The 66,703-nt window shown below is 29.9% G+C and overlaps 4 protein-coding genes and 1 long non-coding RNA gene across 6 annotated transcripts in view; 3 read left to right on the forward strand and 2 right to left on the reverse strand.

Moving 5' to 3' along the window:
• Nucleotides 1–11,834, forward strand: part of LOC111629820 (transmembrane protein 87A-like) — a 55,726-nt gene extending 43,892 nt beyond the window's left edge. The window contains exons 10-16 of the mRNA XM_023373728.1: nucleotides 5,912–6,032; nucleotides 8,216–8,278; nucleotides 8,357–8,456; nucleotides 8,975–9,068; nucleotides 11,022–11,099; nucleotides 11,504–11,612; nucleotides 11,686–11,834. Coding sequence (XP_023229496.1) covers nucleotides 5,912–6,032; nucleotides 8,216–8,278; nucleotides 8,357–8,456; nucleotides 8,975–9,068; nucleotides 11,022–11,099; nucleotides 11,504–11,612; nucleotides 11,686–11,759 — 639 coding nt within the window. The 3' untranslated portion in view covers nucleotides 11,760–11,834. The remainder of the gene's footprint in view (nucleotides 1–5,911; nucleotides 6,033–8,215; nucleotides 8,279–8,356; nucleotides 8,457–8,974; nucleotides 9,069–11,021; nucleotides 11,100–11,503; nucleotides 11,613–11,685) is intronic.
• Nucleotides 11,835–16,510: 4,676 nt separating this feature from the next.
• LOC111629821 lies at nucleotides 16,511–20,902 on the forward strand. Its single transcript, XR_002757405.1, has 3 exons — nucleotides 16,511–16,562; nucleotides 18,627–18,657; nucleotides 20,224–20,902. It is a non-coding gene; the product is annotated as an uncharacterized LOC111629821 (long non-coding RNA).
• A 3,346-nt stretch (nucleotides 20,903–24,248) lies between these two features.
• Nucleotides 24,249–26,430, reverse strand: LOC111629832 (disintegrin and metalloproteinase domain-containing protein 10-like). Its single transcript, XM_023373741.1, has 4 exons — nucleotides 26,209–26,430; nucleotides 25,458–26,116; nucleotides 24,832–25,390; nucleotides 24,249–24,767 (listed from the first exon to the last, which is right to left on the reverse strand). Exons 2-4 carry the CDS (start codon nucleotides 26,026–26,028, stop codon nucleotides 24,353–24,355), a joined length of 1,545 nt encoding a protein of 514 aa, XP_023229509.1. The 5' UTR covers nucleotides 26,029–26,116; nucleotides 26,209–26,430; the 3' UTR covers nucleotides 24,249–24,352.
• A 5,333-nt stretch (nucleotides 26,431–31,763) lies between these two features.
• LOC111629830 (disintegrin and metalloproteinase domain-containing protein 10-like) lies at nucleotides 31,764–34,870 on the reverse strand. Its single transcript, XM_023373740.1, has 4 exons — nucleotides 34,078–34,870; nucleotides 32,973–33,631; nucleotides 32,347–32,905; nucleotides 31,764–32,282 (listed from the first exon to the last, which is right to left on the reverse strand). The coding sequence occupies exons 1-4, from the start codon at nucleotides 34,722–34,724 to the stop codon at nucleotides 31,868–31,870; spliced, it is 2,280 nt and encodes a 759-aa protein (XP_023229508.1). The 5' UTR covers nucleotides 34,725–34,870; the 3' UTR covers nucleotides 31,764–31,867.
• Nucleotides 34,871–37,950: 3,080 nt separating this feature from the next.
• LOC111629826 (endoplasmic reticulum lectin 1-like) lies at nucleotides 37,951–60,332 on the forward strand. Of its 2 annotated transcripts, none has more exons than XM_023373736.1 (13): nucleotides 37,951–38,032; nucleotides 38,102–38,185; nucleotides 39,990–40,067; nucleotides 40,135–40,189; nucleotides 44,870–44,904; nucleotides 44,968–45,188; nucleotides 46,325–46,445; nucleotides 49,766–49,873; nucleotides 49,940–49,999; nucleotides 55,149–55,261; nucleotides 58,612–58,689; nucleotides 59,466–59,544; nucleotides 60,002–60,332. In XM_023373736.1, exons 1-13 carry the CDS (start codon nucleotides 37,970–37,972, stop codon nucleotides 60,071–60,073), a joined length of 1,167 nt encoding a protein of 388 aa, XP_023229504.1. In that variant the 5' UTR covers nucleotides 37,951–37,969; the 3' UTR covers nucleotides 60,074–60,332. The 2 variants fall into 2 exon arrangements, with proteins under 2 accessions (XP_023229504.1, XP_023229503.1); XM_023373735.1 differs by lacking the exons at nucleotides 37,951–38,032; nucleotides 38,102–38,185 and adding exons at nucleotides 39,388–39,469; nucleotides 39,539–39,622 and having other exon boundaries at nucleotides 60,002–60,331.
• Nucleotides 60,333–66,703: the final 6,371 nt, after the last annotated feature.

Below are 66,703 nucleotides of genomic sequence, written 5' to 3' on the forward strand. Positions count from 1 at the left end.
TATCGCGTTCGCGGCTTTTAAGTAATGCATAAACCTTCAAAACGCGAGGCCCTTCGGACCGCGAGGCATAGGCGGTGGCCCACGTCGTCCATGCCTTACGCCGCCCTTGGTCATAGAAATGATGTAATTTGAATATAAATTATTTATAAATATGTATGTCAAGTTATATTTTTATTACTACGTAAAATATATTTAAGAGTTTACGACCACTGTGCCAGGTGAGACGTTGTTGAAACAAAAAAGTTATGCATTCCGTCACGTACATAAACAGTGTCGTAATTCGCCAAGTGCAAATCAGCAAATTTGTAAATTTTTATTTTGAACAATCCGGATTTGAAAATCCGGATAATAGAGGTCCGGATAATGGAGGTTCTACTGTATTATGTTTACAAGCCACAATAATGATAAAATATTATAAAGGAATTCTAATATATGTCATTCTTTCTTTTTAATTTACTTCAAATTTTTTGGTACTATATGCTAAAGAAATGTGTGCACTGTACCTAACATTGTTAAAATCAAAATATCGTTTATTAATTATATAGTATAATAATACATGAAAACATATTTGCAAATATTTAGATAAAATATAAATTATTTTAATCTATATAAATGTTACTGTATTTACTCGTGTATAAGATGATCTCACATATAGGATGAGGTGTGACTTTAAAGATTAAAATAAAGAAACTTAGATTTATTAATACAGTTCTAATTTTATTTTGTTTAATCACAAATAAAATATCAAATGCATGTAAATGCACACATTGTTCTGCAAAAATTACTGACATTTTAATCTTTAAGGAAAAATGTTGTGAAATTGACAACATAATTTGTTCATGTAAAGCTAAACAAGAACCTTTTTTTTGCCAATTCTTAATAGTTGAATCCACTCTGTCAATTACACTTTTGAGTTTCTCCAAATTTTGATTTCTGAATAATCATCTGTTTTCACATGGGAATGGATTAAAACTTATATTGGGTTCCCATGTGATTTTGGAATTTCAATTTGGAATTCAATTCAAAAGCTTTACTTTTCTTATTCTTATTCATCTTTACTACTGACATTACGCAAGAATGATTCAAATGACCCAGATAAAATACTTTTGTTTTTAAACACCAGAGGGTGAGCATCCAGTAAAAAATGTGAATACATGGTTCACAAAAATTATTGCAAAAACTCAAAGAATCCTTTGCTTGCACATATAGGACGATCTTGATTTTTGAAGCAGTGAAAAATGAATAAAAACCTTGTCTTATATGTGAGTAAATATGGTAAATACTTTTACTTACCTGTCTGTTATAGAATATGACATAGGGAAAGTATGGCGATCAAATTTTGACTCTCCTTGGACTTTTTGCATTTCTCAACATTTTGATATTCTAGGAACCCAAAAAAGTAAAAAAAAATCTTTACAAAATTGTATGTATTCATGTTAGCATTTATTTTGTATTATATATCAGGACTGGATGAACCAAAACTCCTTAAGCTTGGCAGGGTTATTTCTGTATAGGGGCATTGATGATTATAAATTTTGTTGATTAAAGATCAAGAGGATAGGAGATGGTGGTCATGAATCATATCCTGAGTGAGGCATGCTTAATAATTTTTCTTATTGGCATTCACAGTTTTTTTTTAAAAACTTGCTCCTACTCAAAAATAAGCCTTTTGCCTTTTTATAATAATTAATAATATAAAAATTATTTTTTTTTATAAAATCTCATAACACATGGTACCACACACAATTTTAACTTTGGGCCTACTCTTAGTGTTTTATAAACTTAAATTTCTATATATATAAAAAAATATAGAAGAAACTAAGTTGTCTTCATTTTCATCATGTCCAATCACCAGAACAAAAACAATCTTCCCAGAGACAATCTTTTATTAGAGGCATTTTTTATTAGAACCTCTGCAAGATTATGTAAAAATTAAAAACTTCATTGATGATAAGTCAAAAAAATTAAATCATATATACATAATTTCAAATATATTCATATTTGATGTGCATATTACAGTTTAAAAATATCAATATCTAAAACTCATTAGTTATATATTAAAGCCAAATTAATTATTAAAATATTAATTTAATCATTAAATTTAGCAAGATGTGGCACCTAATGCTTTCCTCTAGCACCAAATAACTTAAACAAACAAGCAGTTATTTATTGTGATATTGTCACAATGCCGGCATGCAATTTTTAATCATATTTTTAATTTATTTAATTAAAAATATATGCTCTCTACCTCAAATTATTGGTAGTGTTTGCTCCTGTACATCATACTTTTTTGCTAGCAATAGTCATGCTAGTCATCTGTTAACTGTTTTCAGGGGAAAAGTTTTGAATTGAAATAATGTGACTTCTGGTTTGCATCAGATGTTCATATATAGTTAATTGGGGCCTCCTGCTCCTAAGGTTTCTATATCTGGTCTTGTCTTTTTTATCTATCTAACTCTGTTCTCGAGATTAAGGAAAGATGGTTGGACAGATGGGTGACAGTGGGAATTTATAAGTCTATGATTTTTTCAATTACTGGTGATTGAACATGAAAATAAAGACTATGTAGTTTCTTCTATATTTTTTATATTGTGGATATACCATCTGTCATTTTAATTGAAAATAAATTTCTCTATTTAAACTTATATTATTAAATTTTATATTGTAATATAATTGAAAACTATATAAATTATAATATTTAATAAACTTTCTTCTTAGTCTCTTTAACCTTCTGTTTGAATACAAGGAATTATGCAAGAGTCTTTGCCAGCTTTTTAAAAAATCACTAATAAAGAGAACATCACTATGTGCAAATTGTGTAATACTTAGTACTGTAAGGTCTCATTTTATGCGGTGGATACGTTCTACAGAAAAGCGCATATAAAAAATTCACATAAAAAAAGACTTTACTTGCCTTGAAAAAGTAGGGATACGTTCCGTAATTTTCTAAAATCGCATAAAACCAAAACAATGAGTTAAAATTAACTTAAAACCGCATAAAAAAAAGTTTGCAGAAATTAAAAGAAATAAGCTGCTTAATAAATTACTTCGAATGTCTGAAAGAAATTCATATAAAATTTAATTTCAAAACAATTACAGTTTATACCTTTCAATGCGAAACTCAGAATGATGTAATAGCGACTTGTCGATGGTATCATGTACAAGGGGAATCCATGAATTGCAAAAGTTCACTCTAAAAACAAATCACTGACATCTGGATGTGAAGAGTTAATTAAATTTTAACCCTTTAGTTCCTCTCCTGAGTTAACTCGGGCAGGTTACATAGCGTTACATAAAACACGGTCCTTAAGATTTTTGAAATTTTTTTTGAATTTTTGGAATGTTTTTAAGTCTTCAAATTTTTAAAAAATATTTAAAAATATACGGCCAGCTAGTGTTCACCCTACTTTAAACCCTTGTCCTCCCGCAATGTCTATGAGAAATGAGAATGCCCTGGGAAATCCAACTCCAGCTGTGTTCAAGGTCATCCAGATGTGTAAACAATGACTCATCAGTGTTAAATTTCACAGAAGGGCAAGACAAAGGAAGTTAAACTTTGAAGCTTTTTCTTCAAAATTAATGCGTTTCTTTCATTTTTTTCAGTTTTAAGTATTTTTTTTATGTTTAATTACATTTATATCAAAAATTGCTAGGAACTAAAGTGATTAAGGTAGATCTAGCTGTCCTTTACATCCATAAATGTTATATGTCAGCAGAACAAATGGAGTGAGCTTTGAGCATTCCACGATTTTTGGAGACTGTCCGTACGCAGGCTTCCTAAACAAGCCTATATGTATGTTTGTCCAAAAAATTTTTGGACGAAATACAAACCGCACAACTTCAAAATCGCATAAAAATAATCCGCATAAAAAGAGACCTTACAGTACTAACATTTATTTGGTAGTTAAACACATGCTGTTTGCCTGTCTAAGAGGATATTTCTCTATGGTCAATATTTCTATTTCTTCCATAAGAAAGTAAAACACGGACTATTCAATGAGCAGAGTGAAGGTGTGTAAAGCTGTGAAAGATGATTAGCAATGGCATCATTGCATAAAAACATTGTAAGACATCGTTTTGCATGAAGCTTTTCATAGAAAATGACCTGATTTGTAGCAAGAAAACTCATAGATTTTGCACTATGATGATGCACCTGCTCACAATACTCTTGTTGTTCATGAATTTTTAGCTAAAATTCAACAAATATGGTTCCACAAGCTACATTCACCCAATATGGCATCATGGGACTTTTTCAGTTTCCTTGACTAAAATTTCCACTTTGTGGTCACTGTTTAGAGTCAATTGATGCCATAAAACAAAATTTGCTGCAAGTCATGAAGGGATTTCATGAAAATGACTTTAAAGCATGTTTTGAGAATGGGAAAAATCTTGGCATAAATGCATTGCAGTGGGAGGAGATTACTTTGAAAGAGATGAATAATTTTGAATATTGTGTTTTATTAACCATTTCTGATCATTTTTGATCACAGGGGTGTTTTAACTTTAAGACAAGTGTACAAAAATTTATTCTATACATCTACTTAAGGAATAGAAGGAAAACAATGGCTTGTTATTTGTTGAAGATAGCGCAGTTTTGGCAAATTGCTTAGTTAATATAATAATTATATAATTGTATATGACTATATTTTAGAAAGAGTAGAGAAAAATAAGAGAACAAGAACTGAAATGTTGATTCTGCTTTTATACTGAAATAAATGCTTTTGAAATTCTGATCAATTAGTTGTTTAGCCCTTATTTACTTTAAATTAGTTCTAAAGTTTGTGAAGGATTGTTGAAAAATTTTTCAAAATCAGTTATTAAAAATAAAAAAATCTCAAATTTATTTAAATGACTTAAATTGTTTAAGATAAATGCTGATTTATATTTATTCAAATGTTTATTTGCAATACTAGTATACTACAGGGTGGGGCAAATAAAAGTGGTTCGGAGAACCGAGTTCATCCACTCGTCCAGGCCACTTTTATTTGCCCCACCCTGTAGTATAAAGGACTAGTATATAGTAGGAAAGATCTCACAATCATAGTGTAATCTTTAAAGAACAAACAAAATAAATTAATGGTAATGGTAAAGGAAATTTAATAATGAATAATAATACAAATAGCAATGCCTGTAATATTAATTTATTATTATAGCTAATACATTAAGGAGAGAAATTGTTTGGTGAAATTGTGATTTCATAACATTCTTACTGCTGTTTAAATTATAAAGCAACCTTGAAATGTTCAAAATTTATCATTGAGAAATCAATTTTATAACAACTTTTTTATTGATAACTAGCTGCGAGGACCCGCTTCGCTGGGTTTTTATTTGTATGTAATATAGTAGTTTATATATATATATATATATAAAAGACTGTTTTTCTAAGTAATCTAGAATCTAGCTGCAAGGACCCACTTTGCTGGGCAAAAAGTAACGATAGTGAAGATTAAGATAATTACATTATAGCTAATCTTACCCGTTTTCACAGAATGCAAGAATTAGGTCCCCCGTTTCCAGACTAATTAGAGAATTTTTACGTTTAGTCAAACGAACTATTTTCAACGTTTCTGGAACGTTTACAATCGTTCTATAATCGAACCAATATTCGAATTTTATGTTCGAATTTAATTCGAACAAATTCGAACAAAACATTCGAAATAGAAAGCCACTTTCAACCACTTTCAGCCTCATATCTCCCGCACCCTTATAGCTATCGAGACGCAACCACCCCTATGCACGAATGGAGACTTGGGGCTACCACCACATACAAACACCATTCACGTGCGATGTGTAGTTTTGGCGGAAAAGTGAAATATAGGGACATACATGTCCATTTTTATATATATATATATATATATATAGATTACAATTTTTTAAAATTATCTAAAAATGATATATTTTTTCTTTTCAGTTTTATGGTGTAATGTGTGGCATTTATGTTATTTATGCTATTGCTTGGCTTATTGTAACTGCCTTGCAATGGAGAGATCTCTTAAGAATTCAGTTTTGGATTGGTGGTGTAATCTTTTTAGGTAAGAATTTTTTTTATGTAATTTATTTTATGGTTACATTACCAAACATGATTTTTATTTTTTTGTGTGATATTTTGCTGATTTTTGAAATGTAAGCATTAGAATTGCTTACATTTCAAAAATCAGTTAGAAAATATCACATTACATCACAGTTTTCAGATATTGAAGCCTGAACGTCAGGTATCTGTGCATTTACCAATGTAAAATAGATGATGTAACAACACCATCATTAGGAATTATTACAAGAAACATTTTGAGTGAAGTTAAACAAGCAGCTGAAATATGAAACTGATATCCCATGTTCCTAAACTGAATGTATTGTTTAAAGCGCTTTAAACTAGAACTGAGCTTCATTGTTAGATTTTGAAATGGTTTGTTGAGATTTCTCCAATAGTGATAATCAAATAAAATGAATCTCTATGTACACTCAACAAATAAAATTAATCACCAAAATTTAGTAAGATCTATAGCACCTGTAATCTGACTATAATAATTTTTGCTATTTTGAAATATCAGGCATACACCCATAGTAGGAATCTACCTTCACTGATTTGTTAATGGTTAAAAAGACAAGTGGTGCATCTTTTGTTTTATACTTTTATTTTATACTCTTCTTATTTTACCGTGTTTTATAAACTTACTTATATTAATGTTTATTTGTATCTAAATCATATTCAGCATGTAAAACAGCCTGTTTTGGTGCAAAGCTTTTGATATCCTGCAGGGTTAAACATGGCTCAGATTTCATGTAAAAATGTAGATTCCCATCCTGATATATCTACCAATGTTTAAAATGAAGTAAATAAACAAAGCCACTTTAGAATAATTTTCACAGGTACATTTGTTATATCATATGCTATTCCGTATCCATGTTGTAAAACAAAGATTGTTTATATCTTTTGATCCTTGCATGATAGGAAAATCTGAACATGATTTTTGAAATCAGGAGAAATTTTTTCTATGTGAATAATTATTTTAATGACAAAGGTATATATAACTTTGGTATTAAAATACCAGAGTTCCCCCACAACCATATGGACTCTACCTCAATTGAAAGCAAACATAACATGCCATATTGCTGCAATTTCTCAAACCTATCAGGCTATTGTTGAACAAGGTAAGTCGCTTTGAACACATGATTGACGCAAATGGATTGCACATTGAACAAATGTTGTGAATAAAAACCTTTTGCATGTTTTCATTTTGTGTTTCTTATTCTTCATGTTCCATTTTTTCATATAGTGGTAGAAATTTGAACTAATTATTTTTTTGCATTTTTCTTTTCCCCATGGTCCATATAATGTATACCAAGTTTCATCAAAATACATCAAAAAGAACAGGCTCTATACAGGTCTGAGTAGGGCAACTTTAATTATAATCACCCTGTATGTATAATATACTACAGTAGAGCCTCGATTATCCGACCCCTGATTAACCGACTGTCCTAGTCGGCAAATTTCAAATATCCGCTAGTGATGTGGCACCACAATATTTGGCTATGTCTTGGCTACTTTAATATTATTTTTACGTGTTTTAGCTGGCAACACTCATTCGACAATGAAAGGGAGCCAGTATTTAAACGAGACTTAATTTTCTAATTATGAGTGGTTGTTTATTTTGTGAGCAATAAAATAATTTAAAAATAATTTTTAACGATACGATAGCGACAACAATTATTTTAAAAAAAATTTGTTAGGCTTAACATCGATGAAAATTCAACGTGAAGTAGGTTAATAGCGATATACTAATTACATGGGATATAATAATATACTACACTAATAATGGATTTTTTCATACTTTTCGGTTATCCGACTTTTCAATTATCTGATCAACCCCAGTCCCCAATTGGGTCGGATAATCGAGGCTCTACTGTATATTAAATAAACTTTAACAATTATGTAGAAATGTTTTTCAACAAATTTTTATTTTTTGTATACAATATAAACTATTATTAAAAATAGGAGGAAAAAATAATTGATTTTAAGTAATAAGTTGTATCTCTGATTCAAAATCCAAAATTTAATCTTTATGAAACTCAGATCCATTTTCTTTTCTTATGAATCCAAATGATTATTCAAAAGATTAGAAAACTTGTTTTTCTTATAAATGAATATTTAAATAATTTAAAATCTATTTTTACCTGTTAGTACTTTTAGTTTTGTAAAATGCATTTTATTATGTAGGACTTGTTGAAAAAGCTGTTCTATATGCAAAATATCAATCTCTAAATGAATCGGGTGAATCAGGTATCTCATTTATTACTTTTTGTTATTTGAAAACTGTTTAATTGTAACATATTTAACACATTTTTTTTAAAATTAAAGTGAAAGGAGCAATTATTTTAGCTGAAATCATATCTTCATTGAAACGAACTCTTGCAAGAATGTTAGTGATTATTGTCAGTTTAGGCTTTGGCATTGTAAAGTGAGTACTTTCACCTGTAATATTAATTTATTATGAAGTATAATTTTAAATTTGTTCTAATTAATGTAAGTTTAATTAAATAAAAATTAATTTCAATAAAATAAAGGTTAATATAATTTATTGATATAATACCTACATTAGTGTTCTTTTGACTTATATTTACAGATTGACTAGTTTATTCTTAGCTTAGATATTTATCATCAAGGATCATAATGTTATATTGGATGTTTAGAATAATTTAATCAAGTGTTTTTTTACATAAAAGTCAAAAGGAACATGTAATTAATATGATTCTGATGTTCTTGCTACCTTGAAATGATTATACACAAAATTTGTTTAATATAGTTTGTTGAGATTTTGTTAATTTTTTGACTTTGACTTTGACAAAAAGTTATGCATCAAGAAGGTGATGTTAGAATTGAATTTTAAAAATTTATTTTAAGGAATTCTTTATATTTATTAAAAATTCTAATATTAATGAACAATTTCTGAAATTTAATACTATTTAAATTTATTAGACCTCGATTGGGCCCGTTGCTGCATAGGGTTGTATGTGTTGGAGTTCTGTACTTTCTGTTAAGTGCCATGGAAGGATTTATTCGGTCTTTAATGGTAAACTTACTTTTATACACAATATATTTAAAGTATAACTAATCTTTTTTATTAAAATCATAGAATGATTTAATTGAATTAATGTAATATAATTTTAAATAAATAAAATTATATAAAATTATAGAATAATAAATAAATAATGTAATTGTAATAAATTATAATAAACAGTAACTATTATTATAGTAAAAGATTATGTTAAATAATATAATTTTTAATGAAAGTTCTTATTTTATTGTGATTTTATAATAAATTTCAATGTATTAAGCTGTATATCATAAAATTGTTAAAATAATTTACCTATTATTTGCTTGTATTAAGATACATGTTTGACAGATTTAGGTGGTGATAATTTACATTTAATCAAAACAGTCATTTTCATTAATGATGTTGATTAAGATTAAATTTATAAATAACACTAGTCTACAAAATTCTAAAAAATTTTAGCAACAGAGATGAGACATTTTAAATTACACAAATTTATAGTCGGCACGATGAGAGGTTGTACTTGGTTAATATTAACTGTGTCTATTTAGGGAAAATAGGGTGACACGTTGGGATAGAGAAAGTTTTCACTGTGTGAAAACTTTCTCTATTGGTTTTTTTAAACCTTTTTTCAGGGCTCCATTAAACTTTCTATTAGATATAAATATGTTTATAAAAATGTGTGAGACTTGCTATTAAATTCATAGATCACTGCTCCAGCTCCTCTCTACTTTCCCAGTTATCAGTCAAGATACAGAAGGTTCATTTTTGTTTACATACATGCTCTTTCCAAGGAAAAATAATTTATTATAACTGATAAAACTCATACAGCACAAGTTCTCACAATGTGAAGCAAAATTGCCATCCTGTCACCCTATCTGTCCAAAAATTTGCAAAGTTAGTATTGACCAAGTACAATCTATCATTGTGTCAATTATAAACATGTTGATTCCAAAAATGTTGTTAGTTTTTGCTGCACAACACAGAATTTTCAAATTACTATAAACTCCACCATATAAGTATAACATGAGAAGCTACATATAAATGAAAATAAATGCAGTGAAGAATTCACAAATAATATCTAATAACAGTTTATTAACTCAGACACATTGTCTTCTGGCATTTCAATGGTCAATTACTTTGCAAATTAGTAGATGATATCACAGAGCAAATCTCTGAACTTGCACCTACGTTTATGACATGTTGAATCTTCCTATTGATGAACGACACAAAAAATATAAACCAAAGGTTGTTTTCAACAGTTTAGAAATTGATCAGCATTGATTGCAGTGAATCTACCACATACACAGCAAAATTTATCTAGAGAATTGACACAAGTATCTTAAATAATTATAATACAAGTATGTTATTGTCTCTTTATTACAGTTCATATGTATAGCCTACATTGTTTCTTTCAGCCTGAGCTAGAAGAGTGCACACTGATATGCAAACTGTTTACAGCTCGCTCACAGAACAATAATCATGTTGTAAATCATGGGAGCAGGAAAATCTTCATCAGCACTGATCAACACTGACAAAAGGACATGTTATGCAGATATTTTATAGCTCATAACTGAAAATTCAGAGTTCAGTACATCCATTGAAATAAAATTTAGCATTCATCATGTCTGTCATGTACCATTCATCTGAAAATCATGTATACTAGCATAATAGCTATTTTTAATTTATTTTAATATTTAACTACATTATTATAAATTACAATAAAATAACTATAATATTGAAATGTTCATTATAGTTATAGGCAGTATCACTTCATAAGAATGGAATAGACTTATCAGCTGGCACTCTTTTTTAACAAAAAATATTGTGTATTAAGTTTTTTGATTTATATTGCAGTAATATATTAATAAATTTTTTATTTATTTATATGATTTGGGTTTCAATGTTTTATAAATAATTTTTATTATTATTATTTAACAATATTTAATAATTGTGTTACCTATTTGACAGTTAAAAAATGATCCAAGCAAGCAAACATTAATAGCAGGTGTGCCACTTGCTTTTATGGATAGTGCAATATGCTGGTGGATATCCTTTTTAATCATTTACATTAATAAGTAGATAAAATATAAATTTGTTAAATTGATATAAATTTTTAATTATGTAATTATAAAATATTGAATTATTTTTAATGTTGGAATCATTAATCCATTAAATTTAGTTCCCTACATAGAATATTGTTGTTTTGCTCAGATGGTAATTTTAGAAACTGCCATTATTTTACTATTAAAGATAATTTCTTAAATTTGAACTATTCAAATTTATTAAACTTCAATTGGATCCACTGCTGCATGAGATTGTAAATGTACAAAAAATGTGTGTGTATACATTCAATATTTAGATCTTAATGTTTTTGTCTCTAATTGTTAATTATTATTTATAAATTATAAAATTTGTGGACACTTAATTTGAAATATCTTTAACATTCAAACATATTCAGCAGTCTTGTACAGACAACAAGAACTTTGCAGTTGCGAAGAAATCTAGTCAAATTATCTTTATATAAACATTTTACAAATACACTTATTTTTGCTGTACTTGGTAAGTTAAAATTCTCAAGATTTTCTTTCATTAAATAAAATTATAAACAATAACTTATTTTTTCCCCTCATAGCTTCCATAGCATATATGATATGGTCTATTCATAGTCATAAATTCACATCTTGTATAACTGTAAGTATAATTTAGATTCATTAAAACTTTTTAGTTGTATTTGTAGAAATTTTTTTAAAAATTTCAAATTTAATTTAACAAATTTTTAATTCATAGTATGTAATATATTACAGTCAGCCCTCATTGCTACTGTCTGTACTTCCTACTTTTTTGACACCATTTCAAAATTAGAAAAAAATGTGCACTGCTGAAGAAGAGAAAATTCAGTATAACATGTAAATACGAGGGTTGTTCAGAAAGTTCGCGGCCTTGCCTCTATGTGGCACTGCGATCAATTAAGTTTTGGAGGGAATAATTCAGCCATCTTTGCTAAAGATACGATACCAATTTCCGCTTGATTTGTTGTAAAGTTTTGCCATGACAGTTTAGCAGATAGTCAGTGTGCATGTGCTTTGTTAAAAATAAAGAAGACGGAGACTCGTGCAATCACAAAATACCTGACGAAAAAAGGGTTGACCCCATCTCAAATCAAAGCTGACATGGATGAATTTTTGGGAGAGTCTGTTCCTTCATACACCACTGGAAAAATGGACAGCCTTTTTTAAATCTGGCAGAGAGAGTGTGGAAGATGGCCCTCGCAGCGGACGGCCATCAACTGCTGTCACTGAAGAAAATGTCTACAAAGTTCACGATTTGGTGTTAGCAGATTGCCGTTTGAAAACGCGTGAGGTAGCTGAGACAACAGGCATCTCTGTCGACCAAGTGCACCACATCCTAACCGAAAATTTGGGTATGACGAAGGTCTCAACAAGGTGGGTGCCGCATCTGCTGACTGCCGAGCAAAACCATGTTCGCACTTTGATGTCAAAGGACTGTTTGGATTTCTATCAGAAAAACCCACAGGATTTTTTGCGTCTATTTGTGACTACTGACGAAACATGGATCCATTACTACACTCCTGAAACAAAAGAACAGTTGAAGCAATGGAAACACCACAGTTCGCCACCATCAAAGAAGGCAAAGACAATTCCATCAGTGGGGAAAGTGATGGCCTCAGTTTTATGGGATGTTAAAGGCATCATCTTTATTGACTACCTAGAAAGAGAAGAGACCATCAATACTGTCTATTACTGTGAACTTTTGGAAAAACTGAAGAAAGAAATCGAAGAAAAGAGGCCACACTTGAAGAAGAAAAAGGTTCTGTTCCACCACGATAATGCACCTGCACATTCCGCCAGAATTACTGAACAAAAGATAAACGAACTTTGCTTCCAATTAGTTCCACATCCACCGTACTCACCTGATTTGGCCCCCAGTGACTTTGCTTTCCACATCCACCGTACTCACCTGATTTGGCCCCCAGTGACTTTGCTCTTTTTCCAAACCTAAAAACTCTTGGCTGGAAAGAGATTCCACTCAAATGACGAAATCATCACTGAAGTGAACGAGTATTTTACACGCCTTGACAAATTGACCTATTGTGATGGCATAAAAAAGCTAGAACATCGCTGGAATAAGTGCATTGCTAACAAAGGAGACTACATTGGAAAATAAAAAAAAGTTTTAACATTATTTTGTTTGTTGTTCTATTTGAGGTCACGAACTTTCTGAACAGCCCTCGTACAAATTAGTAAGAACTAACAATAATTTATTCAATGGGAAAAAAAAAAACAATTCACAAGACCCGACACAAAATAATGTAATTTATCTACTAATGCTTATAAACTATTCCCCTAGGACTCGACAATATCAACCACTTAAGACTATGTACAATGAATCTTGCAGAACTACAATCCTATCCGTCACCTCAATACTAGGAACCTTTCCCTTATCCAGGTTTCCTTGAAACCCCACTTATTGCTATTCTCCGGACTTTCTTCTTATCTCTCGCTCTGGAATTCACCTCAATCTCCCTCTGTCTGGAGCTCACCTTGATCGTCGTCTCTGGTCTTGCTCATTTTATGCTCTGAGATGATGTCACAATTACTTCTGGAACCACTTTCCCTCATTTACATACTTATGCATCTAACAGTAGATTTGCATTTCTTTTCCTGGGCAGCTTGTTTTCCGACATTTTTCACTAAATCCTTTTACAGTATTATTTTTGTTGTTCTGTACATGTTTGGGATGTTTATTTTATTAAGGTCTTAGCAAGTCCTCTACATTTTGTATGTGTGGGGTTCCCCCTTTTTGTGCGGAACTTCTTTTGAACTTCCGGCCTGGGAGCACAAGTGTGCGTTAGTCCTATGGCGCTTTGACTGGTCAGTGAGTTGTTTCTTTTTTTCCCCATTATTGAGGGTGAGTGCAGGGAACCTTCGTCCTAACTAAACATAAACCCCAAAATAAAATGGAATTAAAGAGAAATAAGAATAAAACAATAATACAGCTCGGACTTAGTTCCTCACAGCATGAGGAAGCAAAAAAGAAGGAAGTTGAAAACATTCAGAAAAATCTTAATAAAAGAACATCATCTTTCATGACTAATTATTTACAGAAGCCAAAGACTTATTAGGTGTTCATCATTTACTGGAAATATTACAATAATTACAGAAATTTTTAAAATGTATTTAACCATATAAGAACAAAAAGGAAAAAAAAAAAACAAGTTTTACTGCTAAATTGCTAAGTTTTACTTTCATGTTTTCACTGTATTTCGTCACTGTTGCACTCACTTTTTCAGGGGGAAAATGGCACCCTGAGGCTTGTATATTGGAAGTCTGTAGTTCCCATCTGTCTTCCAAATTCTTATACTTTTTCTACACCTACAGTTTCTGTTACAATTCCATACTTGGCATTAATTTAGCTGATCTAGATTACTATGGCATCTTCAAGATTCTCATGTTTAATAGATCTAAGATGCAATACCTTGAAGGAAGGCCCTTGCAGCCATTTGTGTTTTCTTCTGAGATGTGTCCAATACATCTGTGACATTGTTTTCTTCCACAAAAAAGAAAAGTATTCTGCTACTCTTTGGTGACTATAATTTGGAAATTTCTCTTTGTATAAGCAAATTTGATGTTTCTCTTTAATCAAAATGACTGCTTGCTTGTCCATATTGAGGAGACTCGCACAACAGTAGATTACAGCAAGTTAACAATATGGTAGAATAGAACACTATGGTAGAGCAATAAATTTCAAAATAGGAAGTGATGACACATTTCTACTTGCTGGGGATGAGTTCCATTGAGTGAGTTGACACAATAATGGGTTTTTTAGTGTATACCCATAGGAAAGATTTGTTGTTTATAAATATATGGCAATAAATGAGGATGGCACTCTAACGAAGAGTCATACTAATGACGGTTGACTGTGTTTAATAAGTATTGAAAGGTTAAGTAACAAAAAATAATTAAGAATTTTTTAATTTATAGATATGATTTTTATTTGTATAAATTATATATTTTAGGACTGGAANAAAATGCATTTTATTATGTAGGACTTGTTGAAAAAGCTGTTCTATATGCAAAATATCAATCTCTAAATGAATCGGGTGAATCAGGTATCTCATTTATTACTTTTTGTTATTTGAAAACTGTTTAATTGTAACATATTTAACACATTTTTTTTAAAATTAAAGTGAAAGGAGCAATTATTTTAGCTGAAATCATATCTTCATTGAAACGAACTCTTGCAAGAATGTTAGTGATTATTGTCAGTTTAGGCTTTGGCATTGTAAAGTGAGTACTTTCACCTGTAATATTAATTTATTATGAAGTATAATTTTAAATTTGTTCTAATTAATGTAAGTTTAATTAAATAAAAATTAATTTCAATAAAATAAAGGTTAATATAATTTATTGATATAATACCTACATTAGTGTTCTTTTGACTTATATTTACAGATTGACTAGTTTATTCTTAGCTTAGATATTTATCATCAAGGATCATAATGTTATATTGGATGTTTAGAATAATTTAATCAAGTGTTTTTTTACATAAAAGTCAAAAGGAACATGTAATTAATATGATTCTGATGTTCTTGCTACCTTGAAATGATTATACACAAAATTTGTTTAATATAGTTTGTTGAGATTTTGTTAATTTTTTGACTTTGACTTTGACAAAAAGTTATGCATCAAGAAGGTGATGTTAGAATTGAATTTTAAAAATTTAGATATTTTAATTTTTCATTGTTTTTTTAATTTGCTGCTTTAGCTATTTTTGAATCTAAGCTATTTAATATAATTCAGTTCAATAAAAATAAATGGTATAATCTGGTGTTATATGCATAAATCTGTGTACTAGCCAAATGTACAACACACCATAAAAATATTGAATGTATGCATATTCAGTTTTTTCTGGTACATATTTTAACATAATCTAGACCTCATGTAATAATTAGATGAAATATCTAATAATGATTTTAATTTCATTACTTATATAAAGCTTAAAAAGTATTAGAAGATTCTGATAAATTCTGTAATAGACTTATTAAAAAGCTTTGAAAATGTCCAAGAATGTAGAAAGAGAGGTTCAACTTTTGTTTCAGATATTAACTGAAAGGAAAATTTACGAAAATGGATATATTAGGAAAGTAAAGTAACTCTGCTCTGTTTTGAGAGAGAGAGAATTTATTTTAATGATTTAAAAAGAGGAGAAGTTATCAAAAATCTTTTTTATTTTGAATGAAAGATTAAATGTAGTGTATCCATTAACTTATTTTTTGTCATTTTATGTCCTGCAAAAGATGATAATGAAACATTAAAAGTTTTTCTCCAATAATATAAGATTCTATTTTATTTCCTTTTTTTATAATTATAATTATAAATTTTTAATTCTATTAAAATCTGAAATATTTGGCATAATTTATTTTCTATATTGTGTATAGGAAGATGATTTGAAATGGGTTGAAGAAAATATTCCATCTTTGACAGAATCGTAAGTATTCTTTTTAATATTTTATAATAATGTTTGTATGAAATAATTAATTTTTTAAATACCAAATGTAAATATATAATTTTAATTATCAAAATACAAAAATAATAACAAATTTATAAAATAAAATTGAAAACAATATTTAAAAAAGTAAATTAAAGATATGTAAAAAATATCTATTAAAGAAAATAAAAATTATAAAAAAGATAAAAAATGTTACATAAAATTGCAGTTGTCTTGTTTGGCTACAAATATGCATTTTTAAAAATGTTACTGTATTGATTTGACATTGTTGGCTTAACTCTTTTACTATAAACTTTTTAAAACTGCATTTCACTTTCTGTTCAAGCAACACTCAGTCTTAGAGATGGAAACATTTTTAGTTTAGACGAATTTGAAGATCGTTGTTACAATAAAACAATTTATTTTTATTTAAATGTGAGTTGAAAAATATTCTTAACTGGTTATATTTAATGGTACATTTAAAAACTTTTACCAGTAACACTTTTAATTATGAAAAAGTTTTCAGTTATTCTTGCAGCTATCATCAGGATATCACTACATAATGTTCTATATAGCTGTAAGAATAGCTGAAAACTTTTCATAATTAAAAGTGTTACTGGTATAAGTTTTTAAATGTACTGTACCATTAAATATGAGTCTTCATAGAACACTAAAAAGATTGATATTTAAATTCTATCAGGTTTTATAAATAAAATTATTTTAGAATGTTTTCAAATTACATTGATTGTAATTTTAAGTATCATGTTTTTAGTCATTATAAATTCCAGATTTCAAAAACATTCAATAAAATTGTTTATTCTCAAATCTGAAAAACTTCTATAAACTTAGATAACCGGATATGTATTACAGCATAACAATGTATATTCTTAAGAGAGATTGAAAATCTATATCAATATTTTTATAATATACATGCATTATGAGTATGATAATATGACAAATTCTTTCCTTTACAATAAAATTTTTGAATTACAATTAAGTAGAATTTTTGTTGTTAAAATTATACAGGGTGTTTATAAATGAATGGTGCAGTTTTAAAAATTAATAATAAATCTATTTATTACCTTATATGGGCAAACCTTACAGCATAAGCAGTGGCAACTGTCCAAGTTTTTTATGCATTAATCACAGTTTTTCAATATGTGCACCCACAGTCACACGACACACATCTACACAGTAATCAAATTCTTCCCATATGTGATGTAGCATGTCCTTCGTGATGGTCTGCAGTGCATGCTTTATCCGATCACACAATTCCTCAAGGGCCACAAGCATTGACATAAACTAAGGTCATAAACATAAACAGGTACATAAACTAGGTCTTTCCCCACAAAAAGAAATCGCTGAGTGTTAAATCTGGCGAACAGGGTGGCCAGGGGAGCAGGTTGTTGTCTGCTGTTGCACCACATCCAATCCAGCATTGGTGAAGAACATGATTAAGGAAGCTCATGTACATTCCTGTGAACTTGGACAGTTGCCGCTGCTTATGCTGTAAGGTTTGCTCGTATAAGGTGATAAATAGATTTATTATTAATTTTTAAAACCACACCATTCATTTATAAACATCCTGTATAGAGCAAAAACAAGATTAATTACAATGGCATTATCATTTGAAATACCAAATGAGAAATAACTGATTATGGAACACACAAATATTTAAAAGTTTGTTTTTTTTAAATTATGTAAAAACAAAGACTTTTAAATAGCATCAACCAATCACCATCAATCCTTAAGTAATAGATTTTTATAAAATAAATAACAATGAGATAAAGTTGGTCTCTTTTTTGTGTTAATTCATTTCAGTTTTTAATGTATTACATAATTATGCCAATAAATATTTAATAAGAGTAGAGGAAGAAATTTAACAGTTTATATAATAAAGGAAAATTTTTTAATGAATTAATATTGTGGAAAAACTGATCTGCATTTTTACAAAAAGTATCTGTAATAGTGATAATAGAATTCTGAATATTTAGAATTATTTAATATTTCATTAACTTTCTTGTTATATCTATATAATAATATATTTTTTTTCCCCTCTCTTAGAACTCTCCCAAGTTTTATGGATTCTGATGAAGTAAGAAATTTATCTATTTTCAAAATTTTATTTAATGTCCTGTTTGCTTATATTTAAGTTGTACTGAAAATTTCTACTTGATAATTTTATTAAATTTATTTTAATAATTTAAAGAAATACAACTTAATTTAATAAAAAGAAGTTGTGTTTCTGATTATGTAATTGATAATTTGGAAAGAATTTTTATATAAATATTTATATGAATTAATGTTAACCAATTATCTTAGATGGAATTGGATATAAAGATGCATTTATATATTATTTTTCTGTTGGTTTGTTGTAGGAAAAACTTTTTTCTTTTCTAACTCTAAAAAATATTGTGCATTCTTGAATTTCCTTATCCAGCATTTCTTTATGCTTATTGCAGAACTATGGAAGTTACTTTTGTTTTACATTGTTTACATAATCAAATAAAGTATCATTGAAAAATATTAGAAATAGAGATTTTTCATACAGATTATAATTACATTAAAATGATATAAATGACAGCAGTTGAATCTAAGAAAACAGAACAAAGTTTAGATAATTTGTTTTTAATTAGATGATTTTAACATATTCAGTTTTTTCTCTTTCAGTATGTTGATGACACATTGATGCATCATAGATTATATAAGTAAACCATTGAATGTAATCTGCTTGTTCTGGTTCAAATTCTGCTCTTTTTTTCTTTTTATGAATAATTTAAATATTTTATAATCATATGACCTACTGGAATTTTATTAAGGCTATCCATTCTATCCTATCTGTTTAGTTGTGTCCGACTCTCTGTCACTCTATGGATCAAAGCTTTCCATGTCTCTCTATCTTGCACAGCATGCTTCAGTTCCATTGTAGATAATTCAGTGTCACTTAACTTCTGCTTATCATGCAGATGAATTGGCAATTACACTGTTTGATCTTTATTTCTATACCAATAAATTTAAATAAAACCATACTGGTCTCTTGCAGCTGGGGATGACTATGTATCTACAGCCCTCAGACTTGGAGCTCATTTAAAAAATCTTGACTGGGCTGTAAAATTGAGCAGTAGCAGGAACAGCCTATTTACTTAGTGAAAGGAACAAATTGTTTGATGAATCTGTAACAGGGTCACTGTGTATTACTCTTGAACTTTATAAAACATCCAGAACCATGTACTGTGCATTGCCTGGTCTATATAAAAGATCTGTAAGATTTTACACTATTTGTGTGTGTGTATGTATGAAATTACTATAAAACAAAGTCCAACATAAAAATACAGTAATATCATAATTACTACTATAATTAGAGTTAGTTTTGTTGGTAATTTGTTAGTATAGATTATTCAAAATTACAATTTTTGTCATATGAAATTTTTATAAACTTTATAAAAATATATATATTTATAAATAAATACAGATTTAAAAATAAACAAAAAATATTACTTGAGTATTTAAGAATGTTGAGATTTTATACTTCAGTTGAAATATTTTTATTCATTTAATTTTTTGGGAAAAAGTACAACTTAAGACAAATAGGACATTTATTATTATCATCATCATTATTATTATTCCTAATGGCATTTTTATTTTGTAATTGTTATTTTAGGAAATTATGACTGCGAAGTTTGAGCGAAACAAGATGGAATAATTTAAAATTTTACTTCTGTTGTATCTAATATATATTTTCAGTTATAAATAATAACATTAAAATGTTTTATAACAGTTGCATTTCTTTTTTTTATTTCTTTTGTAACTGTTTGTACAGAATATAGTGATAAGATAAAATTACCAAGGATGCACTAATGCAGTACTGCATAGATGCTGCCATATCTGTAATATGTTGCACAAGAGAACATTTTTGTTTGGCACTCCATGTCAAGTTTCAGATTTCTTTGTATGAAGATATAGCATTTAAACACTTCTTTTTATATACATTGTATATATTTTTGTGCTTCTTTTGGTGTTTGGAGTATTCTTAATCTTAATATATACATATATATATAATGATAACCATAGAGTTTTATAAGGAAAAACCAAAAAACCCAAGTTGTAAACTTTGTTTAAAATAAACTATTTATTCATATATTCCGTTGTTTGAAATGTAATTCTTACAGCTTTGAGAAAAAAAAATCCAATAGTATTTTTAATACTTTCTTTGTAGATCTATTTTATAAATAATTATTACATACATTATATGTATACAAATACATTCTATATACATATTGTATATGTATGCAAACTGGTGACTCTAGACCACCAGTAAATATAATTGTAAAAATATTAAATGCTTCAAATTAAATGTTTTCTGTAAACATTGTAAAGATTCCATTTATAATGTTTTAAATGTAAAATTTGAAATTTATTATGTTAAATACAAATATTTATACTAGTTTAAATCTATCTGAAATATATAATTTATTTTTTAAAATATTTTAGATTTGTTTCTGTGAAATTAATTTTTCCCACAATTAATTAATCCTGTTTGATATGTATGTTGAATAAATTGAAAAAATAATAATTTAAAGATAGTTATTATAAATACATAAATTGAACTTCCGTTGTATACCTGTTGATAGGTGCTTCTTGTCCTTAATTACTTCATACCTTTGTGGACTTTGTTAAGTTTCAGAGTCGACAAAAGTATAATATACATAAATTGAATTTATATTAACCTAATAATTAAATTATAATTTGAATCGGTTAAGTATAAATTATTTTTTAATTATATGTCATTGAAGTATTTTTAAAACATTTAATCATTATTTAAATGTGACTGAATGGTCTAAAACAGTAGAAGATTGGTAGAAGATTAAAAATATTAAATATTTGTGTAAATTTACAGTACATATAGCAAGATTATTATACAGTAAAGCATAATATACATAAATTTATGAATTAAAGATGGAAAGTATTTTTATATGACTTTTAATAAGATTATAACGATATAAATGCTCGTTTCCTTGATAATTGGAGGAAATGATGAGTACAGTTAGTCTATTGTTGCCTCGATTATGCCATCCCTAATGATCTCTTCCATTTATCATTTCTTCAGTTGGAGAATTGCTGTTTGTTCTATAGTTTTTCATTTTGAGAGATTTGTTGAATTTATTCTACCAGACATTGTTTATAAGCTATATATGTATACCAAGTGTGCCAATCAGATTTTCTGCTACCAGCTTTCTGCTAGATTTCCCAATGTTTGGTATAACAAGAGGTAATTTTTCAATCAGTCTTTTGTCAATAATTTCCACAAATAATCCATCTAATCAGAAATTTAATACTTTGTGTCCTCCTTCTGTAGATTTAGACGTAGCCAATCATATCTATGGAAGTTCTGCAATCTTTCCAGGATTAGGACAAAAAATGAGTACATATTCGAGAAATGCTTTTAAACCTTGATGGTTGATTATTTCAGTAAAAGAAGAAATCGTCAGAACAACTTTTTGTGTAGCTTGTATTTCTGCTAGCTTATTAACCCCTTGAAAATCAATTTGTACTTTAAAATAGGCAGAGAAAGCAAAACAGGGTTAACAAATTATCAATGATTACAAATTAATTAGTAATTGTGTTTGTGTAAATTTCAGTAAAATCATTCTCTGCCCTTGAAAGTAACATATCTGTTATGCTAAACAATAGTTTATATTATCGGGTGATCGTAATTAACTCTTGCATTGCTAAAATCTTCGTATAGCATCATGTGTCTTAAACAAATAAAATTGTTGCTCACAGCATCAAAATTGCCAAAATGGTGAGTTTTGATACTTTTTTCTTTTATGGAAACACGTTTCGACTTCCTGAGATGTCACTATGCCATACTTAGCAATCCAAATGCAACCAAATTTTTCTCTAGACAGCGTTGTATAGAGATACTTTAATTGCGATCATCCAGTGTGTATGTATGAGTATGATGCCATATATTTTACTCTTATAGGAGCGTTGTTATTTTTTTTTATAAGTCCTGACATTCCTCCCTCGTGATTACGCAGGGTACAATGCATTGTTGTTTTTTTTATAAAGCAATAATGATTGTAAACGTAATGACCATAGAAGCAGTAAACTGCTATTTCTGGGCTTTAAATAGTGTTGCCACCTTTTCGAAATCGCTGACCCGGACGGCAGGTGAGGTTTGTTCCAACAGAAGTTCCTGACGCATGCGTAATATCATTTTGCAATGCGAAGAATAACGTGCAGTGCATGCCGGTTCTAAATCAGTTACAGTTAGGGACTAGGAAGACTTGGGTAAGAGTAACGTAAGTAACCTAAATTAAGAAACAACAACTACAGATGACTTAGCTCTATTGGATATTGGAGATGTGTACGAATACGAATCCTACAAGCAAAAATAAAAGTTGACAGGTCGCGCACGATATTCCCGGACAAAATAAATACTGGTAACACTAGCTTTAAACGGTAATACTTTTCCGTATATGTTTGGAAAAAAACCTAATTAAATGTAGACAATCTACTGAATACTTTCCTTTTAAAAATATCTGGTCAATTATTTTAATATTTGTGAGATCCGCGATTTTATACATTTGTCGGAAATTTGAATTTGTCGAGAAATTTGTAAACAAATTCGACAGCAAAATAATCCCGGGAAGAATTAGAGCAGCAGTTACAATTAGTCATAACAATCCGATGGGAAAATTAACTCATAAGTGTCAACTTAGCACCATAACCGTCGACATTGAACGAACACGTGACACTTTTTCTCACGACGACGATAAAGAGAAAGTCACTGGGGAGACTTTGTCCGCTCGGTTGCGTTAAACGCCTTTTCATTCTCCAGACGGCTACATGATACACCGAATTGCCCTCGCTGCACGGAGACGGAGACAACCGTCCACTTCTGGCTACAATGCACTCAGTACGCAGCAGCCCGCCACGATCTGGGAGAGGCATTGCAAGTAAATTTGAACAATGATAGTACGCTGCTTTCTATGTATGATCCATCGAATAAGATCGCTCCCCGCCATCTCGTGTTGGAACTAGAAACCTGCGTCACTCGAACCGGACGTTTCAAGTGACCAATGAGTGAGTGCTCGTCGGAGAAAGAGCCTAAGTAGTGCTAGACTGTCCATATAAATATAGAAGAAGCTCGGGGGAGCGATTAATCAGGACGTCAATCGGTAGTTGTGTGTTCTAAACAACAAATTTGAAGTAAAAGTTTGGATAGAATAAACGAAATTAATTGTGAGATCTTACAAAGGTTATCCCTATCCTGACCACCCCGGCCGCCCCATAATGGGTTTGTCAAAAGAGGCACTCTTAGTACCCACAGGGCGGGGAGAGTTAAGAAATGCCCTTTATCCTGAATCCGCGCCTGCTGAAGAGGAGGAGGTCGTGTTGGGATGACTCGGAAATTTAGCCTATACCATCGTCGAAAAGTTGGTCTTCGTGGCGTAAACCTTCATTGAATTGAACATAATGTGAACATTAACTATAAAATTGATGAAAATATAATTTAAAATATTTACTATTAATGTATTCTTTAAATATCTACAATAAAACAAATGATTTTTTTAAGGGAATCAAAAAAGATTATTTGATTTTTATTTGGGAAATGATGAAAACTCTCATAAATTGATAAGATAATTTTTGTTATCGATCTATGTGAGTATTACCTTTGTTCTACGATGCTTTTTACGAGAATTTCATAAGACACACACACTAAATTCGTATTTACATACGCACAAATGTTTTAATTTAGATAATGTAAATAGTTTTTAAGATAGTCACTGTCTACAAGAACATATGTAAATTACTACTATGAATACAAAGAGTATAGGCAATGGTAAGAAGAATGGCCAAAATTTGTATATAGTGGAATAATTAAGTCCCCTCTCAAATTTGCGAGGCCCCGAATCGGGAGGTGATCTCGGAGGAAAAGGGGGGTATTGCGGCGGTATTCTTGGTGGAGGAAAAGGTGGATACTTTGGCGGTATTCTCGGTGAAGGAGGCTGTCTTGGAGGAAACCGAGGTGGTTGTGTTGGAAATGACCGCGTTGCTCTCGGACGTGTATACCATGGTCGAAAAGTTGGTCTTCGTGGTGTAAACCTTGGTCGAATTGTCTGAAATCTTGTTGGACTCCGTGTCAATCTGGGCGGAAAACGCGTTCCTTCGGGTGCGTCTCTCGAACACGTTCCATTGCTTTTCAAAAATAATAATAATTTATATATTCTAAAACAAAAAATAAACATTAAATTATACTTACCTTCTGCATTTTCCTCTATTGTAATTGCAAGGCGTTCCGTGAAGCTTAAAATATCTTCCATTTGAAACTCTGATGTTTAAATCTAGAACGGAATGGCATGTGTTGGAAGTATCCAAACAGCAAACATGGCATTCTTTCCCGCTCAAAACGGAACATTCGCAACTTCGCAAGTTGTTATCGTTACAAACGTCGCTTCTGCAAATGCCAGAAAAGCACGTACGAATAGATTCCATACATGGTGTACCATCAGGTACAAATGTTTCTGGACAAAATGACGAAAGTCCATCACACATAGAAATTCTTTTCCGGCAAGGAAGATTGATAAAACATAGAGTTTGGGCTTCCGCCGAAACAATTTTACAATCATCTGTACAGCACTGTCCTTCACGAGGACTACACTGGACTCCTTGGCTTTTCTTAATGGTACACTCATCGTAGGATCCCGGTGGAACGCAACATTTATCTAAAGTGTTACATTGCTGGCCGCAGTCGCACTCTTCTCCGTCTTCTGTTATCGAATTTCCGCAGACAGCAGTTGTTTGCTTTTTTAAACAACGACCTGTGCCAAAACAAAAAACAATTTAGCGACAACTTAAAATATAAACAATCGTTATTATTATTCTAACCGTTGGCGATGATAACGTCCTTCATCATTTTTCGGCTGCACGACGAAAATACCCAGTTGTTGCCTTTATCACCATGTGACACAGATGGATACATGATATAATTGCCAATGGAAATTCCAGGAGAACAATTTGGATCATCTACTGGATCATGTTTGCTTCCAAAACTGTGCCCAATTTCGTGGGTTGTAGCTAGAGTCACTTTCACCGCAGGTAAAACTTGACCCGAGTTACGTATCGTGATAAGATTATTATTGACGCTTTGACCACGTAAACGTGAACAGATTCCTCCAACTCCTCTAGGAGATGGCACAAAAGCTTTCCCAATCACCCCACCATCGAAGTCTCTGTGAGCGAAAGCAACTAACAGACATTGCCGTTGATTGTACGAGGTCAACGATCTAAAAACGGTATCACTATTGCTGCTGTTTTCTTTCAGTGGATAACCCGGTTGATTTTTATCTTCGAAAATGGAGATTTTATTTACAAGGAATCCTATGCCATCTGCTACTAAATCATTGTCCACATCGGTAAAACGAAATATTTTATCGGCTAATTTCACATGATATATCATTGCAGCGATGATACTTGAGCGATCGTTTTTCTTATAGGAAGAAAAGGTATGATCCGCAAGAAGTTCTAATTCACATTTTAAATTTCTTCTGAAAAATAAAAACATAATAGGATCAGTTTTTTCCGCCCTGTGGTCACTAAGAGGACCTTTGTAGCAATATTGTTTTGTTGTTCGCCCGACCTACAGTAAGGCGGCTGGGTAGAGAGGGACCAGACATAGCCGGATGAGCTACCTTCTGAAAAATTCTGTTATTTCGACCCGTCCGGATCCGATCGCGAATGCCTCAGGTCGGTAAACTGCTATCTTAACCGTTCAACCATCCGGCCGTCGTTGGTTCCACGTTGGAAAGCTCAATAACTTTTTGTATGTAACTGTCCCAGGATATCTCGTGTCTCGTCGCTCTGGTCGCCCCAATTGTGAGCCTGACCGGACCCATAATGGGCATGGAAAAAGAACTCACAGGGCAGAAAGAGTTACAATAGAAANATTATCTCCACAGAATGTGGGTGTGTGGTCACTCTTAGCTTCATTTCTCCCCATAGACCTTACTGGCATGGGTGTCCCTACCAGGAGCTTGTGCTCCAGCCTGCATTGCCCTATGGATCTGTAAAATTACTGGGCTCTCCCACCACGACCAGGTGGTGACCACGGGAGAGTTATTATTATTATTATTATTATTATTATTATTTAAACTTGTACTGAAGCAGTGCATACATGCTATCAGATCAGAATCTCATTTGTTCGAACATTTGTACATCTGCTTCCGCCATTATTTTTGAACTTGTGGTGGACCTCGAGGAAAGCTTGAAGCGACTTAAGCTTCTTTGAGAAAGCGATTTTAAGCTGAGCCAGTTGTTGGTAGTTAAACCTGTTTAAAGTTAAGTCAGTTCCATTCATATTTCATACCTTAAGTTGGCTTAGTCATTTAAGCTGGCTTAAAATATACAGTGTGAATAGGGTATTACTCTCTGGATGTTTTGCCTTTTGATTTTTTCCTCTTTCTGAAAGTGAAAAAACAGCATGAATGGTATATCCAAAAATGACTTCACAGAGGTTTATGAAAACTGGGTTACAAGATAAGTGTATTGAGTTTGATGGGAAATATTTAGAAGCATAAATAAAGCAGTTTTTGTTTGTGGTCATTATATTGCCTATATTGCTCAAAACTTTTTGAATGACCTTCCTATATAAAGCAGTAATAAATAAAATGTGTTGACATCTCTCACTCACTGGCATAAAATATTTTTCATAGAAAGACTTCTTACAGAAAAATAAAATGTAGTCAAAAGGGAATTAGAGTACATTACAAAAAAATATGAAATGTATATATATTTTTTCAATAAATATATCAAAACCTAGCATATGTTTACTAATAACTAGAGATTGGACATTTTGGCCCTTAAAAGTGACTGAATTATTAATTTAACATATGTATTCAAAACAAAAATGCAGGTATTGAGATTGATGCAAGCACAAAAGTAGATACACAGTTTTCTTTACATTTTTATTCACTGTTTTCCATAGCTAGCTTTACAATATATTACAGGCACTTTTTCCAAATTTTCAATAGAAAAGTTGCAACGTTTGTCACTGAGAATTAATTTATATGCAGAGAAAGAGCATTCCACATCTACTGAAGATAGCAGACAGTATTTCAACCTTGGAAGAAGAAGAATTGGGAATTCACTTTCAGTTTTGCTCTTCTTTCCTATCAAAATATCAGTGACAACAAACAAGCGCTTTAATCCAGTATTCTTTTGAAGCACTGCATCCAACTTTTTCCTCACTTTTTTCTGCAGCAGTGCCTGGTGCATCACAATGTTTCTTTTTTGCTTTGTTGAGGAGATCAATTTATTCATATGTAGGTTTACCACTACTTTCAAGAGCAGTAATAGTATCTGCAATGAATGAGACTTGATGTACACCAAGTCATTCTGAACATAAATGTCATTCAAAATTTTCTTGGCTTTACTTACACAACTGCATCGTTTGCTAAAGTGGCCAGAAGTTTTTGATATCAGAGGAATGTTCACTATAGTAATTAACAGCCTTCAGCCAAGTTCCCCAGGGGGTGAGCAACATCTGGGAGCATCTGCCAAAAAGCTTGCACTCTTGACACAGCTTTAATGGACACTTTCTTGACAGAGGAGATGAGTTTATTCACCTTCTCATATTCTATTCTGATTTGCTCTGCTATTCGATTGAGACCATGGGCCAAGCATGTCACATGGACAAGAGCAGGGGAAAAAACCTTGTGTTTTCATGGCAGGAACCATGTATGAAGCAGCATTTGTTATGGCTACAAGAACTTTGTCTTCATCAGGATTAATCATCATTAGTCCATTTTTCACAAAATGAGCCACTGTTTCATGGTTAGTTTTAGTTAACTATTTGGTGTAGATCAGGTGAGCTCTGGAAGGTCCATTGGGATCAAGCTTTCCAGCAATCAAGTTGGTAACGTAGCATCCAAGACTGTCCGTTGCTTCATCAACTGAGAACCACAAGTAAGAGTCCTTAAGATAATCTCTTATCTTGGAAATAACTTCTTCATACGCAGGTTGCACATAATTCTTTCGAAGTGTCAACTCTGAAGGGATTTTCTGGTGGCAGTACTTTTCCAAGAAATTTCTGAAATGAGTGTTCTCCAAAGCTTTAAATGGAATATTTGCTGTTATAATAGCATGACAAATCAGCACTAAACTTGTTTTTCTTTAATGAAGTCTCTGAAGTCTGAGTCAAGAGAATCTGTTTCATTTTATATTTTCCTTCAACATTTGATTTATGCAGAGCACCTTGTACATGTTNTAAGTATAAATTATTTTTTAATTATATGTCATTGAAGTATTTTTAAAACATTTAATCATTATTTAAATGTGACTGAATGGTCTAAAACAGTAGAAGATTGGTAGAAGATTAAAAATATTAAATATTTGTGTAAATTTACAGTACATATAGCAAGATTATTATACAGTAAAGCATAATATACATAAATTTATGAATTAAAGATGGAAAGTATTTTTATATGACTTTTAATAAGATTATAACGATATAAATGCTCGTTTCCTTGATAATTGGAGGAAATGATGAGTACAGTTAGTCTATTGTTGCCTCGATTATGCCATCCCTAATGATCTCTTCCATTTATCATTTCTTCAGTTGGAGAATTGCTGTTTGTTCTATAGTTTTTCATTTTGAGAGATTTGTTGAATTTATTCTACCAGACATTGTTTATAAGCTATATATGTATACCAAGTGTGCCAATCAGATTTTCTGCTACCAGCTTTCTGCTAGATTTCCCAATGTTTGGTATAACAAGAGGTAATTTTTCAATCAGTCTTTTGTCAATAATTTCCACAAATAATCCATCTAATCAGAAATTTAATACTTTGTGTCCTCCTTCTGTAGATTTAGACGTAGCCAATCATATCTATGGAAGTTCTGCAATCTTTCCAGGATTAGGACAAAAAATGAGTACATATTCGAGAAATGCTTTTAAACCTTGATGGTTGATTATTTCAGTAAAAGAAGAAATCGTCAGAACAACTTTTTGTGTAGCTTGTATTTCTGCTAGCTTATTAACCCCTTGAAAATCAATTTGTACTTTAAAATAGGCAGAGAAAGCAAAACAGGGTTAACAAATTATCAATGATTACAAATTAATTAGTAATTGTGTTTGTGTAAATTTCAGTAAAATCATTCTCTGCCCTTGAAAGTAACATATCTGTTATGCTAAACAATAGTTTATATTATCGGGTGATCGTAATTAACTCTTGCATTGCTAAAATCTTCGTATAGCATCATGTGTCTTAAACAAATAAAATTGTTGCTCACAGCATCAAAATTGCCAAAATGGTGAGTTTTGATACTTTTTTCTTTTATGGAAACACGTTTCGACTTCCTGAGATGTCACTATGCCATACTTAGCAATCCAAATGCAACCAAATTTTTCTCTAGACAGCGTTGTATAGAGATACTTTAATTGCGATCATCCAGTGTGTATGTATGAGTATGATGCCATATATTTTACTCTTATAGGAGCGTTGTTATTTTTTTTTATAAGTCCTGACATTCCTCCCTCGTGATTACGCAGGGTACAATGCATTGTTGTTTTTTTTATAAAGCAATAATGATTGTAAACGTAATGACCATAGAAGCAGTAAACTGCTATTTCTGGGCTTTAAATAGTGTTGCCACCTTTTCGAAATCGCTGACCCGGACGGCAGGTGAGGTTTGTTCCAACAGAAGTTCCTGACGCATGCGTAATATCATTTTGCAATGCGAAGAATAACGTGCAGTGCATGCCGGTTCTAAATCAGTTACAGTTAGGGACTAGGAAGACTTGGGTAAGAGTAACGTAAGTAACCTAAATTAAGAAACAACAACTACAGATGACTTAGCTCTATTGGATATTGGAGATGTGTACGAATACGAATCCTACAAGCAAAAATAAAAGTTGACAGGTCGCGCACGATATTCCCGGACAAAATTAATACTGGTAACACTAGCTTTAAACGGTAATACTTTTCCGTATATGTTTGGAAAAAAACCTAATTAAATGTAGACAATCTACTGAATACTTTCCTTTTAAAAATATCTGGTCAATTATTTTAATATTTGTGAGATCCGCGATTTTATACATTTGTCGGAAATTTGAATTTGTCGAGAAATTTGTAAACAAATTCGACAGCAAAATAATCCCGGGAAGAATTAGAGCAGCAGTTACAATTAGTCATAACAATCCGATGGGAAAATTAACTCATAAGTGTCAACTTAGCACCATAACCGTCGACATTGAACGAACACGTGACACTTTTTCTCACGACGACGATAAAGAGAAAGTCACTGGGGAGACTTTGTCCGCTCGGTTGCGTTAAACGCCTTTTCATTCTCCAGACGGCTACATGATACACCGAATTGCCCTCGCTGCACGGAGACGGAGACAACCGTCCACTTCTGGCTACAATGCACTCAGTACGCAGCAGCCCGCCACGATCTGGGAGAGGCATTGCAAGTAAATTTGAACAATGATAGTACGCTGCTTTCTATGTATGATCCATCGAATAAGATCGCTCCCCGCCATCTCGTGTTGGAACTAGAAACCTGCGTCACTCGAACCGGACGTTTCAAGTGACCAATGAGTGAGTGCTCGTCGGAGAAAGAGCCTAAGTAGTGCTAGACTGTCCATATAAATATAGAAGAAGCTCGGGGGAGCGATTAATCAGGACGTCAATCGGTAGTTGTGTGTTCTAAACAACAAATTTGAAGTAAAAGTTTGGATAGAATAAACGAAATTAATTGTGAGATCTTACAAAGGTTATCCCTATCCTGACCACCCCGGCCGCCCCATAATGGGTTTGTCAAAAGAGGCACTCTTAGTACCCACAGGGCGGGGAGAGTTAAGAAATGCCCTTTATCCTGAATCCGCGCCTGCTGAAGAGGAGGAGGTCGTGTTGGGATGACTCGGAAATTTAGCCTATACCATCGTCGAAAAGTTGGTCTTCGTGGCGTAAACCTTCATTGAATTGAACATAATGTGAACATTAACTATAAAATTGATGAAAATATAATTTAAAATATTTACTATTAATGTATTCTTTAAATATCTACAATAAAACAAATGATTTTTTTAAGGGAATCAAAAAAGATTATTTGATTTTTATTTGGGAAATGATGAAAACTCTCATAAATTGATAAGATAATTTTTGTTATCGATCTATGTGAGTATTACCTTTGTTCTACGATGCTTTTTACGAGAATTTCATAAGACACACACACTAAATTCGTATTTACATACGCACAAATGTTTTAATTTAGATAATGTAAATAGTTTTTAAGATAGTCACTGTCTACAAGAACATATGTAAATTACTACTATGAATACAAAGAGTATAGGCAATGGTAAGAAGAATGGCCAAAATTTGTATATAGTGGAATAATTAAGTCCCCTCTCAAATTTGCGAGGCCCCGAATCGGGAGGTGATCTCGGAGGAAAAGGGGGGTATTGCGGCGGTATTCTTGGTGGAGGAAAAGGTGGATACTTTGGCGGTATTCTCGGTGAAGGAGGCTGTCTTGGAGGAAACCGAGGTGGTTGTGTTGGAAATGACCGCGTTGCTCTCGGACGTGTATACCATGGTCGAAAAGTTGGTCTTCGTGGTGTAAACCTTGGTCGAATTGTCTGAAATCTTGTTGGACTCCGTGTCAATCTGGGCGGAAAACGCGTTCCTTCGGGTGCGTCTCTCGAACACGTTCCATTGCTTTTCAAAAATAATAATAATTTATATATTCTAAAACAAAAAATAAACATTAAATTATACTTACCTTCTGCATTTTCCTCTATTGTAATTGCAAGGCGTTCCGTGAAGCTTAAAATATCTTCCATTTGAAACTCTGATGTTTAAATCTAGAACGGAATGGCATGTGTTGGAAGTATCCAAACAGCAAACATGGCATTCTTTCCCGCTCAAAACGGAACATTCGCAACTTCGCAAGTTGTTATCGTTACAAACGTCGCTTCTGCAAATGCCAGAAAAGCACGTACGAATAGATTCCATACATGGTGTACCATCAGGTACAAATGTTTCTGGACAAAATGACGAAAGTCCATCACACATAGAAATTCTTTTCCGGCAAGGAAGATTGATAAAACATAGAGTTTGGGCTTCCGCCGAAACAATTTTACAATCATCTGTACAGCACTGTCCTTCACGAGGACTACACTGGACTCCTTGGCTTTTCTTAATGGTACACTCATCGTAGGATCCCGGTGGAACGCAACATTTATCTAAAGTGTTACATTGCTGGCCGCAGTCGCACTCTTCTCCGTCTTCTGTTATCGAATTTCCGCAGACAGCAGTTGTTTGCTTTTTTAAACAACGACCTGTGCCAAAACAAAAAACAATTTAGCGACAACTTAAAATATAAACAATCGTTATTATTATTCTAACCGTTGGCGATGATAACGTCCTTCATCATTTTTCGGCTGCACGACGAAAATACCCAGTTGTTGCCTTTATCACCATGTGACACAGATGGATACATGATATAATTGCCAATGGAAATTCCAGGAGAACAATTTGGATCATCTACTGGATCATGTTTGCTTCCAAAACTGTGCCCAATTTCGTGGGTTGTAGCTAGAGTCACTTTCACCGCAGGTAAAACTTGACCCGAGTTACGTATCGTGATAAGATTATTATTGACGCTTTGACCACGTAAACGTGAACAGATTCCTCCAACTCCTCTAGGAGATGGCACAAAAGCTTTCCCAATCACCCCACCATCGAAGTCTCTGTGAGCGAAAGCAACTAACAGACATTGCCGTTGATTGTACGAGGTCAACGATCTAAAAACGGTATCACTATTGCTGCTGTTTTCTTTCAGTGGATAACCCGGTTGATTTTTATCTTCGAAAATGGAGATTTTATTTACAAGGAATCCTATGCCATCTGCTACTAAATCATTGTCCACATCGGTAAAACGAAATATTTTATCGGCTAATTTCACATGATATATCATTGCAGCGATGATACTTGAGCGATCGTTTTTCTTATAGGAAGAAAAGGTATGATCCGCAAGAAGTTCTAATTCACATTTTAAATTTCTTCTGAAAAATAAAAACATAATAGGATCAGTTTTTTCCGCCCTGTGGGCACTAAGAGGACCTTTTTAGCAATATTGTTGTGTTGTTCGCCCGACCTACAGTAAGGCGGCCGGGTAGAGAGGGACCAGAATAGCCGGATGAGCTACCTTCCGAAAAATTCTGTTTTTTCGACCCGTCCGGATCCGATCGCGGATGCCTCAGGTCGGTAAACTGCAATCTTAACCGTTCAGCAATCTGGCCGTCGTTGATTCCACGTTGGGAAGCTCAATAATTTTTTGTATGTAACTGTCCCAGGATATCTCGTGTCTCGTCGCTCTGGTCGCCCCAATTGTGAGCCTGACCGGACCCATAATGGGCATGGAAAAAGAACTCACAGGGCAGAAAGAGTTACAATAGAAAAAAATATATTTTGTGTAATATATCTGAAACATTAAAAAATATTCACTTACTCGATCTCCATTGATTCAGTCTGTAATATTTCTGAAACATTAAATGGGTGAAAATGCATTTCTTCAATAGAAACCGTGTCATCTGCGGTTCTTGAATGTTCCCGACAAACATGTTTACCATCCTGGAATTTGCAACCTACAGGCAATACGTCTTTTTCTTTATAGATCATGACTTTATCCGCGTAAATTTCATCTTTTAGATGAACAGAAGCCGGTTCGAGGTAATAAATTTCTTCACCCGTATCGACTCGCCCAGTGAAAATGCCACCATCAAAGTATCCATTGACTAATGATCTACTCTCCCCCTCAATAATTCCTTCGAAAATGGAGGAACCGAGGACGTTACGTGGATACATTTTGATAATCTTATTATTTTTGTGTATGAATACCATACTGTGGGGAGTAAAAATAGACCTGTCTTCCAGCAAAGAAAGCCTGAATGTCCTTCCGTAAGCATAGAACTGGACAGAAATATAATGCTTACTTAATCGGAGAGGCTCTGGTATATTCTTATTTCCAAAATCGGTGTTTACTTCAATTACATTATATGATCGGATCAAATCAAGATTAGGATGAATGGAGGATTTCGAATGAATATTAATAACGGAAATATACAGAAAAGATATAAGATTCAGAACAGAATGCATTTTCTGAATTCGTATATTTTTCAGTTACATTCGATTTTTCAAAAATTATCTTCTGCAAAAAAGAATTGGAACAATTTTTTCCAGATTCGTAATGTAGTATATTGTCCTTGGGCAATTCCATTGCGAATCCGACCGAACCCAGAATGGACTTACCAAAAAAAAAAAATAAAAAAAAAAAAGGCTCAGTGCCCACGAGACTGAATGAATTTTTAAAAAAAGTCTTTTCGTTTATATAACACAATAAATATCAATTGTACAANACATTTTAAAACATAAAGCAAGGACATCAGGATGGGGATATGATAAAATACTCTGTGCATCTGCAGTAATGATTATTAGACTCCCTAGTATAAACTTGTTGTTTTTATTTAAACACCAGTTCAATATACAAATTATGCTGAGTATTAATTCAATTACTATAAATTATGTTGAATGACAATGTGTTTTTATCTTATTTTTTATTAAAATTTTTTGATATATGGATTAAATAATTAAAATATATAACACTAATATTATTTACAAATAATTATTATTATGTAAAAAAAAAATATGAAGTGTGTCAGAAAGTAATGCAAAATGTCAGGGTTGAACTACTTAAAGACAGTCAGGGGTACAGCCTTAATATATTGTATATATAAGTTAGATAGAGCATATCAGATTCACAAACTTAATAGAAGAAATTACTCCAATCATTTCTCAGAGATAAGCTTGATGTAGGAAAACAATATGATAAAAAAAATTTCCCCCTCTTAAAGTATCATTGTCTTTCTCAGATATCTTTTTATATAAAATAATAATAAAACTAATAATTTTTAAAGAGGAAATGTCATATAATCTTTATATAATATGTAATATTAAAATTACAATGCATTTATTGTGAATTCAAAAGTTAGAAATATGTATTTTTTAAAAGAACAGAATACTATATGGTCGACCATTAAAGTATGAACTATTAAAATGCTCTCTATTTATATTCTTGAATATCATTTGCTTTTTCTGCTTATCAGTTTTTAAACATGTTAGCAGCTCCAGTTATATATTTAGAATTTTATCAGAGCAGAATTTAATTGCTGAATAAACTAAAATAATTGCATCAAGTTTTATTTGTATTAGCATCAGTTTTTCTTATGGGATTTTATGTTTCATTAATATCCAGTGCTTAGAAAATTTTCATCATCCATTTGATTTTAAAAAATAATTTTATTACAGTGAAAATTTCAGTATTTTTAAATATTAAATACTAATTTTAATATTTTCAAATAAAAAATTAGATGAGATAATCAAAACTATGAGCCAAGAGTGAAGAAAGTATTCTGAAAATGAATAATAATTACTTTACTCAATATACAGTTCAAATTAACATTAAATCAATGCTATCCTTTACCACACAATAATTATAATTATATAGCAATCAGAAATACACTGTGGCCATAATTAAAGCTTCCCTATTCCAAGCATTCTGTAGCTGTAACCAATAAGCAGATTGACACTAAAATTTGTATACAGATTATGCAAAGGATGTGAAAAAGGATTTTACAAAAAACATTAGTTAAAACTTCCACTAGGGGGCACTTTGGCATATATGATTTATCAAGGAAATGTAACTTTTTCAGATTTAAAGGATCATATTACACTGCAAATGCAAAGCATCACTGAAGAGCAGTGGCAGTCAACTGTTCATTGCCTTCAAATTTTATGCCTGAACAATGGGGCATTGAGCAACATTCCTTACATCGGTAAACAGCCTCTGCAGAAGGCATGTTTCTTCCAGAACAAATAAATGCATTTTTGTTGTTTTGTTTCCTTTATTTTTCTGTAAAGTACCCCCTAGCAAAAGCTTTGAATTAATTTTTTTTCCCCTGCATCCTTTGAGTAATATATATATAAAAATTTTGATGTCAATCTGCTTATTGGTTACAGCTACAGAATAGAGTGCTCTGAATAAGGAAATTTTAATTATGACCACCGTGTGTATTTATTATCAAAAATAATATTATTTCTAACAGCAAACAGAAAACAATAATTTATAATAAATTAACAAATTAAATTGTTTTCAATAATGAAAATCAAACAGATCTTTATTATTATGATAGATTATTATGTTAGTAATATTTACAGATTATGTTAATAATGCTTAAAAAAACTGGAAATAATATATTAGATAATCATTTATTTTAGTAACAACTGATACTATTATAGACATAAGTTTTAATCAATAAATTAAATAAATTTTAATTTTTGAAACTATTTCCCATTTATTTGATAAGTTGTTAGAAAAATTTTAGACTTTTATATAATAAAAGTAAATAAAAAGAAAAACATAAAAATTTAAATATATTTTTAAATATGTTCATTTATCACTTATTTAACTTATTATTAATACAGTAAAACTTTTCTTACTGAAAGCTCTAAGGGGCAGGAAAAAGCTTCGAGTTACAGACGATTCGAGTTAGAGAACAATAGAGTAAAAAATGCCAATTCTGAATAGTTTTGTATTTTTACTTCTCTTGCATTATATAAAGAATATTTGATAGATTTTTGTTTTAAACACTCCGTGTAACACCTTTCAGCAAAATGTTTGATATAACTAATGGAATCAAACAGTTTTGCAAGTAAATCTTGTTGAGATAAAGCAAGAGGTCCTATCGCTTTTGACTGGAATATTGTCTGCAAGTGAATGTTGGATCGTAGATACAACTAATTGTCTGAAAATTTCATGGAAATCCAATAACTAGAATTACTTTAAATAAAATAAGCATTAAAATTCAAGTCAGGGAAGTTGAAACTAACATAAATCAGTGTTGAGGGACTGTAAAAACCTTTGACTTGAAGAAAATTCAAGTTAACACCACCAACTTGAATGTCCTTAAATCCCTGCGATAATCTATTGAGACCTATCAAGTGATTCATTTTCTTCGCGTTACAGATGTTTGAGTTAGAGAAGTTTTACTTTATTTGAATTATAAAATTTTAAATTAATTAAATCATTTTATTTTAAGTTAAATGCCATTAAAATAATATTTAATATAAAAAAGTTTATTCTACAGGTGTTAAAATATAGAGGTATTGATAATATGTTAATTTGTCGTCATAAAATATTTAATTTATATTAGATTTTTTAAATGATTATTATTAAACAGTTTAAATATTAGAGACTACATATCAACAATTTCTTTGTTATTTATTAAGATTTTGAATAGTTACCAATATTTTTATTATTATTTCAGACTGAAAATTTTCTATTAATGACATCTGTTGATAATGAAAAATATAATTGCCTTTTGCCAGAAACAGTAATACTTAATCAGGTATTAATAAAATTTTCAATGATTAAAAAATTAAATTGGATATTAAATGTTTTAAATATGTTACTTTAGGATTCTGGAAAATATAATTATGATGGGCCAACTGCAAAGCAATTGTTGAGACCTCTTTTTACTCAGATGGTATTTTCTTATAGAGTAAGTTTGTGAAATAGTCTATTATGTAAAGTATTTACATTTTTGCTCACTAGAGCAGTTCCAAACTGCAGAATTGATATTGCTCACTTCCTGTTAATGTTTTAGCTTGAAGGACAACGTAGAACAATTCAATAATAAATTTAGACTTAATTATAATTATAAGTATTCAAAATTTATATAATGTTTTAATTCTTTTTTCTGTTACTGTATTTTGATTTATTATTCTTTGGAGGCTACGTTTGAATTATAAAAATACAAACGTCTTAAATTTCTTAATAACAAGTTTATTAATTCTCAAATATTATTTNATATATTTTTAAATATGTTCATTTATCACTTATTTAACTTATTATTAATACAGTAAAACTTTTCTTACTGAAAGCTCTAAGGGGCAGGAAAAAGCTTCGAGTTACAGACGATTCGAGTTAGAGAACAATAGAGTAAAAAATGCCAATTCTGAATAGTTTTGTATTTTTACTTCTCTTGCATTATATAAAGAATATTTGATAGATTTTTGTTTTAAACACTCCGTGTAACACCTTTCAGCAAAATGTTTGATATAACTAATGGAATCAAACAGTTTTGCAAGTAAATCTTGTTGAGATAAAGCAAGAGGTCCTATCGCTTTTGACTGGAATATTGTCTGCAAGTGAATGTTGGATCGTAGATACAACTAATTGTCTGAAAATTTCATGGAAATCCAATAACTAGAATTACTTTAAATAAAATAAGCATTAAAATTCAAGTCAGGGAAGTTGAAACTAACATAAATCAGTGTTGAGGGACTGTAAAAACCTTTGACTTGAAGAAAATTCAAGTTAACACCACCAACTTGAATGTCCTTAAATCCCTGCGATAATCTATTGAGACCTATCAAGTGATTCATTTTCTTCGCGTTACAGATGTTTGAGTTAGAGAAGTTTTACTTTATTTGAATTATAAAATTTTAAATTAATTAAATCATTTTATTTTAAGTTAAATGCCATTAAAATAATATTTAATATAAAAAAGTTTATTCTACAGGTGTTAAAATATAGAGGTATTGATAATATGTTAATTTGTCGTCATAAAATATTTAATTTATATTAGATTTTTTAAATGATTATTATTAAACAGTTTAAATATTAGAGACTACATATCAACAATTTCTTTGTTATTTATTAAGATTTTGAATAGTTACCAATATTTTTATTATTATTTCAGACTGAAAATTTTCTATTAATGACATCTGTTGATAATGAAAAATATAATTGCCTTTTGCCAGAAACAGTAATACTTAATCAGGTATTAATAAAATTTTCAATGATTAAAAAATTAAATTGGATATTAAATGTTTTAAATATGTTACTTTAGGATTCTGGAAAATATAATTATGATGGGCCAACTGCAAAGCAATTGTTGAGACCTCTTTTTACTCAGATGGTATTTTCTTATAGAGTAAGTTTGTGAAATAGTCTATTATGTAAAGTATTTACATTTTTGCTCACTAGAGCAGTTCCAAACTGCAGAATTGATATTGCTCACTTCCTGTTAATGTTTTAGCTTGAAGGACAACGTAGAACAATTCAATAATAAATTTAGACTTAATTATAATTATAAGTATTCAAAATTTATATAATGTTTTAATTCTTTTTTCTGTTACTGTATTTTGATTTATTATTCTTTGGAGGCTACGTTTGAATTATAAAAATACAAACGTCTTAAATTTCTTAATAACAAGTTTATTAATTCTCAAATATTATTTAATCAAATTTATAAATCAAATATATTGTTTTAATAATATAATATATTATTTTTTTAATAGTTAGAACATTTTTGGACATATGAATTATGTCACGGTAGATTTTTAAGACAATATCATGAAGAAAATACTATACATGGAGTAAGTTTTCTTCTTAATAATAAACAGTATTATTTTAAAATTAATTATTAATTTTACTTATTTGCAGAGTTTTACGCAAGAATATATACTTGGATTATATGATGTGAGAAAATTAAAAGAAGGTAAAATATTTCTTATACATTAAATATTTAGCAATTACAAATTATAAAAAACATGAATATGTAAAATAAATTTTTAAAAATAACTTAAATGTGTTCTAGATATTGTCAAATTATTTATCTCAAAATTTGCACTATATAAACTTAGCAAAAAATTATTGAGTTTGATTTTATTAAAAATAATTATTTTATTTTTCTATTAACTGTATAACGGAACAGGTATTTATCTATTCTTCAGCTAAGTAATCAAATCAAATTTTAATGCTGTTTGATTTGACATAGATTTAGGTATATTAAATTGATCAGACTTTTTAAATCCAACATTTGATTGGTTGAATTGTTTGTTCTTACTTCTTTCTTTCAAATAGATGTATCATATTTTTGAAAACTATTAACTATTTTGATATCTCTTTTCATCAATCATATGTTATGCAGAATTATTTCAGAAAGTGTCTTTATTGCATTTTTTTTTTTATTTAAGCATATAATAATAAATTTCTCTTAATAATTAAACTTTCTTGAAAGGTTTTCCATAATTACTTTTATATAAATTAATTTGAATAAACATTAAATTTTAAATAAAACATTTTAATATAATTTTTTTACTTTTAAATTGATCAACTTATGAAAATCATTGGGATCAATCTATATATATATAATTGAGACGAGTTGATAATGATGATAATAATAAGTGCAGAGCTCAAACGGTTATGAGTTGAAAGTTGAAATTTGGTACACAGTTAGGGTACGTTACGAGAATGAACACTAAGAAGGGATTTTTTGAAATTCCTCCCCACGGGGGAGAGGGACAGGATTAAGGCTTAATACTTCCATTGTTGATGGAAGTGTTAAGTAACAACGGAAGTGTTATGTAACAATGGAAGTGTTATGTAACAATGGAATTGTTAAGAGAAAGTGATGTGCAAGATGCAGATGCAGTTTTTTTCATTTTTGCAGGAAATCGAACATATTTTTAGAACCATCTAAAAATTCTCTAATTAGTCTGGAAATAAGGAGACCCAGTTCTTGCATTCTGTGACTGTAACGTAATAATCTTAATCTTAGTTATCGTTACTTTTGCCCAAGCAACACCTGGCCTACCTGCTAGTTATAATATAAATGCTTAAATTTCAATATGCTTATATAAAAATTAGCATTTTGCTTTCAGAAACTTTCAAAGTTTTTCTGTGCCTTTATAGTTGTGAAAATAAATACCTAAGAAACAATAAGTTTCTTTATATGTTAATCTTTTAATGTTGCTGCAAGTAATTTAATTGGAAATTAATAATTCATAATTGTTTTTTATTCTTGACTCTTAAAGAAAGCTTCAAACTTTCTAAAAATCAAAATATTTTATTTATAAAATTTCTAAACTTATATAAGTTTAGGAAAATTATCTTTATATTTGAAAGATCTTAATTTTTAAATCCAAGTTAATAATGTTTATCCACCATTTCAAACATTAAAAACAATATTTTTATCTGTGAAAATAGCAAGCAGAAAACTAATATAATGGCCATTGTTTTATTACTTGCTGCCTGTTATGCGGCTTTTTTATATTATGATTTAAGGGGTATGGTGAAAATGCATAAATATGAATATAGTTTTTATACGACTTAGTTAACACATTCTATAAGATTAACAGATATTGTAAAGAGAAAATCACAAAGAAAATTCACTTCTAAGATAAATAATCTTTAATTCTATCAACTGATTCATTGTATCTTCTGAAACAAGCAATGGAATTTGATGATATCAATCAATCAACACTTTATTGTATGAACTGTAGTTCATTACAAGTGGGTAACAAACAAAAATTAAGGATAATATTTAGCAAGTTAATAATTTAATACAAAATAACACAAAATAAAATATAGAATAATGATCAGATTTTGAAAAGCACGATATATTAATATCATTTTTCTAAGACTTAAACTTTAGTAAATACAGTGGGTGATTGGTTAATGAACATAAATCCATTCCAAGACTTTGTTCGCTATCCGAATTGTTCATTAACCGATTATCAATTTACTGTAGGTTTTTATGGGAATTTGATTAATTCATTCTGGAAACTCTGAAAAATAAAAAATATAAATGTAGTAAGTAAGAAAGAATATATGTAATAATAAAAATACATATATACACAGTCTTGTATTTTCTATTAGTCATGTTTTTTCTGTTTGTAGGGGTTAAAGAATCTGTCCAATGTTGATTGCTTTTCTCTCTTCAGGATTTTTCAGAAGTAATTAATAGCATTATAATTGCAGAGATCTCTAATCCTATTAACCTCAACCTGGTTTGGATGCCATTCTAAGACTGTTGTTCTGACATACTCCCACTTCTTCAAAAGATCTTTAATAGCAGATGTCAGCATTAATACTCTTTTTCAGAAGAAAACACATCTCACTAAGTTTCTTGGTGTTCTTCTGTCGTCAGATCAGTTTCAGGTTCCATTATGAGCTCTTCAATTTTCCTTATATCTCAGATGTGATTTTTGTTACTCCTTTAGCTGCTTGAATCTTCTTGATTATACTGTATCGTCCTTAGATAAGATTGAATTGCAGACTACTGTAGACCTGTTCAAGCTGTACTGCCCAGCAACATCAGACATCTTTTGCCCACTACCTTGGACTATTATACTCACCTTTTGAAAATAAAAACCGACGCAAAACTTAACAAGTGCATGCCTGACAGTCTCTCAAAGACTATAAAAAAGTTCTTTCACACACAAATATTGTTTTAATGCTATAATATAATTGAAAGCATTTATTCTTTTCTAACAGGGACCAATGTTCTTGTATACTTTGTTTACAGCACAGTTTTATAATTAATGGTTATAACATTCAATCAAATGAGGATCCTGAGAAAGCCATAAAAAAAGAAAAACCAAGTCAATCCAACAGATTTTGCAATGTTGATGCCTAATTATATGCACCATCCTTTGTCATTGAACACAATCTGTGAAGTTTATCATTCATTAGTTTAACATAGCTTTTGTCGTCTAATTTTAAGAGATGTATCCAAAATAAAATTATTACTTTTATTGTAATTACTGATATTCTAGAGACTCCAAACTCCAATCGCAGCATGTATGCTGGAATTTTATTGTATAACATGAAATTTTTCTAAGATATAAAGAAAGGACGATTTTCAGTTTATCATAGTAAGTGATTGCCCATATAGGAGTGGCTTAGAGTAATACAGATGAAATCATTGAATGAAATAATTTTATATAAGTAGAAGCAGAGTTAATTTTTGCTCTTGTGAAAATAGACCACATAGAACCCAGTGCCATCTTAGCTTTACATATACTATGATTTTTAGCTTGTAAGAATTTTTCGGAAGACAAAAACAAAACCCCCAAGTATACATAATTCAAAACAACTTGTAATGGCTGGTTATTAAGAAACCATCTTTCTTTGGGTGACATTCAACTTCCCTTTCTTAAATACCATTATCTTTGTTTTTGATGCATTTACAGTTAATTCATAATTCCTCTAGAATTACAATTTTCTTTTGTAGCATTAGTGTAATGTCAGCCAAAATTACATTGGCATACATTAGTGCATGTATTTCAACTTGATCAGAGAGAGCGATTCCAAGTAAATCAGATTTAGTAAGTTGGACTATCAGACCATTGACATACAAATTAAAAAGCAGTGGACTCAAAATCTCACTCTGCAAAACTCCTACATCAACACCAAATGAATCAGTTGTTTCAGATAGTATTTTCACTTTTGCAGTGGCTTTAGAGTATATATCAATCACAAGCCCAAGAAACTGTTTATTTATACCCATTTTGTCTAGTAGAGCCCATAAAACTTTGATTGACAGTATCAAAAGCAGATCGAAAATCCACAAAAACAGCATAAAGCTTTCCTCTCTTTTTTTGCAATTTTAACTGTATCAGTGCATTTTAATATAAATATTTTATCTTGACAAGATCAACCAGGTTGAAAACCTGCTTGCTCCTGGCACAAAATCTCATATTTAAGTATCCATTCTTCTAGTTTTTATTTAATAAGGATGTAAATAGTTTCCCAATTAGGAACCAAAGAAATAGGATGATAATTTTTCGGGTCATCAACATCACTTTTCTTATAATTAGAGATTCAATCCAAGCTTCTGGAAAACTACAATTTCTTTTAATAATGTTAGAGTTTCAATACTGTAAGTAAGAATTTCTCTGAAAAACATTTTAGGTATTCTGTTCAAATAAGATCAGATCTAGGTGAGGTGCCAAATTTAAAGCAATTAATTGCTCTTTTTATCTTTTCTAATGTAAAATCTGAGAAATATTCTTTCCTTATTGAAACACTTTATGTATATCCATCGACAATACGTTTTGACAATATAATTTAATAAAATTTCCATAAATTGTGGTTTTTGTTCAGTAAGATATTTAAATATATATAAATGTTCTTTTTGAAGATGGCATTTTGTATGAACTAAAAGGCATTAAAATATTATTAAAATAATGAGGAAAACTTATAAGAATAATGAAACGTTTTCAGTAGTCTAAAATGTTTCATTATTCTTATTCTGTTTTGAAATAAATTCTTATAATAAAACTTTGATATTTCAAATAAAAATTTCAATAATTGCTGATATTTTATTAAATTTATAATAGCAGTATTCATTATTATTTATATAATAATTAGACAAAAAATTAATTCCAATCAGATTCAGAAGATACAGATGAACAGAAATCTAATCAAGTAAGTATAAATTGAAAAAATTCAATAAATTATATTTTTTTAATATAAATTTTTATTATTTAGATTGTGCCTAATATCAAAATAAATAGTCAAGAAACTCCCTACTTTGAAATTAATATGACAGATGGAACTGTATGTGATGTAAATGGCCAACCTCGATTTAGTAGAGTTCTTTATGCTTGTGGTGAGAAAACACATGAAATATATTCTTTAAGAGAAGCATCAAGTTGTGAATATGAAGTGATTGTGTTAACATCATACCTATGCAAACATCCAGGTTACAGGTATTAATATAATAAAATTAATACTATAGTACATTTTAATATTACAAAATGATTCTGTCTTATTTTGATTAAATATTAATCATTTAATATGTAAAAAAAAAACATTTTTTATAATATCTTTTTACATCTTTAATATGTATTTTAACATGGAAAAATAATCATTTAAGTAAATTATCTTTGGATCATTATTTTAAATCTATTTTTCTTAATGAGCAAGAAAATAAAGATCTAAAACAATCTATCACCACCAAAACATAAATAATGCAAATGACTTAATTTTTATATATATTTATTTTTTAAATTATCCTATAAATCATTTATAGAAATATTTAACGAATTATTTCAATTTTAAACAACTTTTGGATTGTAGAAATTTTGAATAGAATCAATTATAATTCAGTTTATTCAGTATTTTTGATGTTTTGTATATCTGCATACTGATGGACTAAAAAACAAAAAGCTTTCCTCCTGTTTCTCTGAAATTTTTCACAAATTATGTATGTTCCATTTACTCATATCATTGTAAATAAAAAAAAAAGATATATAATATTGTGGTGTATTATAGATGAGGATGATTTTTATTTAAAAAGTGGGATCTGTGAAAACAATATTTAACAGCTTCAACTGCTCAAAACAATAATTTTTTTAGCAAACTTTGTATAGTATTAATAATAATTTATTTTTTTTTTCATCTAGTTATTTCTCTCTGCCAAAAATAATGATCATAATAATTTCTTTTATAATTTTAAATTTTGCTATATACAGTATAAGTTATAATCTGGTACCCAATAATCTAGAACGTCCAGTACTCCAGCATTCTCTGAAAAGAAGCCTGATTATCAGCTACTTTCACTATGTGCTGGTACAAATTGTACAACAATGTCTGAAACATTATGATTGCATATAACTTATTGAATTCTGCAAAAATACAAAATTATCTGGTATTACTCTTGTTCTATTGGTGCCCAGATTAACAGACTTCTGTATTTAATAAAATAATCAAAAACATTAAATTTAGTCTTTTCTAGTTCTAAATAATTCAAACTGTACTTTACTACTCTAAGTTATTTTTGTATGAATATCAAATGTTTAATAAAAAATATTAATTAAACTATTATATTCATTTCTTTATTTAGAATCAAGAAAGTTAAGGCAAATGAAATTTATTGTCATTCTATCAATGGGTCACCAAATAAGCCAATACGCTTATTAAACTTAGAAAATGAGAACTATGAATTGTCCGAGGAAAACAATAACGTAAGAAACTTTAATAATAATAAATTATTATTATATATTTTTGTTTTTTAGTTTGAAAGATAAATACAACAAAAACAAAACACATTATCAAAATGTGATTTTATTTATTTATAACATCTAATCTCCGATTGTTCCAGTCTATCCTTGATCATTAGTGTGTCAACAGATACAGTGTGGTGCCAGGATAAACAGTATATTTCTGTAAATAAACTGTATATACTAAATCAACTTGAGTGTGGAGGAGTATTTCCTATGAACCTACAGTACATTTTGAACATCTCAGGCCCTGCTTACTCAAGAAATAAACTTGAAGATGGAGAACAGAGAAAAATTTCACTAACAGTATTACTCAACATCTAACACAGGGTAATTCACAACAACTTATAGAATTTTACAAATCAAAACAATAGAATTTTACAAATCAAAACAATAAAAGTAAGTCTGGTGAATAAAAAGATACATACAGTGGGTGGAGAATGGATGGAATGTGCTTACCAATACCCAGGCAGGAAAACTTGTCAGTATGAAATATGTCCACCTCAAACTGTGATGCAACACTCTCAACATTGTGGCTCAGTGACTTTTTCTAGCTATCTCCATTAGCAATTGTGTTCATCCTTAAGTTTTGGATACATGTATATTCTCCATGATAAGAGAAAATAGAGACACTGAAGTTAGATATAAAAATTCATTTCAATTTTTTTATTCCAACACAACAGTCCAACATGCCCAATAGAGGACATTGTATATGACCTTGGTTTGATTTTATTATCCTATCTGAAATGAGAAAACTAGTCTCAAAGAGAGTACTTTACACAGGAATTACAAGTCCAGATGGTTGAGCAGTTATGTCAGCCTACTGCTCTGGGGGGACAAGGATTTTTCAGGGAGTGGTTTGCCCCAGATAGTTACATCATCCTCATTGTGGTTCTGGACCAGGAGTCGCCAAAGTGGTTAATATCGACCCCCGGGGATTGATATAACATTGGGGGGGGTCGATTATCAAGCTTAAACTAAGGATCAAGCTTATCCGTATCACTGATTGTCAGTTACAAAAATTATTATTAACAAATATACAATAAATGAAAAAAAATGCAAAATTAAAAGAATTGTATTAAAATAGTAAGTACTTTTTAACACAAACTTTTTGGTGGGGGTTGATCTGAGGTTTTGAAAACTTGTAGGGGGTCGACGATCAAAAGTTTTGGCAACCCTTGTTCTGGACAAACCTATGATTGGCTTGAAAAAAAGACACTCTTTCTACCTCTGTGTACTAAGAGTCCAGAAAAAAAAATCATGGTGGCCTATAGCCTGAGTTCAATTATTTTCAAATTAGAAGTTACAAAATGCTCATTGTGGCAGGCAAAATGTCAGTTTGCATGGGCCATTCCAAGACAGCTCATATCCAAATCAAGGCCAGTCATTTTAAAATTTCAGGTAATACACCACATTTACCATGAGCCAGATATCCATTCATATGGGCAATACAACTGCTTATGGCCTGAATTAGAATAAGACTTTTTTAAATTTAATATAATATACAACAGTTTATTTTGTTTAGTAATTTATTTTTCTCAAGGAAATATAATGTATATTAAAATAAGCAAGGCCACCAGGAAATTGAAAATTTTACAGTCCTTCCCTTCTGACTTCCCAAATGATCCTAGTAATTTATCAACCTCCAGATGAATCCACCCCCTTGGGTCACTAGCAACCAGGTTGGAAACATTTGCTCTAGTTAACTATTACATTCTACATATACCATATTTATTCACGTATAAGATGAGGTTTTTATTCACTTTTCACTGCTTCAAAAACCTAGGTTGTCCTATATGAATGAACGAAAGATTCTTTGCGTTTTTGCAATAATTTTTGTGAACCATGTATTCACACTTTTTACAGATGCTCACCCTTTGGTGTTTAAAAGTGAAAGTATTTTATCTGGGTCATTTGAATGTTTCTTGTGTATTGTCAGGAGTAAAGATGAATAACAATAGGAAAAGCAAAGTTTTTGAATTGAATTCCAAATTGAAATTCCAAAATCACACAGAAGCCCAATATAAGTTTTAATCCATTCTTGTGGAAAGAGAACATATGATTATTCGGAAATCAGAATTCAGAGAAACTCATAAGTGTGGATTTGACTGTTAAGAATTGGCATAAAAGGTTCCCAGTTGTCCAGCTTTACATGAACAAATTATGTTGTCAATTTTACAAAATTTTTTCTTAGTTTAAAATGCCAGTAATTTTTGCAGGACAATGTGTGCATTTATGTGAAAAATGAATGAAAACCTCGTCTTATATGCAAGTAAATACGGTATATATTTTGCATAACTTGTATGAAATAAATATGAAAATATATTGAGCAATTTCCATGTTCTGAACAATTCGTAAAGAGGTGGAATTACTCTAGAATTTTTTCTGAAATTGATACATTTATTTGTGATTACGAAACAAAATTAGAACTGTATTAATAAATCTAATTTTTTTTATTTTGATCTTTAAAAAGTCACACCTCGTCCTATATGCGAGTAAATATGCTCATCACTATCCTTTCTGTTATAATTTAAATTATTCTGGTATAATTTAAATTATTTCTTAGACAAATTTAAAAATTGTAAATTCTGTTTATTCTGTTATAATTTAAATTATTTCTTAGACAAATTTAAAAATTGTAAATTTATTAAATATAAAAGTAGTAAGTTTATTGTGATTTTACAAAATAATTATATCTAATGTAAGTATTTTATGATTATCTGTTTCTGTAATTAGTCATAAAAGATGCTTTAATTCAAGAAAAAAATGTTTTGAATTATTCAATAGATTATGTTCAACCTGTCTATTGTTTTGAAATTACTATTTTCTGGAATTTGTAATTTAAAATGTTAAAATAATTTTGCCAGTATCACATTGTAATAATCTCAACTCATACTTTTTAGTAATATTATTATTGAAATTATTTAAAATCATATTCCAATAGCTTTTATAAATATTTTAAAGAACAAGTAACTTTCTAATTATCTGTTAGAAAAGTTATCAACTTATAAAGTTTAGAAATATTCAATAAAATATTCAATAAATATATCATTATCGTTCTCGTAAATATATTAGTGAGTATTTTGGCTTGTCAGTTATTTATAACATTATAATTTTAGGGAAAAAAATATTTAAATTTGCCGAAAAATTTCTGGTGATAAAATTTCCAGTGTTTGGTTATTTATACAGGATATTTGTATTATAAACAAATTACTTTTATATGAAAAAAAAAACATCAATTTTTCATAATTATAGATAATCTCTCAAAAATTAATTTCTTACAGCATTTACCAGTTACTGAAACACCTAATCAGAAACCACAGACTGAGAGCACACCCCATGATGAAAAAATTATTCAAGACTTTCTCAATGGAGATTATTGTTTACATGGTGTAAGTATTAATATATTATTTTAAATATTTTTAAAATTGAATAAAATTACAATGTTTTTATTCTAGGGATCTGGATGGTGGAAATATGAATTCTGTTATGGAAAAAAAGTTGAACAGTATCACGAGGTTTGTTTAATTTTATTGATCTATTCTGTGAAAAAGTATATCTAAATACATCATTGTTTAGTATTAGCATTCTGATATCTTGGATAATATAATAACAATATCTCATTTTTAATCGATTGTATAAACTCATCACTTTCTAAAGTTAGTAAATAATATTTTTGCTTTTCAATAAATAAAATTTTAAGTTTGAATTATTAGCATTAGGTATACTTTGTCTATAGATAAAAAATACATTTTTAGAATTTAATCTTTTTACAAAGAATAAAAACTTTGAATAAAATCAACTTGAAATGTCTTCAGATAAAAAGATCAGACATAATGTGCTTTGTGCTTCAGAAAGGATGTAACACTATACAAACAGTAAAATAACATTCATAATGTGTAAGGTGGAACTTCAAACATGTCAAATATGGTTTAAAAAGTTCCATTCAGGAATTTTGAACTAAGAGATACAAAATGTAGAGAGCCCAAAAGCTGTTGTTGATGATAAATTGCAGGTAGAAATTGTTGAAAATTGATGAATATCACACAATATATATAAACATCAAAAATAAAGCAAAACAAAGCACTGAATTGTGTAATTTTCCTGGCTATTATGAGATTTTTATTTAAAAAAAAAACTTTAATAATAATATAAATCATAATAAATAAATTTGTTATGAGGTTTTGTTATAAAAGGTTTTTATATTATTAACTGTTATAAAATTGCAAAAAAAACTTAAAGTTAAGGATAGTGATGAGCGTTATTTTTAAAGGTTGCAAATGCTAAAAAAGAGTGAAATCTTAAGTCTGACCAGTCTCAAGATATGACACATGACTGCCTCTATCTCCCATATCCTCTCAGCCTTTAACCACCAAAATTTAAAAGCATCAATGCCCCTTATACACAAGCTACCATGCCAAATTTCATTTCTTAATCTTTATCCCATCCTGAGATATTGAACAAAATAAATGCCAGCACATACACAAACATATCCAAGAAACTTTTTACTTTTTTGGGTTCAAGAGTCTCAAAACGTGGAGATTTGCAAAAAAAACAGAGTGTCAAATTTGATTTGACACAATTCCAATACTTTTTCTTCTTATGTTTACATAACAGCTGGGAAAGTACAAACACCGAAAACACATGAGCTTAATGCAAGAGATGACTTGGGTGCACAACAGATGCTGTTTATGCTTTGAGTGCATTTTTCACTGGAACTTAGAAGCATTCCAGAGTTCAAACTCCAGAGAAATTTCTGTCAAATTTAGCAATCAAACTGAAACATTTGAAGTTTGATTTTGTTTACTAAAATTGGAGGCATTCTTTAAAATCTTTAACAAAATGAGATGCAGTGATTGCTAGTTGATCTGTGTAAGTTATGAAGAATTTGAAGTTAGAATCACTCAAAGTATGAGGTAACACTGCATTTATTTTTGAGGAGCCTTTTAATTTCATAAAAGTTAAGCCATCCTGATTCCTTATAGGGGATGGGGAAACCATAAGATTTCAAATGGAAACCCCAATTTTTGGATTCTCAGGTAAAGAATAATAATGTTTTAAATAAAACATTTTTCCAAAAATGTTAATTCCAAAAGTTACAGGAATTTTTAGTTATATTTTCAAAAAGTAACAATTAAATGCTTTTTTGATGCTCCAATTTATTGTAACTAAGACATTTAAATGTTTTAATGATTGTTATTTACATTCTTACCTGAATTAAATTTTGAATGAAAATTATTTATCTTGATTACATAATCAATTGAGATAAATAATTTTTGTTCAGAATTTATTTTGATTGAATGCAAATTTTTTGATGTAATTGTCTTTAAATAAGGAACAAAATATTATTTTTCTACTAGCACATCTTTTACCCATTAGTAATTTCACAGATACATATGAAAATATTTTGTGATCAAAATGGCAATTCTGTTGAATAATTTAAAACCAAATAATTTATTGTAAATATCGAAAATAGATGATTTAAACATTTATACTCCTGAAAATAAATTGTTTTGTCAGAAATTCCTTTTAACTTAACTTAGCCTAATCAATCTTAGATTGACAATCTGTACATTGTAGAATTTATGAAGAAATTAGCCAATTAAATGCTGGCTATTTAGTTTAAACTGCTAAATAGATACTGGGTGTCTAGATAAATTCCTACATGCAGCTTGCAAAGGTTAAGTGTTCTGTATGTGCTATGGTAAATTTTGCAAGGAAACCCTTGAAAAATGATTTTACTATATGGGGTGCAGTTGAAGTATATGGTAAATAATACAGCAGTGGACACATCTTCCTGTATTTTCTGTTTCAAGCTTTTCATTTACACAGATCAGTGAGTGAACTAGACATCAGTCATAATGACAACCAAAAGATCTTTCAGCACTGACTTCAAACTGAATGCAGTTGTGTATGCAAAAGAACATTCTGGAGGAGCAGTAGCACAGAACTTCAAAGTGTATCCAAAGCAAATTTGCAAGTGGAGGAGCAAGTGTGATGCTCTTAAGGCTATCAAGAATAAAATGAAGTAAAGCAGCTGGCAAGAGGAGGGTCAAGAAGATCAATGAAGAATTAGAAGAAAAGGTTCTGTAGTGGATCTGATCAGCAAGAGAAAAGTAACCATACCTACAGATGGATGGTGAAGGACAAAGCAAGAGAAATAAATCTTCACTCAGTTAGATGAAAGGGGGAAAATGCAGTGTTCACAGCTAGCAGTGGGTGACAAAAAATCCATGAAACTGCTACCATAAGCACAAAGTTATTACAGTATCTATGTTGTTATACAGTAGTGTGCTTTTCCTTTTTTATTTAATAGAAAAGAAGTTCTCATGAATTACTAGAAATTTTCATTATTTGGGATAGAGAATGGGTTGGGAAAATTATGGAAGTGGTGGTGAAAAGAAGATTGAACTGTTTTCCTCCCTTTTTTTAATCACTAGTTTAGATGCTAAATTCTGTGAGAATGGAGGATGGGTCTCTTATATAAATCAAGAGCTAAGTATACTCTGTCCAATAGATTACCAATCATCTATTAGAGGATTTACAGTATTCACTTATTGGTAATTACCCAACAAGAAAAAAATGTGGATCTTAGTGGAAGACAGATCTATGCCAATTTTTTTACATTGTGAAAAACATGGAGTTAAAATTTTGCTGCAATCTTAAGTTCAGATGCAATGAAATGCATCTGATCTTAAAATTTCAAATTTATACAGATTGTCACAAGAAAACTGTCACACACGTTAGGTAAGATTTGTGCCAACCATACATGAACAAGCCAACTGTTAAGTGGTGTGTGTGAGATGTATAACTCATCTAGATATGCAAATATTACTATTGCTGCAAAACATGAAGCAGTGTTCACCAGAAAGGTCTGAAAACCAAGGATATTTTGAAGTTGTCATGTTTGGAAATGAACCAGAAGTTTATCTAAAGAACTGTGTAGTATAGTGATATATGAAAAATCAAATCTACTTCTCAATATGGGAAACCCAGATCTTGTATGGATGCTGGAAGTGCTTAAGGGCGTTACTCAGGTGGAATCTGGCACAGTTGGGAAGGAAGATTGGTCATGAACTGGGAATCAACAAATCATCAATACATCAACTCATCCAAAGTAATCTATACTTCCATGCTTATAAGAAACAAAAAGTTCATAGTCTGATAGAGGAGGAGCCTAGGGTGAAAAATGCAAGAAGTTGATTTCCTGGCATGCAGAATTGCTGATTCTTTTTTCTGATGAAAAAATGTTTCAGCTGCAAAACACATTCAAGAGAGTCAGTAAAGGATAGGACAAAAGACAGGTTTAGCACTTTCAGAACATATCCCAGGTCATGATATTGGGTGTTATCTCCTTTTGTGGCAAGCTTCCACTGGAATTTGTTCAACTGGGGCCTAAAGTGAGGTAAGATTATAATACCCTCCAGGATATGGGTGATGATAATATCACCCATATATCCTGGAGGATATCAGGAATATATTTAGTAAACACATTCTTGATACCCTCCAGGATATGGCCAAGTGCAGTGTCGCTTGGCCTTGTGAAGAAAAATGTTCATAGTTCATCATACCAAATGAACAACCCATCTTGTTCCTAGACTTTAATCTGCAGGATAAAGGCCAAAATATGGAAAGTTGTACAGAATGCTTGCAAATGGATTCAAAAGTTCAAGGAAGGTTGAATTTTAAAACCCATTTGCATAGATAAGCTGTGTAGACTTTTGAATCCACCTGCAGGCATTTTGTAGTGACATGAACAACTTTCCACATTGTGCCTACAACCTGCAATGAATCTCATTAGGTCTAATACCTTAGAAAGCTGTTGTTTGACATTGACAGCCAGTTTGATTTTGTTGCAATTTGATATGCACAATACAATTTTGTAAATCATGTGTAGTTGACACAAATACTAACTGACAGGGACAACTATTAGTACAGGACTGCATTATTGTGTACTATTTTTCAATATTATTAGTCTCAACCTTGTACACTATGTTCCTTAACAATTCACCATAGATATGAGATAGATTTAATAAGTAAGGTTAGTAGCTCTATTAAAGAAAAATAACAATGTTTTGGACACTACTCTGGGAACAAGTGTTGCATTGAAGGACATTTCACTTGACACATGTAATGCCATAGCAGAAGATATCATTTAACAATTGGCATGGGCATCAATCCATATTCAACAGTGGGAACATATCCCCTAATATTTTTATACTAGACAATTTTTCCCCTCCCAATATATTTTTATTTTATGCTATACTCCAAAAATTAAAAGTAGAAATGAGTACTGTACACAACACATACACCTTATTTTATATATCCACTTAAAACCCAATAATGGGAAATTTTTCTTACTCATTATCATTGGACTGTCTCTTCAATATTTATACAGATCAGTCCTAATGGTAAATAAAACTATGCTTGAAATACGATGGCAGACATATAAAGCATGTCAATAAAATATTTGTACACTTTACTAACAAGTGTTATCTATGTATTGATATTGCTCTTTTGTGTTTTGATTACTTTTTTTTTTTTTTTTTTGAGGCTCATATCTTTTAACATATGATCCTGTTGTCAAAACAATGCTTAATTTGCTTTGCTGATTTGAAAACTATTTAACTAAATAAAAATCAGCTGACATTAATTATGTATTTATAGGAAAAAAATAAACAGCGTACTGTTATTCTCTTAGGAAGTTGGAAAGTAGGTCATCATCTTGAATGGTTAAAAAAAAATCCTTCAAAAAGACCCAAAGAAGGGTTAATACCAAGGTATGAATTACTTAAGTAGATCAAATATTATATTATTATAATAGTCTAATTACAATATTTATTTTTGAAAAGCATAAATAAAACAGTTTTAATATTTTACTTTTTTTATCAGAATATTAAAATATATTTAGAACTTAAATATTTTTCATAAAACTTTTATGCTTGATATGTATTAATGATACTGATATATTTAAACTAAACAGACTTTATCAAATATATATTTAATTATACATATAATTACAAAGTTTATATTGAACCATAATTAATCTAGTTGTATTTTCAGATTTGTTAAGTGTCTTAGATTTTTGTTTTTTTTTTATTAGGGTTAGGCAAAGAAACTTTCTCCTAATCTTTACCTNGCTCTGCTCAATGTCAATTCCCTTCACCACCTGGTAAACTTTTTTAAACTTATCATCTTATATTTTCAGTTTGATTCATGCAGTTCAGTTAGTTGTGTTTATGCTTTGTTTATATTGTCAGTATTATTATAAGAGATGAATTACTATTATGTTATCAGACAAAACTATAAGGAGCAAATTTACTTCCCTTGTATGAAACTAAACTTTTGAACATAGGCCTATAGCATTTTTGTGTGTTTGTTGTTTTAGTATTAATCCTACCATACCATTATTTAAAAATAAGAATTAGTCTTATGTTATCAGATATGTACCTAAATAAATTGAGTTCTTTTGGTTACTTTTCAGGTGTACAAATGTGTGAGTGAACCTTATCAATGATAAAATGCTTAAAAGAAAGTCTTTATTGTCATGAAATACATCCATGTCAATGGACCATTGGAAAGCTTATTACTTTCCAATATTTAGTACATAAGCTACCTTAAAACTTGCACCCGCTGATTTTATTTTCCCTACAAACTAACTATACAGAGAGTAACTATACAGAATTTGGTCCAGATTGGTCAAAAGGTCCAAACCTTTTGACCAATCTGGACCAAATTCTGTATAGTTACTCTCTGTATAGTTAGTTTGTAGGGAAAATAAAATCAGCGGGTGCAAGTTTTAAGGTAGCTTATGTACTAAATATTGGAAAGTAATAAGCTTTCCAATGGTCCATTGACATGGATGTATTTCATGACAATAAAGACTTTCTTTTAAGCATTTTATCATTGATAAGGTTCACTCACACATTTGTACACCTGAAAAGTAACCAAAAGAACTCAATTTATTTAGGTACATATCTGATAACATAAGACTAATTCTTATTTTTAAATAATGGTATGGTAGGATTAATACTAAAACAACAAACACACAAAAATGCTATAGGCCTATGTTCAAAAGTTTAGTTTCATACAAGGGAAGTAAATTTGCTCCTTATAGTTTTGTCTGATAACATAATAGTAATTCATCTCTTATAATAATACTGACAATATAAACAAAGCATAAACACAACTAACTGAACTGCATGAATCAAACTGAAAATATAAGATGATAAGTTTAAAAAAGTTTACCAGGTGGTGAAGGGAATTGACATTGAGCAGAGCAGACAAATGCTGCAGTAAAGACATCTTTCTCACTATTTTATATTAAAAAAGGAAAATGCATATCTAGCCTATGTTCATCCAGAAGGAATAATCTTTCCAATAGCAAAAGAATTTTAAGAATCATTTAGTATATTCAGAGATTATTAATATATAAAGTGAAAATTTTTGTTTGCTAGAACTATAGGTTATTAAGATGGACTTTTTCTATTAATTTTGTGATAAAAGGAACCAAACTTCAGTAATGTTACATTATATGTGATTTTTCAATCATTATGAAAGACAGGATGTCCATTTCTTGTAAGTCAAGTCCATGCTTGTGTGTAGTCATCATTTGTATTTCTTTTATTTGTCATAAGCAGCACAATGTGAAAAGAAAGTTGGCAAGTAAGAAATGACAAATTTGGAGAAGCATCCAAGAATAAATGTGGTATTTGCTTATTAGACTATTTGTTTTTGGCTCTACTGTGTATATGAAACTACATATAAGATTCAGTTACCAAGATGAAAAAATTTTTATCTTTATGCAATCTTTACTGATAAGTATTTACTATATCTTTGTCTTTTGAAAATGAAAACCTTTATTTCTAGACTCTTCATTCTGTTGTTTTTACATTCCACAATTATTATTAATACTGTAAACAATATGTTTCAAAACTAATTATATTGTTTGTTTCTTCACTACTAGGTGCATAAATAGACACAAGGCATTTTACATCATCTTTATTGATCTTCTATTGGCCGATATATGTAGCAACGAAATTTAAAGAAGATTCCAGATGTAATGGTATGTCATAACTTATTGTGGTAAGAAATTTATAATATGTTTTATTGTGTAGCCAATGGATGAGGGGCCTTGACCGAAACACGTATCGGCCAATAGAAGATCAATAAAGATGATATAAAATGCCTTGTGTCTATTTATGCACCTAGTAGTGAAGAAACAAACAAATAAAGGAAGACATGGTCTCGGAAATACCTAATTATATTGTTTAGTTATGAAAATAATTGTAAATATATATACCTTGTCATGATACAAAATCTTTAAGATTCATACAGTTTGTGCTGTAATTTACACTTATACAAATAGATTCAACTCTTATGAAAAAATCAATAGTTTAAAAATATGTAATTTAATAAAACAAATTCAAAATTGTGGATTTTAGAAATATTTAAACACTATTTATTTAAAATATTTATTTGAATTTTTGTAAATTATAAAGCATTTGATTGTAATTAAGCTCAATAAACAAATACATTCAGAATGTATTAATTTATTGGGCTACAATTTTCAAAAATTGTAGACCTATAAATTCCCATTGACATCTATCTGTCTGTCTTTCCTTAATCTCGAGAATGGAGTTAGTTAGATGAAAGTCAAGACCAGATATGGAAAGCTTAAGGCCAGTAGACCTGATTAACTATATACAAACTTCTGTTCCAAACAGAAAGTGATATTATTTCAATTGAAAATTTTTCTCCTGAATGAAGTTAGATGACTGGCATGACATAATTGTTATCAGTAAAAGTATGATGTACTGTACAGGGACAAGACACTACTAAATGAAAGCATTGTGATGATGTCACAATAAATAATTGTAATAATTGTTACATTGTAAATTTGATTTAAAATACAATGATGTGTTAATGAATTAAGTTAAAAATAAAAAATCATACATAAAAGTTGAAAATTATAATTATAATGTATATAATTTTGCTTATTTATTCTGACAATCTTCTTTAAGTTCTAATAATTGTGAATTTGAACTAATATAACCTAAAATTAAAGTGATGAATCTGAATAATGATTTTTAAAAATTTCAATTACAATATATTATCTAAATTTTTTCAGACAAGTATCTCATTTCTATAGTGAAGGAACAATATGTGATATTACAGGAAAACCTAGACAAACGGAAGTTAGATTAAAGTAAGTTAAATTTATGAAAAAAAGAATTTGTGATTTAATATACACTAATTAGATACACCTCAAAAATTTTACAAAATTTTCCATAAATGATTAGATAGATTCAAAAGAAATATTTATAATCTTTTTAAAAACTATATTCTAATTGATTTCAAATTTATCTTTGTTCAATGAAAAATTACACTATTAAAGTATTCCAGTTGTCTATTAAAGACATTTTTCTAGTTGTCTTTTTTTATTCACTTGATATATTTTTTTTTTCAAAATTATCCATATGCCTAGATGGCCGAATGGTTAAAGTGTTAGCCTTCCATTCTGTGGACTGGGATTGAATGTAGGTGGAAAAAAATCCCAGGAATTTTTCTTGGGTACTCTTTCTCAGATATATAGCAAACCCTTTACCACCCAGCTGCCCCATGGATAAAAGGTCCTCTTAGGCCTACAGGGCAGAAAGAGTCAGAAGTGAAGAAAAAAATCCCATGTACCTAAGTAAAGAAAAATAATAATAATAATTCTGTAATTGCAAATTATTGTTTGTGTCATGCATGATCTTTGGGTTATAAATTAAAATTAAACCTTTGTTTGATCATAATGTAAATTGAATGTAATATGTATTTTTAAACAAATTAATTTTCTATGCAAGAAGCATATAGTATTATCATTGTTCACTATAAAAATGAATTAATAAAATATTCAAAAAATTTTTAAGAATAATTAATGTAAGAATAGTTTAGAAACTTTTGACTCCATAAAATAACAACATATTTTTATTTTTAAAGATGTAAAGAAATTAAAGGCCACCCAGATGTTGTTTCTCTATATTTGAATGAACCAAAATATTGTGAATATGTTCTAGGAGTAAGTAATGTACTGTGCATTATTTTAGTTTGCATTTTTATATATTCCCAATAAATACATATATTTACAGAGGCATAACCTCAAATAAAAGGTCATCTCTAAGTGAAATTTATTTTATTTTGTTTGTCACTGCTAATTTTGAACAACAAACTCGTGAAGATAAATTTTGTATCTTTGATATATTTTTAATTAATAAATATTATTGTTTAATTAATGAATAGCATCATTTTTATTTTTATCATTCTTTACAATATGCAAAAGAAGTTTCAAATTATAAATTATCTAAAGTTATTTTGGTAATTAATTAAAATGTTTTTCAATACAGAAATCAATATCTGAATCTATAAATCCTATTGTCAAAGTTTTGATATTTGTTTAATTAGCATATATATTTAACTGAATTTTTAATTTGATTTAAATAAAAATTAGACTAATAAAATGTTATATTTAATTTCAGGTGGAATCACCAATAATATGTCCACTTTTAGAAACTGTTGACAGAGATGGCTTATTTCATTCCAAATCCTGATGATTGTTTTTCAAAACATTAACACAAATGTGGTTTTTCATAATGTGACAATGACCAAGTTGCCATTACTATTTAATTTGTATAAATGCAAAGAAGCATAACTACCTTATTCTGTGCATTACTGGGAATGATGCTGTACAGAATCTTAACTGTACTTACCACTATTTTTTGAAAGAAAATATTTTATCATTTACTGTAAATACTATATGGTAAAAAAAGAAATTTGTGATAGGTACTGTATTATATGATGTATATTTTTATATTATATAAAAATAAAATTGTTTTAAATTTATTCATAAATGTTAAAAAAAGAAACTATGTATGTTCTTTGAACAATTTTATTTAACTGGAAAATTTATAAAATATATGTTTTGTGTCTATTTATGATCTGTTGCATAATCATATAATGGAAACTAAAACAAATATTAATTAATACCTTAATTTTGAATGATGAGAATAATAATTTTAAATTTAGAACATGTAACTTTTAAATATTAATGTCAGTTGCCATAAAGTTAGTTAAAAAACAAAAAATGATTGAAATAGTTTAGTGAAAAACTAAACATTAATTAATTAAAGTATTTTTTAATGAAAATTTCAAAGTATTCAAGTATTTCTGAAACTTTTGCTTAATCAAATGCATTTGTATTAGATTATAAAGTATATGAAGAACTTTCTAATGTACACCCAATTCTGTTTTTAAATGATAGATATGTCCCCAAAAAACTTCATGTAAAAAAGATACCATCCTTTTTTGGAAAAATGACAATTGGTTCCAGATTTTAAGAAGCCAATTAATATAATAGGATATGTTTAAACAAAATGTTTCAATTTTAGTTACTAAACCAAAGAAAGGACAATTGTAACTTAACATATTTTATAGCATAATAGCAGATAAGCCCGGCATTGCTTGGGCAAAACGTAATGATAGTGAAGATTAAGATTATTACATTACAGCCAATCTTACCGTTTTCACAGAATGCAAGAGTTAGGTTCCTGTTTCCAGACTAATTAGAAAATTTTTAGATGGGTCTAAAATTATGTTCGATTTAATGCAAAAAACCGTATCTGCGCTTTTAAATCTTGCACGTTGCTTTCTCTTAACACTTCTATTGTTGAAGCCTTAATCCTGTCCCTTTCCTGGGGGGGATTTTAAAAAATCCCATGTTAGTGTGCGTTCTCGTGACGTACCCTAACTGTGTATCAAATTTCAAGTTTCAACTCCTAACCGTGCTGAAGTGCTCACGATGAAATACTTATATACATGCACGCCATCTATCGTAGGATAAATGTACTATGCCAGAAACCTTTGCAGGATTGTATTAAACGACTTCCCAAAGTTTCATGGCAATCGGATAAATGGTGTAGTAACGTATGAAGGACAGACAGACATACATTCATTTTTATATATATAGATAAGAAGCACTTCCATTTCAGCACAAATTTAGGAAAAAGTATTTAATGCCTTTAAACCATCCCACACTATTAGCACTCAACAAATTTTTTATCACTGTATTCTGGTAAAAAAAGTAAAATTAGATTGCACATTTTTATTTGTTTGACTTTTAAACTCCTGTTTTTTTCCTTTTTTATCATATTATATATGAATACATGCAAAAGCAGCTTAGCTATAATTAAACTTATTATTTGTCTTTTCTTAACTTCTACTATTATTTTTATTCAAGTGTTTGGTTATCTGTAGCCTAGTGAAGACTGGAGAATTCATTAGCCTACAGGAAATCACAATTTTACATAAAAGATGCAGGGTGATGTTTTTTGAACAAAAGTCCTGTCTTTCCTGTCTTATAGCTGTAAAATATAGTACTTAGCAAAATTTAATAAATTTATACTGTTCACACAAATTTTATTTTATATTTGGCTTTTTCAATAAACATCAAAATGTGTCTAGCTTTTAACACAAAATGGTATACAAAAACTATTCCCTATTCAAAGAAATCTGAAGGCAACCATATGAACAAATCATCAAACTTTGAATTAAATTTTTTCTGACTGATTCATTCATGGGATAAAGTTGGAACAAAAGACTTGCTAAACATGATCCAGTTGTAAAAAAACAGCTAAATTGTAAAATTTATTTGTGTGTATAGCAGGCTTAAATACAAATTTTAAGTACTGTATTGTTTAAAAGAAATTTTCTGGAAAAGGAAGTATGAATATTTTTTCTTAGAATTAAAATCAAATAGAGATTTTTAAAAAAAAACAGATTTATCAAAATGCATTAGATAAAAATAGATTATGTAAAAAGGGACAATTTTTTCCACACTATGTTAAATCATGTGAAAACAGAAATTTGGGTGTACAGGTAACCCCCGTATAACACGGCACTTCTATAGCACAGATTTGCTCTAACACGGTTCGAGAATTGGTACCATCCCCCGTATAACACGGTACTTTTATAGCACGGATTCACTCTGACACGGTTCGAGAATTGGGTAAAACCCTCGTACAACATGAAATGTAATAAATTTTTACATACTTAAGTAATAATAGTTCACGAAAATTATTATTTTCATGAACTATTAGTATTTAAGTATGTAAATTTTCTTTTCTTGCCTTCTGTCGATACACGTGGTCCTTCTCGAAACTTGTTTCAATGTTGCCAGATCTCGACGCTTCTGCTTCTGATGTTGCCAAATGTTTTTCCCTTATTCCATACTTGCTTTATTCTTCATAAGTGCTTAGCACCATATAAGGAAATTTATAAAGACCTTTTAACTAGAAGCAAGCAATCTAAAATTACATACATTTTGCAAAAGGTAAAGCATGGATCTGAAGATAATGCAGAAAAATGCTCAGAGGATAAGGATAACTTGCCAAAAAGAAAACGCTCTCGGTTAATTAATAGTGTTTTTAGTGATGACGAAGAAAACATTGTTTAATTTATATTAATATGTATCACTTAAAAAAATTTTAATGAAGATATTTATCTTAATTATGAAAATATACTAGCATGTTTTTTAATTTTTGGAACCTAACCCTCCTTTTCGTATTAGTTCTTTGTTTCGTATAACACGGATTCGCATAACACGGCAATTTTTTGGAACGTAACTACCGTGTTATACGGGGGTTACCTGTATTTGAAATTCATTGTGCAACCAGTTTTTTAAATCATAATAGGTAACTTGATTTTACTTTAAATCAGCATAACGTCATTTGTTTTAAACTAAACAAGAATTAAACTTACAAGTCCTATAATCTGAAATGGCATGTATTTAAATCAATTTCTTGTCATTTTTACATTTACTAATTGTGAAGTGATAACATCAAACCAATGTAAAATAAAACTATCTCATTCAAATAAAAATTTATATTTTTTTCAATAATAGTCTTGAAGAATACTTAAAATGACTACATGTATAGATAAAACAACAAAATTTGACAAGTTATAAATGAAGAAAGGTTAAATTTATAAATTAAATTGTATAAAGTTTAATTCTATTTGGTCCCACAAAGCTTGATGGACAGTAAATCTAGAGATTGGGCAGACTGAGGAAATGTGGCACTATGATGAAGATATTCCAAGGAAACCCTAGCTGTGTACATCTGATCTGATCTGATCTTACTGGAAAATGGGTGTTTGCAACCCTGTCATGAAAGACAACACAGGATTTTCTGAACATACCACTGTGATGTCAAAGGTGAGATTGAAATGCTCACCAGCAATACTCCACATACTAACATGGTTATCCATTCCAAAATAGATTCGTTTGCAGATAAACTGTCAATGACATTGGGATACTAATGGCAGGATGCATAGTGGTCACCATGCAAATTTGCTTCTGCTAGTCACCTGTCAATGGTACAGGAAGAGACAAGGTTTTGTAATGAGGCTTCCATCTATCTCTGGATGTCAAAGATTCTATTGCAGCTATTTTTACTAATCTCGTAATCAGACAAGTATTTCTCCTTGCTGGTCTATCTAGGGCATCCAGAGCCTGTCTACAATGTATATGTGCCCTGATATATCCACTGCTCCCAACTTCATCTCAAAGTCATGTTAGAATATCCCAGATTTAGGTAATCTACCAAAACTGCCATCCTGCTTTCCTCAGCCATATGATACAGTCTTTCTCAAACTCCATCAGTTGTACATATCATCATTATACAGACATTTCTGGCATTCAAACAATAACAAAAATTCTGAACAAAGTGATCTCTGCAAGCCTTTTTACAGGATACTGGGTTAACAATTTTAAGGCATTCTGATGGCATTACTTGGCATGCAATCACTCCACAACTGTAATCATTTATATACATGTCAGAGACATAGCCATAAGCTGAATTTTGCAGTAATCACACACTTCTATCTGGTGCATAACTTTTTTGTCAGTGAATAGTGTCAACTGTGGACACACTTCTTTCAAAACATTATTAAAGAATAGATTATGATGATTCCAAAAAAGTTATATACAATTTCAATATTTTGTTAATAAAAAAAATCATGATGATTAATTGAATGAACAATTGAATATTTAAGTCAAAAATTCTTACATTGCATTAGTGTTTTTTTTTGTAGTGATTGCATACTAGATTATGATCTTAAAATTATATTCATTAATTAAATTGGTATGGATGGTATCTACATAACATTTTTCTAAAATTTCATAGTAAAAACATTTTTCTAACATTTCTATTAAATTTTTTCTTGTTTAGAATTATATTTATTTGTAATAATATACTGCACTAAAAATATTTGTTTCTATTTGTTTTATCTAAAGTGAAATTTGAAATTTAAATCTTACTAATATATTATACGAGGCGTGTTTTTAAAGTAAGTACCGTTTTAATATAACGCCGCTGGAGCGCTGCAGTCGGCACTTAGCGCATGCGCGCTGTGTACCTACATCTGCTGGGAAGCCACAAACGCCATTACGGAGCCAATCGACTGTGTTTACTGTTGTTTGTGTGTTATTGAAATGCCGCCGCTCATTGAGAATCCCGCCGACTGCGAAGTGCGTGCCGTTATTCGTTTTCTCAGTGCTAAAGGCTCGAAAGCGGCTGAAATTCATCGCCAAATCAGTGAAGTTTANCCTCAGCCATATGATACAGTCTTTCTCAAACTCCATCAGTTGTACATATTATCATTATACAGACATTTCTGGCATTCAAACAATAACAAAAATTCTGAACAATGATCTCTGCAAGCCTTTTTACAGGATACTGGGTTAACAATTTTAAGGCATTCTGATGGCATTACTTGGCATGCAATCACTCCACAACTGTAATCATTTATATACATGTCAGAGACATAGCCATAAGCTGAATTTTGCAGTAATCACACACTTCTATCTGGTGCATAACTTTTTTGTCAGTGAATAGTGTCAACGGTGGACACACTTCTTTCAAAACATTATTAAAGAATAGATTATGATTCCAAAAAAGTTATATACAATTTCAATATTTTGTTAATAAAAAAAATCATGATGATTAATTGAATGAACAATTGAATATTTAAGTCAAAAATTCTTACATTGCATTAGTGTTTTTTTTTGTAGTGATTGCATACTAGATTATGATCTTAAAATTATATTCATTAATTAAATTGGTATGGATGGTATCTACATAACATTTTTCTAAAATTTCATAGTAAAAACATTTTTCTAACATTTCTATTAAATTTTTTCTTGTTTAGAATTATATTTATTTGTAATAATATACTGCACTAAAAATATTTGTTTCTATTTGTTTTATCTAAAGTGAAATTTGAAATTTAAATCTTACTAATATATTATAGATTAATGACATCATTAACATTAAGAATCAGGAAGAAATACATTACATTCAAATTGCATTAAATCATCATCTGCCTTTTTTATATTTATATTTTCTTAAATTGTTTTGCTTATTGGAAATAACTGATATTTAGTGTATTTATTCCAGATTTTCTGACTTTTTTAGCATTACAATGTAAAATAATGCCAATAAAATATCTTACTACTGCACCATTATTCTGGAATGTTTTTAAATGTTTTTTGCATATTATAGTGGATGAATAGCCTACAATAAAAGGTCAACTTCACTGGAAAAAGACAGTTTTGTTCCCGAGGTGTGTAAAAAGACATAATGAAGTTATTTTAGTTTCTTCATTTTTTAAATATTAATCTCATCCTAGCCAATATGTTAATTTAATATATACAGTAGTGCCTCTATAATGTCTTTCTCAAACTCCATCAGTTGTACATATCATCATTATACAGACATTTCTGGCATTCAAACAATAACAAAAATTCTGAACAAAGTGATCTCTGCAAGCCTTTTTACAGGATACTGGGTTAACAATTTTAAGGCATTCTGATGACATTACTTGGCATGCAATCACTCCACAACTGTAATCATTTATATACATGTCAGAGACATAGCCATAAGCTGAATTTTGCAGTAATCACACACTTCTATCTGGTGCATAACTTTTTTGTCAGTGAATAGTGTCAACGGTGGACACACTTCTTTCAAAACATTATTAAAGAATAGATTATGATGATTCCAAAAAAGTTATATACAATTTCAATATTTTGTTAATAAAAAAAATCATGATGATTAATTGAATGAACAATTGAATATTTAAGTCAAAAATTCTTACGTTGCATTAGTGTTTTTTTTTTTGTAGTG

Source organism: Centruroides sculpturatus, unplaced genomic scaffold (genome assembly GCF_000671375.1).
Source record: "Centruroides sculpturatus isolate CEXI.00-Female unplaced genomic scaffold, Cexi_2.0 scaffold600, whole genome shotgun sequence".
Taxonomy (NCBI): Eukaryota; Metazoa; Arthropoda; class Arachnida; order Scorpiones; family Buthidae; genus Centruroides; species Centruroides sculpturatus.

Excerpts from the sequence above, each read along its gene's own strand:
- LOC111629832 (XM_023373741.1), bottom strand. The coding sequence starts at position 26,028 with ATGATATATCATGTGAAATTAGCCGATAAAATATTTCGTTTTACCGAT. Across the intron at positions 25,391-25,457 it reads GGACGTTATCATCGCCAACG|GTCGTTGTTTAAAAAAGCAA; the intron begins GTTAGAATAATA and ends GTTTTGGCACAG. Across the intron at positions 24,768-24,831 it reads AATAGAGGAAAATGCAGAAG|CAATGGAACGTGTTCGAGAG; the intron begins GTAAGTATAATT and ends ATTTTTGAAAAG.
- LOC111629830 (XM_023373740.1), bottom strand. The coding sequence starts at position 34,724 with ATGCATTCTGTTCTGAATCTTATATCTTTTCTGTATATTTCCGTTATT. Across the intron at positions 33,632-34,077 it reads ACTGAATCAATGGAGATCGA|AAGAAATTTAAAATGTGAAT; the intron begins GTAAGTGAATAT and ends TTTATTTTTCAG. Across the intron at positions 32,283-32,346 it reads AATAGAGGAAAATGCAGAAG|CAATGGAACGTGTTCGAGAG; the intron begins GTAAGTATAATT and ends ATTTTTGAAAAG.
- LOC111629826 (XM_023373736.1), top strand. The coding sequence starts at position 37,970 with ATGACATCTGTTGATAATGAAAAATATAATTGCCTTTTGCCAGAAACA. Across the intron at positions 40,190-44,869 it reads TGTGAGAAAATTAAAAGAAG|ATTCAGAAGATACAGATGAA; the intron begins GTAAAATATTTC and ends AATTCCAATCAG. Across the intron at positions 55,262-58,611 it reads AAAGAAGGGTTAATACCAAG|ACAAGTATCTCATTTCTATA; the intron begins GTATGAATTACT and ends AAATTTTTTCAG.